General features: G+C 40.1%; 1 protein-coding gene and 2 long non-coding RNA genes across 7 annotated transcripts; all 3 read left to right on the forward strand.

Annotated features, from left to right (window-relative positions):
• The first annotated feature begins 6862 nt into the window (after positions 1-6862).
• On the forward strand, positions 6863-24550 carry LOC101474575 (uncharacterized). 2 transcript variants are annotated; one of them, XR_013096467.1, is made up of 6 exons: positions 6863-6959; positions 15413-15562; positions 21750-21827; positions 22407-23629; positions 23712-23933; positions 24046-24550. It is a non-coding gene; the product is annotated as an uncharacterized LOC101474575 (long non-coding RNA). The 2 variants fall into 2 exon arrangements; XR_013096466.1 differs by lacking the exon at positions 21750-21827 and having other exon boundaries at positions 24046-24548.
• Positions 24551-30083: 5533 nt separating this feature from the next.
• Positions 30084-31864, forward strand: LOC143417045 (uncharacterized). The gene is made up of 2 exons (XR_013097260.1): positions 30084-30413; positions 31300-31864. It is a non-coding gene; the product is annotated as an uncharacterized LOC143417045 (long non-coding RNA).
• Positions 31865-35097: 3233 nt separating this feature from the next.
• On the forward strand, positions 35098-59767 carry LOC101478206 (NLR family CARD domain-containing protein 3). Of its 4 annotated transcripts, none has more exons than XM_076881404.1 (12): positions 35098-35423; positions 38275-38412; positions 38497-38589; positions 39296-39397; positions 40425-40503; positions 40666-40852; positions 41010-42813; positions 44099-44272; positions 46388-46561; positions 48639-48803; positions 57494-57540; positions 57716-59767. In XM_076881404.1, the coding sequence occupies exons 2-12, from the start codon at positions 38324-38326 to the stop codon at positions 58237-58239; spliced, it is 3438 nt and encodes a 1145-aa protein (XP_076737519.1). In that variant the 5' UTR covers positions 35098-35423; positions 38275-38323; the 3' UTR covers positions 58240-59767. The 4 variants fall into 4 exon arrangements, with proteins under 4 accessions (XP_076737519.1, XP_076737533.1, XP_076737526.1 ...); XM_076881418.1 differs by having other exon boundaries at positions 39299-39397; XM_076881411.1 differs by having other exon boundaries at positions 35098-35386.
• The last annotated feature ends 1181 nt before the right edge of the window (positions 59768-60948 follow it).

Consider the following 60948-nt stretch of genomic DNA (forward strand, 5'->3'; position numbering starts at 1 on the left):
ATTAATAATAGCAAGGATAACAACCTGTAAAGTGATATTAACAATGAAACACAGTTGGCATGATGACCATGCCCACAATGTATAAAATGAATATAAAGCAAATAATTCACACGAAAATATTTTAATAAAATAAATAAGGTATATTAAGGCTGTGTCATTGTTCAGCCAAGGACAGTGTGTGAAAAGGTAACTGTCTCCACCCTGGGAAAAGGATGATTCTGCAGGTCATCTGAAGCCCTTGATGGATACAAAATAAAATATAAATAATATATTATAATAGAACTGCCTGGTCCGCCATGCAACAGAGAGAACAAATGTGACCGCAGATTGGATGAATTCTAAATTATCTGTTTGCTGAATAAGATGATCCTAACTAACAAATTGGCTCAGTAGTAGTATAGTGGTACACACTGATAAAATATTATAATATGCTATTGCTGTTATATAAGACAAAGGGTATAATATTAACAATGACATAATATTAATATGAAGAGGCACCTTAATCGGTTATGATGTAAGGTGGATAATTGTTAAGCAGTGGTCTGCATCAAGCTTAAGGTTTGCTGAAACTCAGTGTAATGACATGTGAGATGAAGACAATACAGAGAATAACTAAACTAATGAAGTGCATAGAGGCACTTGACCAGCTTGAAACCTATCATCCTAGAATGACACATTGCTGAGATATAGAGCACACCTATAATAACAACCAATAAGCAAAACCCTGTAGACAACAGCTAAAACTACAGGATTGAGAAGCTGAATTAAATATGTAGACACTGCTAAGCTGATGAGCATGTTCCACATTTTCTTTTCTTTTTCTTTTTTGTTTCTTTTAGAGCAGAAGCTGCTGTAACACACCCAAAGAAAGACTCTAGGTCTGACCAACCGTCTCAGTCGTGGGCAAAAAGATGTCAGTCAATAAAATTCTAAAAGATAATTTGTTGACGAAAAATATATCAAGAGATAAAAGATAAAACAGTCCAGTGTCCCACTTATGAATTGTATAAAAACACACAGTCCCAAGGCCAGAGCCAGCTATGCCACACAGCCAAGTTGCACTCCACATGTTGCCTTTAACAGGGTTAGAAGTTGTCCTTGGAGACCCACCACCCTGCAAGCATATAGTCAGTGGTCACTCAAGCCTCTGCAACCCTGCTGCCTTTAGGCTGTGGCATATAATAGGCCCTGGCCTGCACAGAGAGACAAAACGACACACTTAATATAAAATTCATAGGGCAAAACCCATCCATCCCAAACATATCTGATTTCATCACATTACATACCTGCACAGAGAGACAAAACGACACAGCAGTGTTTGTAGTGTGGGCTATAAGTAGACCAGTGTATCAGTGCAATCAAGTACACCTGCCTCTAATTAGTCCAACCCCATTCCAGCCATTGGCTCACCAAAAATGTGACACACACAAAACCACTCCCAACCCAGTGCAACTTCACACAATAATATGGAGCTGAATTAACACAGGCACATTAGTCTACCATGTTACAAGCTGCATGCTATTAAAAGCCAACATATGCAGACTTCTGCCTTGTTCGGGTGGCAGCATTTTTCTTTTTTTCTTTTGTGTCCTGACACGTTTATGTTTTTTGTTTTTGTTTGATTATTTTGTTGGTTTTGGAAACGAATTTAAACGAACTTGTGACAATACTTGAGAATCACAGTGACACATAGTGATTAGGCATATGATTGAAAAATGCCTAGGTTTAGAGCTGTGAGCTATGAGCTGTGAGCAATGCAAAGTTAAATATATATATTTGTATAAATGGGAAACAACCCTAACTTGAAAGTTTGAAATGTGTGAGATCCATGCATTGTTTGAAGAACTAGAAATTATCTAAAACTGCCTTAAGTGAAAATGTAGAGTTGCATCTATTCTCCCAAACAAAAAAACAAAAAACAAAAAAAGGGAGAAGCATTCTGTAACTTAAAAATAAGGCTGACTGTTGACAACAGACTAAAACACTAATTCGCAGGTGGCTATCAGGAACAGAGAGGCGAGCAAAGTCACAAACACCAAGGCCGCAGACAGCCACGCAGAAACAGCAGATAACATAGAGACAACGCCTGCTAGAACCGTGGAGAGGAAGGTCACTTCACACGAGATTGTTGCGCATGTGAAATACACAAAGATAAACAAATAACCATTTATATAGACAGCCAGTATGTTTTCTCTGCTGTGCATCATTTTGCAAAAAATCTGGAAAACCAGAGGAATGATTACACCAACTGGCAAACCAGCATGCCAACCTCTTACAACGCCTACTGACTCTTTCATTACTACAGGCAACAATTTTGCTGACAGAGCAGCAAAATAGGCGGCACAAAAGACAAACATCACATTGATGGCAGTGAACACACATCAGATTCCACTGGATGTGTTGAAAAATGAACAAAAAGCAGCAAGCACAGCAGAGCAGGCAAAATGGCTAAAACACGGTGCAGTTCTGACAAACGACTTAATGATGTGTTATGGCAAGCTAGTGTTGCCAAAATTCCTCCACAAAATGGCGGCATTAGTGACTCATGGCTGTACGCATTTGTCAACGGGGGGACTGACCAGTATTGTCAACTCTCATTTCTACACTGTAAATTCTACACAATACTCTCATTTCTACACTGTAAATTCTACACTGTAAATTTTGAAACCTCAGCAAAACAATTTGTCAGAACATGCATGACGTGTCAAAAATGTAATGCTCAGGGAAACCTGAGACCACACAATCCATATGGACTTTATTGAGCTAAATGAATGCCAAGGGTAAAAATACACCCTAGTGGTTATAGATGTATTCTCAAAGTGGCCAGAAATCTACCCAGTGAAAAAGGCAGATACAATTTCAGTAGCAAAATGTATGTCTAAGTTGTAGGAAAATAAAGAGATGATTGTAAATGACGAAGAATGTAATGATGTCTATCAAGTGTCTTGCAGATCACAGCCCGGTGACTGGGTTCTGATCAAAGTGCTCCAAAGGAAAAACTGGAGCTTGCAAAATAGCGGAACGACCATCTTGCATCCATCAGAGCCAGTAAGTGAAGCCATCTAAACACAGCTGACGGCAGGCTTGCCCACTTGTTGTGATCTCGCCCGGTGGAGGGGTCAGCTTTCCTGGCCGGGGGGTCTACTCGCGACAGGAGGGTGTGTCCCGTCGTCATGAGGTGGTGGCTCTTAACAACTGCAGCGGCCCTGACCATGGCCGGGCTCCTCACCTTTGCTTCCGTGAGGGACAACAAGTCACGTTATATGGAGAAAAGGCAGACACTGTATGACAAAGGAAAGTACACCAAGTTTCCCCATGGCTACGACACTAATTTCTGGTGGCAGTTTATGAACACTACAGCTTACTTGAATAATAAAACTGACTGCTATGCAAATACACTTTCTGCCCACCGAGGAACGAGAGGAAGTGTATTGACTGTTCACTCAACGAAACCTGTGCCAGTAACGCGACACTGATGAGCCTCAACTGTCGCTCCAACTACAGCTACCGAATGATACTACAAACAAAGACTCATTACCAGACAGGATGTGCACGGACGGCACCAAGCAGTAAAGGAACCAGAGTTTCGCATCTGAGGAGGAGTGAAATTCTTACAGAGCTTGATCCCCGGCATTGGAGTTGCCGAGGTGCGGGATCATGTGGAAATCAACCGATATGCTCTGCTACGACACATCAACTTGACTAAGACCCTGGGAACCGCCTTAGCAGGAGAACAGCAGGCCATCAGAACGATGGTGCTGCAGAACAGACTGACACTAGACCTGCTAACAGCATCACAAGGAGGAGTTTGCAAGCTGATCGGGGAAACATATTGCACTTTTATCCCTGATGGATACAAAGCTGGAGGAGACATTTATGAAGCTTTGCAGAATTTGTCCATTCTGCAAAAATATGTCACTGACCACACATCTGGAGCAGCTACACCGCCATGTCTAAGAGTAATGATTTCAAAGATGATAACAACTACAATGACTGCTTATGTTGCCGTGCCTAAAGAAGAACAGCATCCCGTTGCAATTCTGTTAGAGGAGAACTTGTAATAACTGCTAATGAATGACGTGGTGATTAAAAATGACTTCTGCCTTTTTCAAGTGATCATGCACTGATTAACACATTAGTAGTTTATGCAGGTACAATATAAGGTTTTCACCCTTTTATTTTTTGAAGTTCTCATCCTTTATTTTTTGAAGTTTTCATCATTTTTAAATACAAAGTTTTCATTTTAGTTTTCATCCTTTTATTTTTTGTAGTTTTCGTTTTAAAATATAAGGTTTTTATCTTTTATTTTTTGTAGTTTTAGTTTTATTATTTTTTCTTGTTTATTCCACTTGTTATTTCAATTACTATGATTTTCATTTACTATGTTTTTCTTTTTATTATTTTCTTTTGTTTTATTCTTTAGACCAGATGACTTCCATTTCTGCTATGCTGACATTTTGAAAATTAAAAAATTGCTTAAGATACTTAATAAATAACCTTCACAGACAATTGTTGTATACATTTAAAATAAGTTAAAACAGGAGGGAATGTTACAGGAAAAATGATTCTATGTTTCTTTACCTTCTTTTAAATGTACAAAGATGCCTTTTGTCTGCCCTCTCCCTATGGTTAGATTAGTTTAGAATTATCTTTTTAGACTTTCCCAGCAAACACATCTTGTTTCTGGGACATATTGTTTTAGATTGTTTTATCTTCCCTAGCTCTCTGCTGACGAGACTAGCACCATATATGGAGTTGTTTTATTTTATCTGTTTATTATTTGTTATCCTGTTCTCACTGTCTCTGTGCTCTGTGCCTATAAAAATTACCAAGCCACTGTGCATGGTGTGAGTTGTTCTTAGCAGCTCACCCGTGTACACGTTTGATAAAGAAAGTAACTTTGTCTCATTGTGTCTTTATTTCTCCTGGGTTTTTTACAGAGTTTTCCCCCAACAAGGTCTATTAGGTTATGTTGTGGTGATCATCGGGTTGGGGGATGGGTGTTCATACTGGAGTGTAAAACTAAAACCAATGGAAGATGGACAAGAAAAGTTCAAAGTCATCAGGTGCTCAGTTTAGAAAAAAGAGAAAAGAAGAGGAGGAGAAACGAGCAAAAGATACAGGTAAACAGATGTGTGATTGGATAAAGGCGGGTCATCCTGAAACAATCAGGATCAGAATACTTTATTAATCCCTAAGGAAATAATGTGGGTTACAGTTGCTCCAAAAAGAAATGGTAAAAATAGCAACAGTAACAGACTAAACTCCAAACAATACATTATGTTACAGATTTTAATATTAATGAGTCATTGTCAATTGTTGATTTGTTCTGTTCTCATTGTATGACGAATTATGATGGCTGTTTGGTAGCTGTTTGCATACTATGCATACTCTCTCTAACTTCATATGTGTGTGTTTCTCTGGAGAAATTCAGTATGGTTCCGACAACTCCAAACAATACATTATTATGGCCACAGGCAGGAGTGTTGAGAAGTAATTATTTGAAGTGCCTCAATAATGCTATGCTTTTTATTAATAAGTGCTGTAAAGTTATATAGTGTAGTATTAAGTGGACACAGCCCTGAAAAATAAAGGCATTAGACTACGTGTCCTTGCGGGGTAGAATGCTGTAGACTCTCACTCACACTTGTCTGGGAAAAAGTACATAACACGGGACCATTTTCTAGTGGAAAGTTACTGGATCACTGTTGTTTAGACTAGAATAAGAGAGCTGGTAATAAAACTGTTAAGCTTGCGTCACCATTTTGAGATCCGCGGCACTGTGTCATGCAGTGGGCATCTCCCTTCTAGAAGTAAATTTGTGATAGAATAAAGTGTGAAATGGCCTATGAACAGTGTGTCTTCCATCGGATGCCTCTGAGGAATCAAAAGAACTCGGTGAAGTGTTGATATTTAACAAATGACTTCCTCCATCGGTCAGTGTTGCTTTTTGGTAATCTCAGTCTCTCACTGAACGTGCTCCTGTGCAACACGGGAAAGCCCCTGACAGAAAGTGAGCCTTGAGCGAACAAACAACCTTTATTTGTCACATACACAATCATACAGAGTACAACATGTAGTGAAATGAAATGAACAGGAGAAGCGAGGAGAAAATAAGAACTCCCCCCAGACTGAGCTCCAACAGGGAAATCAGTCTGAGAACAGAAAAAAAACACCTCAGCACATAGCACATGAATCGTCACATCTCACAACATAACGTTTGGAGGGGGGGAGTGAAGGTCTGTAACAGTGTACACGCGTGTGTGAATTCCATGTTTAGCCGAGAGAAAGTGTCCCTTCAGCTGGTTAGGCAAAAGTCAATCTTTGGTGAATGCAGGTGGCCTGGAAGGAAGATCGTCACAACAACAGTCTTGTTATCTAAGCGAGAATTGTTATTCCTGTCAGCTTTGGCCGCGAGCATCCAGCTGGCGCCAGGGCAGCTGTATGAGACGAAGACGGTAGTTGTTTTGGTTAGTGCAAACAAACTGCATCCAATTTTAACATTGATCTAATGTCCATCACTGGTCATCAGGTCTCTCAATTCCCAATTGCTGTGAGCAGTTGGGTTGAGAGAAGAAAGACAATAAAAGACGTGCTGTGGAAGAGAGCCAGAGATCAATAGCAAGTATGATTCAATGCAGAGAGGTCTGTTAACACATAGTGAGTGAGAAAAGTGACTGAAGAAGAAATACCCAATGCATCATGGGAATCCCTCAGCAATGATCTTAGCAATCTGAGGCCCCACATCAGGTCAAAGCTGTACTGATCTGTTGTTCTCACTGCTTGTTTTCTATGCTTTGGTCCAAAGCTGAGCTCAGCTCTAAGCTGGTTCACATGTCTGTGCTCCCTCTCTGCAGGTGCTGTATTCAGCTGACACGATGATGCTGCTCATCTTCATCTTCAGCTATGTAGTTGGAGAGGCAGCAGAGGTGGAGGCTGAGGATGGTGTGGCTCATCAGGTGTGTTTGGCTGCTAAGAAACAGACATGTATCTCATTCTTGTAGTCTTCAAGGCACCAGTATGAACATTTTCTGTCCAGTTTAAACATGAAAGCAGTTTGTGTTTTATACAGCAGGACGTGTCCCAGAAACGATGTGGGCTTCATAGATAATTGGCAAACCTTCTGGATGAAACCCGGTCTTGTTAGGAGAGACGGCATCCATCCCACTTTGGATGGAGCAGCTCTCATTTCTAGAAATATGGACAAATTTATTAAACCCCCCAAAATATGACTATCCAGAGTTGGGAACAGGAAGCAGAGTTGCAGTCTTACATGCCTCACTGCAGCTTCTCTCCTCCTGCTACCCCCCCCAAAAACCCATCTCCATAGAGACTGTGTCAGCTCCCAAAAGGACAAAAAACAAACTAAAAACCAGCAACAAACAACTTAAACATAAACAATTACAAAGAAAGAACAATACAGTATCCACATCTGAACCAAAGAGTAAAACAGTGAAATGTGGATTATTAAATATTAGGTCTCTCTCCTCCAAGTCTCTGTTAGTACATGACTTAATAATTGATCAACAAATTGATTTACTCTACCTTACAGAAACCTGGTTGCAGCAGGATGATTATGTTAGTTTAAATGAATCAACACCCCCGAGTCATTCTAACTACCAGAAATCTCGAAGCACAGGCCGAGGGGGTGGTGTGGCAGCAATTTTTCACACCAGCCTATTAATTAATGAAAGACCAAGACATACTTTTAATTAATTTGAAAGCCTGATGCTTAACATTGTCCACCCCAGCTGTGAAACTCAGAAACCAGTCTTACTTGTTGTCATCTATCGTCCACCTGGGCCTTACACAGAGTTTCTGTCTGATTTCTCAGACTTTATATCTAATTTAGTTCTGAGCTCAGATAAAATAATTATTGTGGGTGATTTTAACATCCATGTAGATGCTAAAAATGACAGCCTCAACATGGCATTTAATCTGTTATTAGACTCAATTGGCTTCTCTCAAAATGTAAAATAACCCACCCACCACTTTAATCACACTCTAGATCTTGTTTTACAGTTTTTCTCAGTCGCTTTGGTGCGTTTCTCAGATCAGAATTGAAATTCTCATAACTATTAGTTCAACCTCCACAACACTCAGTCATTTGTGCACATCATAGTAGCAATTTCTCCTCTCTCTGAACAAACTGCAAATGATTTTGGACATGAATCAGTTGCTTCCATACATTTCCCTGCTGCTTTCTGACATTTCCATTTGCTTATGTCATGTCAGTCAAAAGTAATCATACCTATGGATGCTGAATAGTCGTTCCCAATAAAACTAATAGTCATACATCCATTGCTTGAGTCATCACACACAAAATTGTTGAACTAGTTATCACATGCCAAATATTGGCCATCTGTCAAGCAAATCCTATACCTTTCTGTATCATTGTTCCTGGAAATTGAACAATTGATCTCGGGTGAATTACAGCTGTCACTCATGAGGAGGCGTGTGAAAGTTTAGTTGTAACCAATGACAAACAACTTGTTCACTGTCAATTATGGATGAATCCTGTGAATCCCCAATTGGCAAGCATATATAAACTGCGCAGGAGCTAGTGTGTACCATTTCTACACTTCTGTGACACAAAATGGAAGGTCAGCACCGTGGAAGAGGGGTGAGGATGCGGGGAGGAAGGGGAAGGGGAAGAGGGAGAAGAGGCAGATATAGGCGGATTCCTAATGAAATAAGGGCTACAATTGTGGACCATGTTGTCAATCACGGCCTCACCATGGAGGAGGCTGGTCGAAGGGTGCAACCCAATATTGGAAGAACTACTGTCAGTTCAATCATTCAAACATTCCGTAGGGAAAACAGGTATGCAAACAGTAATACACTGTACTGTACTGTGCCATCTCAGACACATCACATGTTACTGTACTGTATTTGCAATTTCACAAGAAGTTCACTCTGCACCACATAGGATTGTAAGACAACCTTGCGGAGGCGGAAGAGGGCCCCTTTTTACCCCACAGCAAGAAGAAGCCATTTGTGCAATGGTCATTGCAAACAATGCAATAAAGCTGAGAGACATACAAAGCGCTGTCATAGAGAATTACACGGTATTTGGCAATATTGAATCTGTTCCAATTTCAACAATTGACAGAGTACTCAAGAAAAATGAAATCCACATGAGAAAATGGCCCTGCTAGCAGCCATGGATGCAGCATGTGACGACATCACAGCAGGGTCCTGCAGAGGATGGATTCGCCACTCCAGGAGATACTTTCCTCGCTGCATTGCGAGGGATAACATCTGTTGTGATGTAGATGAAAATATGTGGCCAGACAGACAGGAACGTCTGGATGTGCCAGAATGATTTACTGTACTGTTACATGTGCTGTTTATTGTTCACATTAGTGCACAGCTCTACCAAATGGGTGATTTTATCTTTACATGTATTCTACAGTGCACAAGTGACTGTAGCATATTTTTCTTTTGCACAATTCTGTAGGATTACAAACACTTCTACACAATGGAAATGTGAAACGTACGTATTCAGTGTCTCAGTTACTCCCAAGACTCCCATAACATCTACAGTGACTTTACTGCACATTTCAGATGGCTGTACAGGTAGGCCATAGTGCTGTCGTCAGCATTTTCAGGTGTCACCAATTGTTTTTGAAATGGGAAACACTGAAATTATAAACTGTCATAGTGGAAACATGACAATGCCATTTGACTATCTTGTTCATAAAGATGGTGTCAAGACTTTTCATTTTGATGGCACTGACAGTTTCATTGACATGGATACTTGCTTTTGAGGTATGGATAATCAATTCTGTGCATGTGACGTGCTTTTGCAGGCTATCCACTAGGTTTTGCAGTTTGCACTAATTGTTTTGGGAAATGCACTAACTGCTGTGCAAATGTTAATGGTGTTCTGAGAAACGCACCAAAGCGACTGAGAAAAACTGTAACATATGGCATAGAAACTGAACATTTAACAGTGTTTCCTGAAAACCCTCTCCTGTCTGATCATTTCCTGATAACATTTACATTTACAATAATTGATTACACAGCGGTGGAGAGTAGACTTTATCAGAGTAGATGTCTTTCTGAAAGTGCTGTAACTAAGTTTAAGAATATAATCCACCCACTGTTATCATCTTCAATGCCCTGTACCAACACAGAGCAGAGCAGCTATCTGAACGCTACCCCAACAGAGGTCGATTATCTTGTTAATAATAATTTTACCTCCTCACTACGTACGACTCTGGATACTGTAGCTCCTGTGAAAACTAAGGTCTCAGATCAGAAGTACCTGACTCCGTGGTATAATTCTCAAACACGTACCCTAAAGCAAATGACTCGTAATCTGGAGAGGAAATGGCGTGTCACAAATTTGGAGGATCATCATTTAGCCTGGAGAAATAGTTTGCTGCTTTATAAGAAAGCCCTCCGCAAAGCCAGAACATCTTACTATTCATCACTGATTGAAGAAAATAAGAACAACCCCAGGTTTCTCTTCAGCACTGTAGCCAGGCTGACAAAAAGTCAGAGCTCTTTTGAGCCAACCATCCCTTTAACGTTAACTAGTAATGACTTCATGAACTTCTTCACAAATAAAATTTTTATCATTAGAGAAAAAATTACCAATAATCATCCCACAGATGTAATATTATCTACAGCTACTTTTAGTACCATTGATGTTAAGTTAGACTCTTTTTCTCTAATTGATCTTTCTGAGTTAACTTCAATAATTACTTCCTCCAAACCATCAACGGGTCTTTTAGACCCCATTCCTACAAAACTGCTCAAAGAAGTCCTGCCATTAATTAATTCTTCGATCTTAAATATGATCAACCTATCTCTAATAATCGGCTATGTACCACAGGCCTTCAAGCTGGCTGTAGTTAAACCTTTACTCAAAAAGCCATCTCTAGACCCAGCAGTCTTAGCTAATTATAGGCCAATCTCCAACCTTCCTTTCATATCAAAAATCCTTGAAAGAGTAGTTGTCAAACAGCTAACAGATCATCTGCAGAGGAATGGTTTATTTGAAGAGTTTCAGTCAGGTTTCAGAGTTCATCACAGCACAGAAACAGCTTTAGTGAAGGTTACAAATGATCTTCTTATGGCCTCTGACAGTGGACTCATCTCTGTGCTTGTCCTGCTAGACCTCAGTGCAGCGTTCGATACTGTTGACCATAATATCCTATTAGAGCGATTAGAACATGCTGTAGGTATTACAGGTACTGCGCTGCAGTAGTTTGTATCATATCTATCTAATAGGCTCCAGTTTGTGCATGTAAATGGAGAGTCCTCTTCACACACTGAGGTTAATTATGGAGTTCCACAGGGTTCAGTGCTAGGACCAATTCTGTTTACATTATACATGCTTCCCTTAGGCAGTATCATTAGAAGACATAGCATACATTTTCACTGCTATGCAGATGACACCCAGCTCTATCTGTCCATGAAGCCAGATAACACACACCAATTAGTTAAACTGCAGGAATGTCTTAAAGACATAAAGACCTGGATGGCTGCTAACTTTCTGCTTCTTAATTCAGATAAAACTGAGGTTATTGTACTCGGCCCTGAAAATCTTAGAAATATGGTATCTAACCAGATTCTTACTCTGGATGGCATTACCTTGGCCTCCAACAACGCTGTGAGAAACCTTGGAGTCATTTTTGACCAGGACATGTCCTTCAATGCACATGTTAAACAAATATGTAAGACTGCGTTCTTCCATTTGCGCAACATCTCTAAAATTAGAAATATCCTGTCTCAGAGTGACGCTGAAAAACTAGTTCATGCATTTATTACTTCCAGGCTGGACGAGTGTAATTCATTATTATCAGGATGTCCAAAAAACTTACTGAAAAGCCTTCAGCTAATCCAAAATGCTGCAGCAAGAGTCCTGACAGGGACTAGAAAGAGAGAGCATATTTCTCCTGTTTTGGCTTCCCTTCATTGGCTTCCTGTTAAATCCAGAATTGAATTCAAAATCCTGCTCCTCACATACAAGGTCTTCAATAATCAGGCCCCATCTTATCTTAATGACCTTGTAGTACCATATCACCCTATTAGAGCACTTCGCTCTCGCTCTGCAGGCCTACTTGTTGTTCCTAGAGTATTTAAAAGTAGAATGGGAGGGAGATCCTTCAGTTTTCAGGCCCCTCTTCTGTGGAACCAGCTTCCAGTTTGGATTCAGGAGACAGACACTATCTCTACTTTTAAGATTAGGCTTAAAACTTTCCTTTTTGCTAAAGCATATAGTTAGGGCTGGACCAGGTGACCCTGGATCCTGCCTTAGTTATGCTGCAATAGACGTAGGCTGCCGGGGGATTCCCATGATGCATTGAGTTTTTCCTTTCCAGTCACCTTTCTCACTCACTATGTATTAACAGACCTCTCTGCATTGAATCATATCTGTTATTAACCTCTGTCTCTCCTCCATTGCATGTCTTTTATTGTCTACCTTCTCTCACCCCAACCGGTCGCAGCAGATGGCCGCCCCTCCCTGAGCCTGGTTCTGCCGGAGGTTTCTTCCAGTTAAAAGGGAGTTTTTCCTTCCCACTGTCGCCAAAGTGCTTGCTCATAGGGGGTCATATGATTGTTGGGTTTTTCTCTGTATCTACGAAGCACCTTGAGGCGACTTTTGTTGTGATTTGGCGCTATATAAATAAAATTGAATTGAATTGACAAACAGAGGAAATACACAATAGCAACTCTGCTCAAGCTCTGTCTTGTGGTCACATTGCCACACTGTGTTGACTCAAATACTTATAAAAGGAAACAAGGACTCATGTTTTCTCATTGTTGAAGGTCTGTATGTTTAAGTCAGCAATGATTTTTATGCTCCATGCCCAAAATTCAAAAGGAAGGTTTACAAGATGGTGAGAGCTGCTGCGATGTTTGGTTTGGACACTGTGACATATAGAAAAAAACAGAAGGAATAGCTGAAGGTGCAGAGTTTAAAATGTTGTCATTTCTTGTGGAAGGCCACAGTGGAGAACCACAGATGGAGTGAAGGAGGACATGCAAAGGGTTGGTGTGGCAGAGAAGCATGCTGGGATAGAGCGAGATGGAGATTATCCGCAGTGGTGACCTTAAACGGGAAGAATGAAGAAGAAGAAGAAGGTTGGGGACATTTCTAACACATTTTATTCAGGAAGAAGGGGGGCAGATATTTTCAGAAACTGATCAAAGGAATCCTGACTAGGAAGACATGAGTAGATTATTGTATTAACATTGATATCAGCAATAAAGAAACCTGATACTTAAACAATGCATTTGCCTGAGTTTTTCTTTTTTGTTTTTAATTAAAAGGTACGTGGCAACATTATAAGATTTCCCTGCATGGTTTGAGCTAGTTTGTTAAGGAGTGCTCGTGTCCGAGCAGTGACCACATGTAACTGCCTTTTTAAGATGTATTTATTTTTCTCTCAGCTTTGATTTAGTGTTTACACTCTGGAGTTACTCAAGGCTGTATCAGTGACATGAACAGTTAACAGTAACATCTGTGCAACGTGTAGCTCAGCAACAGTTTATTTGTTTTTTATCTTTGTCTTCTGTCTCTTCAGTCTCACACTGATGTAAGTGATGTAAACATCAGGACTGTGCTGCTGGTGCTGAGACATTATACATGAAGGAACTTTGCAGTAAAGACAAACAGAACAAAGGAAATTAGGGGTGATTTCACTTTTAAATAATAAAAAATAAGTAAATTCAAATATGAAATATTTGTTCTCTGGTTGGCTCTTTATTGCAAACTTGTTTTAACAGGGGAAGAAAATTCTGGGCAGCAGAAATTAGTAAACGTTAAAATAAGGAAATGAACTGTTGAGAGTATTTTATTAAATTGTTTATTAGGTTCGTTCACTGAAGTCAGTGCTGGGCCATTTTCCCTTGTAATGTTAAGTTCATGCTTCCAGTTTACATCTGAAATTCATTTTTAAACTCCTCTTCAAAAATGTGAGACAAAATACTGATTCCATGAAATCCTAAAACACTGAAAGTTGCTTTACATTATTAATTTAATGAATATTATTATTATTATTATTATTATTATTATTATTAATAATAATAATAATAATAATAATAATAATAATAATAATAGCTCTTGTGGTTTGTCATTATGTTCACCGAAAACACTTATTATTATTATTATTATTATTATTATTATTATTATTATTATTATTATTGTTATTTATTCTTATTCTTATTCTTATTCTTATTCTTATTATTATTATTAAATGTTGGTGTGATTAAATTTTCATGTGTAACCTTTGTGTGGACAGAGGCTCTGTGATAGAGCAGCTAAACAGCTCCTGATAATGTAAAGAGAAGGACTGCATTTAGACTGAAGGGAGCAAAGAAGACACTGGAGCAACCAAAGAGTTTATTTAGAGACAGAATAAGTAGAAATACAAAGGCAGATGGATAAAATGCAAAAGTCATGCTAACATGGATAAACTGAATATTTGAGAAAGGAAAACCTAAAGATTAAATGAACAGAATAACACCTGGATCTCTTTAGACGCTGAACGACTCTTTCCTTGGGGCTCAGAGTTTCTCTGTCTGTATCGATGCTGGAATGTTACCTTGTTTGACCACTTGACTGCTTTTCTGTTGGACTGTATCACACAGAAGGGAGATAAATGCACCAGTGGCCCGAGTGTGTCCACCCTCCTCTCTCTCCTTCACCCCAACATTAGTATTGGAAACCAGCGTTAGCTCAGAGTAGATTAGATTTTAGTATAGTGCAATTAATTTGGCTATATGATTATTTGATTCAGCTTTTGCTTTGCACCTGCTAAATTACTTAAATAAAATATATTGCATTTAAAAATTATAAACTGTGAACATTATTTTTTAACCCTTTCTGAAACACTACAGATGTATAAAAGTTTACATACATATAAATAGCTCTTACACTTTTCTCCACCCTTTTAAATGACCAGATCCCTGGGTCCTGTTTTCCGGGCCACTATTATAAACAAACCAAGTGCACAGATCACAAACTTGGGAGGCACACTGAAAGTCCGAAAGTAGACTAGACAGGCAGGTAATTATATGGGCCACAGAAAATAATTAAGTTATAGACTGTATTTATATGAAATGTGTATACATATTGCATTTGAATCATTTTAACCACATGTAACACCTGCATGTTTTTGCTGTTGTTGTTTTGGAAAAAATGCTTTGATTTTGACACTCCATTTGATTTCCATGCAACCCTGAGAAAATGTCTGTAGATCCACCCCTGCACATGCTACTGTGGACAGACCCCATGGCCAGCAGTGGGTGGGTTATACCCCTGTGAAACACTGTTAAATGTTGTGAAAGTCTGTTGGGTGGGCTCACTCTGGGCTTCAGTTATTCATAACACCTATCATAGCTTAATGTGCTCCCTTATGGGATTTTTTTCTTATTATTATTTATTATTTCACAGAAAAAGTGCCAGTGTGTGAAGGGTGATTCCAGCTACCTCTTATCGAAGGAGTTGAAGCTCTTCTGTCCGGCTGTATATACAACATGTCAACACACTGGACAAACAGACTCGAAAACCCCCTTGGAGCTGCAATTGATTTTTTATTAACTGGTATGTAACTGCTATAAAATGTTTCATTCTGGCTTTTAAATCCTAGTCTGTTTTTTATCATATATGTGTTGTTTATTTATGACACATCTTAGTTATGATCAAATGTCAGTGTGGATGTGCATTTGTTGTCTTTACTGCAGTAAACTGGGTTATTATCATGCATGAAACCACCTCACCCTTTATGCAGTTAGATAAAGTTTATATTTAAGTATTGAGTATCTTGCCCAAGGATATTTGGCATGCAGACCAAAGATGAGAAAAAAAAACCCCAGAGTAAACCCTCTGACCGGTCTCTCAGTGGAAATTTAGGGACTGCTGCATCTTTGATTTCACAGAAACATGGATCAGTGACAGAGTTCTGGACAGCTACATGGCTCACTGCATGTCTTGGTGGTAGAAATGCAGCTCTGAGCGGTAAGACTTGTGATCGTGGCTGCTGTGTCTACATCAACTTGGAAAGGTGCAAGAACTTTTTAATTACTGTTCATAGCTGGTAGAGTTTTTGATTGTTCAATGCAGACCCTTTTATCTACCTTGGGAATTCACTGCTGTGCTCATTACAGCAGCGTGCAACCCACCCAGCGCTAATGCAAAAATATAGTGACAGTTAACCCTTGGTCACTCTTTAGCAACAGTTTTATGAACAGGAAACAGAAAAGGGGAGTTATACAGAATATTCACTTCAGTAATGGTTTGCAGTGTTGGTGTGGTTTTCGGTCTCCGATGTGACTCATCACCGTGAGGGATTTTTGGTTGCCAGGCTGTGTTTGCCGGTGATTTTGTGGCTTTGAAATTAGTTGTGAATGTACTTGTGTTTGCTTAAGAGCAGACTAAGATAGCAAGAAGACATTGAAATGATGTTAAATCAATATGAGGTAATTCTGTTAAATCAACATTGAAATCTGACATTGATTTTACATCACTTTTGCACCCTCAGTTAATAATGAAACAACACTTATTTATTAAAAGCGAGACATTTTAAATGAGAATAAGAATGAAAAGTATGTCTTTGTGCTCCCTTTTCCCTGTTAATGCCCTATCGGCCCCCCTGGCTAAACTTTGCTAGATCCGCCCCTGCACAGTTACAGCCGTCAGCTACGTAGAAAAAGATCCTGGTGTAGAAAGTAATATTAAATAAATTCTAACAACAGCTTATGAAGGTTAAACGTGCTGCTGTTGTTCAGCCGCTGGTTTCCTCTTTCCGGCGCAAAGTGGGCCAAAAACAAACAAGAGAGACGGACTCATGACAGAAAAGCCGATCAGCTGATCATTAAGCAGTTTCACGATTGAAGTAGCAGCAAGAAGAGGCAGTCGCTCCATATATCGGTTAATGCAGGAATGCTTTACAAACATTCAGAGATGAACTTACACACTTGCTTTACTTCTCTCTGGGATAACTTTATCTGAGATGAAATGCTGGTTTCGTAGTGAGGCTAAAAATACACACAGCTGCTCTATCACATGAGCACACTGCTCCGAGGTGCTATGGTTATTAGCCGAGTTACGCCGTGTCACAAGTTTTGTGAGGTGCTTTTTTGATACTTAATGGATCGATTACATTTTTTATTTCCCTCCGATATCCGATCCAGTAATTTACATCAGTATCGGACCGATACCGATACGTAATATCGGATCGGTCCATCTCTAGTCAGAACGTGATATGTCATGTTTAGGTGGAGACTAGTGAGCTAACTCCCTGCTAACTTCTATCTCTGTTAAATTTGATAAATTCGTGGATGCCTGGAAGTTAAAGTTAATTGTTACACCTGGTAGAGCAGCCACACCAATCCTTTTATTACAGATGAAAGAATTTAGACTCTCAGTGATGCTGCAGTGTTTGTTCGGCTCAGGGAACTGCAGCGGAGTTTGGGCCCAGACACAGCTATTGGCGTCAGTGTTTTTGAAAACCCTGATTTTTCAATGCGTTTGCACCATTGTCCACACATAAATGGTGTTTTCGGTCACTGAAAATGGAGATTTTTAAAAACTCCTGCCAGGGTGGAGCTTTTCAAAAACTCAGTTTTTGCGTTCACGTGTGGACAAGGAAAACTGAGATTTAGTCACGCGATTTTGATGTCACGCTGTGCGCCACATTATTGTTTACATGGGATTAATACAATAAATAAATACTGTTGCTGTTAATATTACTATCTTCACTTTTTACACGCTTACATATATACACATGCAGTTAGTGCTGGGCGATATGACGATATATATTGTGTGGACGATAGAAAAGTGTCTATCGTGCCAATTGTCTTCTATCGTTTCTAACCCAAATTTTATAAATTATTACATAAAATATATAATTAACTCTTTACAACCGGTCGGAGCAGGTACACTCTGTTTTACCTAACTATTTTTAAATCCCTGTAGAACTGGAACCACGTAAGTTAGTGCAATAATTTTTTTTTTTGCGTGTGAAACCGGAGGAGTTGTACTTACATCTTATGCCATCAGCTTGTCCTAGGTCATGGTTTCCTTCCACATATAGCTTTGCAAAAAATGAATAAGAAGCACTTGCAGCAAAAAAAACATAATATTCCAAACTTGCAGTAACAAAAACATAATATTCCAGAAACACGCTTTGCCGATGTTCATAACACTTCCTATGTTGGCATATACGTCAGCGTGAACTATCGCATGTCCGCCATTACCTGCCCGAAACCAGAAGTGACGTCATTTTCGCGAAAGGGCCTTATAAGCCTATGTTGGTGTTTTTAAAAGTCATGTTTGACTTTATGCTTTTCTGTATCGTTTCTGGGATGCTTAGAACTCAAATTACACTGTTGGAAATAGTTTATTTTCATGCATTATAATATTTATTTTCATTTTTCCTGTAGTGTATATAAAAATTAGTGTATCTCAAAAATAAAACTATGAAGACACTCAAAATAAATTTCTCGTGGTTGGAAACTATTTTGTATTTACAGTTTTGAGAGATACACCTCTTAATTTTTTCTAACTAGAAATATATGTAAAAAAACAAAAAAACAAAAACGATTTTCATTTTTTTTGTAGTTTATTAAACTACAATTTTTTGCAATTTATGTAGCTATTATGGACTTAATGCATACATATTATTAAAATTTGGGCTATAACGGTTGTATTGATATATGGAAACTTGAAATGCTCCCACAAATGGCACTACAGCATGTAAAAACATAAAGATAAGCTCGGGCGGACTTGTTTCTATGGTAGGTCTTAAAGGGTTAAATAGCCTGTGGCAAATATATTAGTGTTGTCTTCTCACTATACATGCTCTTACTTTATGCAAGAGAAAATAAAGTATAAAAAAAATGATATTTGTCGCAAAGAAACTCCGTCTTGTGGTTTGCGAACTGCTGCTGCTGTACGTGCACCCGGATTTGCGTCATACTTTAGGGTAACTCAAAACAAAGACTGCACCCTCGGCACTTGCTGTTTACAGACTGCGTACTTTTAAATGACCACAGGTCAAGTGGTTTATCGTGATATATATCGTTATCATGATATAAAATAATTCATATCGTGATAAATATTTTTTCCATATCACACAGCACTACATGCAGTTACTGTTCCTCCATTTAGAAAGACAGAGGCGTCAGAGTGGACTTCTACATTCAACACAGACACTCTCACGATCCGACTCCTGACGCTGGTTTTGAATCGATTTTTTAAATTAAATTATGTATGCTGTATGCATTTTGTTCATTCCTAAGTTGCGAGTCTACACCAACCAAAGTACTGTCTTTAGTTAATAACATTTGAAATGATGAAGGTACTTGGAAAGTAACACAAAATAAGCTGCCTTTTTTAGAAAAATAGAAAAACTTTTCATAAGTACTTAAGGTTTTGTGAGGTTACAAAACCCTGTTTAATCTTTCCCTCCCAGGCTTCTAGACTTCTGATTGGCCAAAATTTCGTTTTTAGCGTTTACATGTGTGGACAAAACTGCATGTGAGCACCCAGCTGCTTAAAGCCGTAGCGCCCAGATTACTTATTACTTATTTACTTATGTAGACAGCTACTTTCGTGCAACTGATATAAGACCCGGTAAGCTGAAGACAGCTTTAACCGTCTATTTGTTGAAAAACAGTAACGGGACCACAACCGCATTTTCTTGTTAGCAACGGTAACGCCATTGTAAGAAAGAGTAATTAGTTAGAATATTCGTTACTGAAAAAAGTAACACCGTTAGTAATGCCGTTACTTGTAACGCCGTTATTCCCATCACAGCTGAGTGGTAAGTATTTTGGTTTTCCATTATATTAGTATTTGTCAGTAACATTCATCTGCAGCTCTGCTCTAAAAGAACATACGTACCTGGGCCCGCCTACTATCCTTGGAAAGGTAAAATGTTTGGCTAGAATCCAAAGTGTATGACATGTCAGGGAAAAGCCCCGAAATAAAGCACCGAAATGTGCGCTGCTTTTCAGTCTGGTTACTACCGTTTATGTCAGAATCGGTACCCATCCCTAATGTTGAATGGCAAAACCTACCAAGGTGGTTAAAGGATAACCATTGAACCTGCACAGCAGTGCAGTGTGTATCTAGTCCCATCAGTATTCTATAAATGTGACATTGCATTTATCTTGAGCTTTACTCTTGTTAAAAATGAGAAAATGCTCCAACAAAGTTATGAGTTGTAAATTGAAAGCAGAAGCAAAACCTCTAAAAGTCATCCAGAACATTCAAACAGCTAAAAGGATTTTTAAATGAATGGCTCTAAAAATCTTCCAAAGACTGTTCTGGTTATCTGCTACAGAGAAGATGTGCAAAAATTATGTACAACTATAAAACAAATGGAGTAATTGGTCAATTTTAAGTATATTCAAATGCAGTCATGGAGATTCCAGTTGTGTGTTGATGCAAATACTATGGTAACACCTTGTGCTGTAATGTTTTTGGAAATGAACTCTTCCTGGACATATTGGCACCTCTTTACAGTCTTTGGGCTTGGCTGTAAATCTAGAAAACAATAAACATGGTTTGTCTTTTTATGACCTGTGTGATTACCGGAGGCAGAATGACAGGGTAGTGGCGTTGAGTGGAAAAAGCCAAGGAATGCTGCTGCTTTTCTTACAACCTGCTTACAGCAGCCTGTAGTCATTATAGTAGAGCTGAAATCCTTTAGCGTTCAATTTCCACCATACACCGAGGTTTCCCTCCACATGACATCCACAGATGTAAGCTGTGTTAAACGCTGCTAGTGGAAAACATGAAGATTTGGGATTCCTCATCATATAGGAAACATACATTTATCAATTAAAGATACCATACAATAGCCTACAAAGGTTCCTGTAAATCATTACTTTCCTAATAAGGGGTCACCAGAGTGTATAGCTTCTCATGACTTGGCAGGTTTCTAAACCACAAATTAAACATTTGACATCATTACGATAACAATAAAAACATACATCTTAGGGTCTTTTCTTCTTCCAATAAGTTTAATTAAAAAAACAGTCAAGTAAAGCACATTTGCTTGTCTGACTCATTTGAACTTGACCTCCCATTTCTAATCTAGAGGGTTTAATATGATGCTGGTCCACCTTTTGCACAGATAACAGATTCATCTCTTCTAGGAAGGGTTTCCACAAAGTTTACATGTGTTTATGTGAATTCTTTGACCATTATTCAGGAAGGATAGACACTGATCAAGATCTGGCTTGCACACCAAACTCATCTTTGTCCAGAGGTGTTGGAGGGAGAAGGGGCCATCCCCAAACTGTTCCCACACAGTTGGGGGCATGAAAATGTCCATAATGTCTTGGTATGCTGAAGGATTTAGAGTTTCTTTCAATGGAACTGAGGGAAATGCAGTCCCACCAAACTTCTCACTTGGCACAATGCAATCAGAGAAATATCACCTCCTGGCAATGGCCAAACACAGACTCATCCAGAAAACATATCTCCACTGCTCTAGAGTCCAGTGATGGCATACTTTACACCCCTGCATCCAATGCTCTGTATTGCACTTGGTGATGTAAGGCTAGTCTCAAGTTCACTGAAGTTTGGAGGTCTGTAGTGACTGACTATGAGAAAAGTTGGTGAACTCTGTACATTATGCACATCGGCATCTGCTTTGTGATTTAATGTGGCCCATGACTTTATGGCTCAGTTACTGTCGTTCCCAGACACTTCCACGTTGTTATAATAACAATAAGAGCTGAATGAGAGCAACCTGTTCTTTCACAAATGTTGTTTGTAGAAGCAGTCTGCATGCCGGGCGCTTGATTTTATGCACCATGCAAGTGACTGGAAGGCCTGGATTCAATGATTTGGAAGGGTGAGAGAATATTTTTGAAATATAGTGAATGGTTCATTTATGATTAGTTTTCATCAGTTTGGGGGTTATGTATTTTATATGTTCCACTTCACTGTTCTCAAAAAAAACAAATGTATGCGGTCTTAAAATACCCTGGCATGCTGAGGAGTGTGATATCTTTTTGGCACACCATGTCTGGTAAAGATAAGAACCACCATCCCAGTCGGTGTGGCTGGAAAAAAGTGCAGCATGTATTTGATATGTCTAGAAACTTTGGGTTAAGGAATACCTGCCTCAATTTCAGGAGCATCAGAACAAAATTTTCCCAAAAATGTAGTTGTCATTCTGGAGGAGTAGGAGGTGATTTAGAGGGCATGAGGTATCTGGTCCATAGCTAGGAGCCATTTTGCATCTGTACAACTGAGAATTTTATCCCCTGGCAATAAGATGGACTCATTCTGGTGATTGTTGCACTTCTCCAGGTTTGCCCTTTCTCACTGTTTCAGTTGATAACTTTTATGATTCGAATTTCTATGGATTGCTAAGTAGCAATAGATTTCCACATTGGCGGTCTAAGGATCTTATCTCTGCTTTTTGCAGATGATGCTGAATGTCTCATCAAAGAAGAGGGGAAAATGAGCTTTCTCCACATGGTGGCTGGTTCATTCGAGAGGAACTCCAAGCCCCATACTCCTCCACATCAAAAGCAGTCAGCAGAGGATTCAGGCATCTGAATAGGATGTCTCCCGGAGGCTTCCTAAGTAAGGTGTTCTGGGCATGTTAAACCAGGAGGAGCCCCGAGGAAAGACCCAGGACACTCTGGAGAAATTATTCCTTTTGATTGGCCTGGGAATGCTTCAGTGTTGTTCCAGATGAGTTGGGTCTTCTCTGCTTAGGCTTCTTTGTCCAGCCTCAGATAAGTAGCAGAAAATGGCTCAATGGATCCATAGATAACATGATTTAATCATGTCTTAAAATGAAGCTTCAATGCAACTGTATTAGATCTTATGGGAAAAAAGTATCATAACTTATATTTTTAAGAAATTGAGTCTGCACAAAAACATAACACAGTGATCATTGGCACGTCGTGTGATGTGGAAAGAGATGATAACGGCGTGGGCCGTCCAGCTTTGAGGTTGTAATTGCCGGGAGGGAATTTTACTGCTGAGGATGACGTTTGCCTCCAAATTTGAAACTTACCACAGGAAAGTGACTGATAATCATTTCACTGCTTTGACTGCATCCCAATGTTCAAGTTGACTATGTTCATGCAGCTGATTTTTTTTTTTTTACATTCAAGGATTTGATGGCCAATCAGACGCCAGTAAAGATGGGCTGGTGCGTAGAGGAGGATCACTTTCTTTAGGTTATATTAATCCATTCTTCCCCTGCTCCACTCAGAAGGACAGAGACTCAGGATGGCCCGACCTCTGCAACTCTTTGTCGTGGTCTCCTCCTTAAAGGCCACCTTTCTGTGTGATGTTCTGGTTCCCTTTAATGTAACAGTCAACGAGGGACAAAATGCCATCCTCCCATGCTTCTTTCAACCTACCTGCAGCAATAGATCTATGCTGTGGGTGAAAAATGGGAAAAATGTGGTGAAGCAGAATTGCAGCACAGACGAAGGAAACAAGTCTGCTGATGCCCAACTGTCTGTATCAACTGACCGTAACTTTGGCTTAAACATAACACGGGCTAAGAAGCAAGATGAGGGAGATTATTTTTGTGAGATCCAGTATGAAGAGAAACGGTGGTGTGTAGCCATTGTGAGGCTAAAGGTTAACAACACAAGGTCCGGATCATCCACTTCATCACCTGCGTCGGTAAGCATCTCTCCTTTTTGCACGTGACATTGAAAGGTCCCACTTACGTCTGAGTTTAACTAAATTTATGTTTCCTGTGCAGTGTGTGAAAAACGGGAAGCAGAATTCCACCACAGACGAAGGAAACACGTGTGCTGATGGCCAAGTCTCTGTGTCCCCTGAACGACACCTTTGCCCAAACGTAACATGGGCTAAGAAGCAAGACGGAGGAGATTATCTTTGTTACATCCAGGGTGGAGGGAAACGGTGCGCAGCTGTTTTGAGGCTAACAGTCAACGGGACATCCACTCCACCGCCTGCGTCGGTAAGCATCCCTCCCTTTTACACATGACAATGAAATGTGAACACCACAGTGTCCACTTGTGTCTGAGTTTAACTGAATATATGTTTCCTGTTCTCTGAAATTCTGTCCTTAGAAACCACAACAAACCTGAGCTGCTGTCAGCTTGACAGAGGAGGATCTTTGGCTCCTCGACTTTGTGGACTGGATGATGAAATCAGTGGTGCTGTGCAACATCCACACCCGATGCATTCACACGGACCTTCCTCCTCCTCTTCAGTTCATCAGTGGCTGCCACCCGTTACACATTTCTCATTTTCAGTGTCTAAAAACATCCAGGTGTGAAGTTAGAAGTACCAGCTTTACTCTGAATGTGCTTTGGGATGTTAAGTGTGAAGCTTAGAAACATTAAAGTTTTTCAGACTCATTGTCACAAGAAATGTGTTCTAACAGGACAGTCATATCTCGTTATAGTCTGTCATTTCTTCTTTGATTTTTATTTTATCTTTAGTTTGCATGACTTTTACATTTTATCCATCTGCCTTTGTATTTCTACTCATTCTGTCTCTAAATAAACTCTTTGGTTGCTCCAGTGTCTTCTTTGGTGCCTTCAGTCTAAATGCAGTCCTTCTCTTTACATGAATAAATGAGTTTAATAGTCTAAAGTGTGTACTTGCAGCATTACATAATTACATGTGTGTTTTCTGTAAAACACTAAAGTATAACCAAACCAAAAACTCCTTTACTTCCCAAAGATGAACATAAATGAAGAATCTGAGAGTCACTCAGAGTGAAACATCTGCAGCTGTAACCAGACTTCAGTATTTTTTAGCTCCATCATAGTTGAGTCATTTTGTTACGGGACAGACATGTGTCGTCATGTTCACGGAGGAAGGAATATTATTAGAACATTATTCATTTTACAATAGATAGAAATTAATATGAAGCCAAACTACAGAGAATCAAGAGCACAAATCAATTATTAGATCATTTCATTTATGCAGCAAAATGAGTTTGTCCACAGAACTGAATGAAAACCACAAACCACAACCACAATTGAGTCTATAACAGGTTGACAACCCACAGCTCCCGAGTCACATGCAGCTCTTTCATCCTTATACTGCAGCTCCACGTAACTTGGGCCAACAAATTATAAGTATTTAACTTAAGAGAGAGATTGGCGCTAGCCTTAACTCATTGTGTTTCTTCGTTGTTATTATTTTTTAAGAGTTCATAATGTTCAAAATGCATTCATTACATAATTTAAATGCAATTTTCTCTGTAGTACTCCATGGATTTCATAAGCAGGACATTATAGTTGTTTATACAAAGCTTAAACATCAAACAATCAAACAATATATGCAGCGTTATCTTCATTTTAGATCTCAAAAATTGGCGGCTCCCAGTGTTTTCTGGGCAGTTTGGGTGTTGCCGACCACTAGAAGCAGACAAGGTGCTTTTTCAAACCACACGGGGGAGCTGTTCATATATTTTTAAGAACATAAGTGCTTTAGTCTATAGCTGTGAACATGTGGGGAGAGAAAAAATCAACGGTCAATGGTGACTTTATTGTCACCAGTGGGAAATTGATTTGATCTCTATCCATACAGAGAGATAAAAACAAACAAACACAACACACACACACAAAGCCCAGAGAGAACAGACCAAATTTTATCATCAAAAAAGTGCAATGGCAACAACCCTTATGGTTTAGTGTTATTAACCATGATTATAGCAGCAAATACAAAAGACACTCTATGTCTCTTTGTCTTCACTGCAGGCACTTTATACTGACGACATGAGGGAAGCAGCTGAAAATCATTAGAGAGGATGGTCTGAACATAACATGACACAGGTCGTCTTCCTCAGCACCTGCCTGTAAGTCCACATGCTGGACCCGAGACCTCCCTGAAATCGAAACAGCCCCTTTAACCAGATTACTAAGTCTGGTCTTATTCAAAGACATATTACCATACCAAACAATGATACAGAATGTTATAACAGGTAATAATCCCTTATTGTAACAAATGCACTGGATTTGAAATGTGTCACTGTGCTCACTGTGTGTGTTGACAATAATATGACACACATGACCATGAATCTCCCCACTCATATGTAAACCAGGGCACATAAAGACAACCACAGGAAGTGAAAAAGGAAATAACTATATTATTAGCGTCTCCTCTTATTAGCAGCCTTTTAGGCTCTCTAACACAGGCAGATCTACAGTTAAAACATGTTCTGGAAATGCAATAGTCAGGTCACGTAGATACATCTCATCATACCTTGAGCTTTGAACTGTGCCATTTTTGGTTTTCTGTTCAAATGAATTCAGGACTGAAACTGAAACTTCCACTTACTAACATGTCTGATTTCCATTTTCTTGCCCTCTGCAGCCATCAGAGTCCTCTCACTGGACATGGATCACAGTCCTTAAAATAGCAGCTTTAACAGCTGGGATTGTTTTCCTTTGCGACTGAAAACTGAGGAGAGAACCAGAAGATGAAGAGACTGGAGCAATAAAACTGTTCAGTCAAACTGGTGCCATACCACCATGCAAAGAGAGAATTATTGAATTTTATTTTATTTTATGTTTTTTTTTCATTTTATTTTTGCATGTGTGTTGTTGCTGCCTGTGTTTAATCAAGTGTGAGACACTTACTGCTGCCTTTCTTGGCCAGGTCTCCTGTGAAAATAGGTTTTTAATCTCAACGGGATCTTTCTGGTTAAATAAAGGTTAAATTAAAAATGAATTAAAATTACCCCACTGTCTAATACTACTACTACTACTACTAACAATAATAATAATATTAATAATACTACTACTAATAATAATAATTATTATTATTATTATTATTATTATTATTATTATTATTAGGTGATGATGATGATTAATAAATATATATATATATATATATATATATATATATATATATATGTTTTAAAAATTAAATGAAGAAACTTTGATATCTTTACTTATGAGTCAAGCACTTGACTCACAGTCAAGTGAACAGTGAGTGTCCTGTGAACATTTGCCATTCATTACTTAGCTGTGAGTCTTGTTCAGTAATAGTGTGTTGGAAAGTCTCTCTGTATGCCGGCTTGTACACATACACGAGAGACACGAGAGTTCTTCTTTACTGATGTTTACTGTGCTTCTCTTAACGTACACAGGTACAAATACAAATGTACAAGAAAATTATATTTCAGCATTAAAACATATTACAATATAAAATTCACAAAATATAAACAAACATAACACTTTGGCCTGCAAGTAGACAAACCGGTGTAAGTGGAACTTAGGATTTATTTCTTCTTTGACATTCACTATGAGCAGCTTCTCTGACCTTACTTCCCAAAACAGGAAGTGACCTCTGCCCTTACCTTATACTCAAAAAATTAACCGGTTATTTTCCTTGTATCAAATTGACTTTACACCAATCCGGTATGCAAAAAAAGGAAAATGTTTCTGCTCAACATAAAAATAAAACATACAAAATAAAATGCGTTAATTACATTATCATTACAAGAGCTAAGCCTAGTGGTCAAATACTAACATTTCACCAACTGTTACACTCTGCCCGTCCCTGATCTTATCAAAATCAGTCAGAGCTGATTTTTTTTTTTTTTTTTTTTTTTTACAAACATGACCTCTGCTGTGATACGCTTTTTTTGTCATGTTTTATTTTATTTTTTATTTATAAATCCTTTAGTTACAATCCCTGTTACCATAGTTTACGAGCTTTATGAGACAAGAAATGCTCCAGCTTTGCATTGCCAACAATTATTTCCTCAAAGCCCGCTGACATAATAACACTTGATTATGGTCTCTGTAAAATCAGCGGTGTGGAAATGAGAGCACCCAAAAAGAGCAAACAATAAAAAAACAAAGCAGAAAGGACCTGAAATGATATCAAGTGTAGTCCTAATTTTTACCACAGGCCTCTGGAAGTGGTTAAAACAGTTCCTTTATTACCCACACACAACCAAATAACCCAAGTTTCAAACTCATGTTAAGCCTCACAGACTGTAACATGAGACCAGAGGGACACGCCTCTCCTAAGACAAGAGAGAGCTCACACCACACGCTGAAGCTGTGAGAGTGACGGTCAGTGAGAGGAGCACCAACACCAGCATCACCTCTGCTAAACACTGAAGCACATCACAGCTGCTGAGTCAGCGCAGTGGGTCTCACATTATTTCATGTTTGTCTCTCTGCAGCCCCCACGTGAAGCAGAGACACACACGAAAACTCCCATCGTCAACACAGCCTTCATAACCCTGCTGCTCTCTGCTGCTGCTGCTGTGTGGTTGGTTTGGAGGAGGAAGTCCTGCAGATCAGGATCCACACCTGGAGGCGCTGATGGAGGACCTGCCAGTGACCTGGAGACGACACCTTTCACTGAGAGGAGCCCTGACAGAGGGACGTTCATCGGATAACTGAAGTGTGTGTGTGTGTGTGTGTGTGTGTGTGTGTGTGTGTGTGTGTGCGTGCGTGCGTGCGTGCGGTTTCTACACCAATGCGACCTCTGCTGTGATGCTGTGAGTTTTATAGGACATAAATCTCAGCTTTTCTGCTAAGAAACATCTGAGATTTGAATGTTTGTGTCATGTTTTCATGTCTTCCTGAGTGTCCCTTTGCCCCTTCTCCAGAAATCTGGCAATATTATTTTTAAATAACAAATGAAACAAACAAATAAATAAAGTAGCCTGCAAAAACAAAACAAAAGAAATAGTCAAATGGAAATTTGGAAAAACTGATTTAAGAAACAAACAGGAGAAGGAGACAAAGCCAGACAACAGGTTGATGGCTATGACTTCGACAAATCAAAGGGTGAAAGGTCAGAAAGAAGAAAAATATTTCCCAGCATGCCCGTCTGCCATCAAAACCTCCCATGAATGGTTTTTACTTTAAGCAATGCTGTGAATGATTGAATGAATAGCTTCATATCAATAATGAATTTTAGCTCAGCTTAAATAAAGTTAGACTTGTTAGAGTTTCACAACAAACAACCGTGACTTAAACTTGTTAGTCAAACTTTCATGTGTCACCTTGTACTGAAAGCCAGTTCATGTACACATAGATGTGTCTGTTGACGTCACTAAATCCTAAAATGTCCTACGATGAGTCACGCTCTATTTGAGACAGAGCCAAACAATAAGTGAGGGAAATACTGCTCGTGTACAGGTTTTCAAGGGAGGCCACACCTCCTCCCAGGACATTGTTTAAAAGATTGGAAAGACAGTGCACATCCCAGCAATCAGCGAAATCATTTGGAAAGCAGTGAATTTTCCAAACTTTACCAACTTAGAGCTTAACACAGTTTGTTTCCATTACACAATCTGTCCCTGTGGTTCCTGAAGGAGAAAAAAAAAAAGCATGATTGCTAAGCATAAATCAGGCAGCATAAAGTAGTCCCATAAATGTGGGAGCTCCTGCAGAGGGGTGTTTTTCTCCCACCACAGACGTGCTCCAGTGCAGTCCTTCAAAAGGCCAACTGCACATCGCTGGACACGGATGATCTAAGCCATAGGTGTCAAACTCTGGCCCGCGGGCCAAATTTGGCCCGCAGCCTAACTACATTTGGCCCGCGAAGCCATACCAAATTACTATCAGAGCTGGCCTACTGGTATTATACAGCTAATATATATATTGTTTAGTATTAAGCTTTGCTTGTTCCATATTCAGTTTTTCAGCAAAACGTGTTTGAGTCCATAAGAAAAGATTCATTCTTATATCTGGAGGAATAAATATATTTCAATAAATATTAAATATTAAATATTACTGGGCTTAAGCCCGGGTTGTTTTTTCAGAAGCCCGGGGTCTTTTGGAGTGTAATTTTTTCATAGTTAGATGCCTGGCTGACAACTGTATAAAACAAAAATTACACACAATATTCGAAGCACATAGTGCACACTGTGGGAATTTACAACTGTGCGTAAATCCCCCCTAATTGGTATGATCTGAGCTCAGGCACTAAGCAGGGCGGGGCAGCTGCTGTCTAACGGTGTGTTCACACCGAACGCGATGGACGCGAATAAAACGCCCCAAACGCCCCTAATTTGACGCGTGCACATTCGCGTCTCAACGCGTGTCCAAGAAAAATCCATCGCGCGTCAAAATATGATATTTTGACGCGCGTCAACCGGAAATGTGGGAGGAATGTGGGAGGAAGTTGTGCCAGACATCTTTGCAAGATGGCAGCTGTCGAGCTAGCGCTTGAAGAGAGACTCTCCCTTCTCTATGTACTGTGGAGAGCAGAGCAGCAGCGTAAAAGACGTCCTCGCCGTACCTGGGTCCATCAGGTCCTCCAGAGGCATGAGCAGTTTGGTGAGTTTCACCATTTGCTCCAGGAGCTGCGCCTGGATGACGGCCGATTCCAGTGCTATCACCGTCGGCCAGTTTGAGGACCTGCTTTCCCTCGTCGGTCGCAGCATCGCCCGCCTAGACACCAACTACAGGCGCTCAATCCCACCTGCAGAGCGCCTGTCCGTCTGCCTGAGGTTAGTAAAAGTGTTTAATACGGTAGTCCTTTATTGATACCTGTGCTAATATGCTAAACCATCCAGTTATACACTGCTAACATGGATGTGCTATGCTAACAGTGAATGCTGTCGGTGTTTACTGAAAGAAAACTGTGGTATGGAGACTGTTTATAATATTTCTAGTGATACTCAGAAGCTCTCATCAAGTCCCGATTTAATTCGATTTATGCTGTTATCAGTGTTTGAATGATAGCATGGCTGTGGTGTCACATCAATGTATGCGCTCGGTGTTTGCTGATATCAAACTGTAGCATTAGGACCACTGAGTTAACCTTTGCAGCGATACTCACTCCTTTTTATTTAGACCTGGTTTAATTCTGGGATAGTTGAATATTTGTATATAATCCCTGCAGCTGTCAGACTATAACAGGGGTCACCAGCCTTTATTAAAACAGAGTTAGATAAAACTGTGAACAGTTTGATTCATCTCTAGTTACATGGTTCTATCTTGATAAGCTATGTCTTATCACAGATTAATTTTTCAAAAATATTAATGATTTAAGCAAGGAAAGGGCTACATGTCAACACACAACTCTTTATTTCTATTAATGTCTTACTTCATTCCTACCTGATTGACATGTTTAGGAATTATGAGTGATTGGCTCACTGTAGTGGCAAAAGTTGCTACCAATCAAATTATGATATATTAAAGTTAAAATAAAACACAACTGTTTTAGATATTATCTAATATACATTTTGTAATTATCCTTATAATTACAAAATGTTTTATGTAAGATTTAAGTTTTGTGATTTAAATCTGACATCACCAAAGTATTTTGGAATTTGAATAATGTATTTTGTAACTGCAGTACACATAATACTGATTTTGAACAATTTTGTCCAGGTTCCTTGTCACCGCGGACTCCTTCACGACCAAGCGTTCAGTTACAGAGTCGGTGTGTCCACAGTGAGCCAGATCACCCCCCAGGCAGCGACGGCCAACTGGGACTGTCTAGTGGACGATTTCATGGCTGTGCCTTCACCTGGAGACTGGCGGTCCATCACAGAGGGACTCCAGGAGCGCTGGAACTTCCCTCTGTGCTGTGCAGCTCTGGATGGGAAGCACGTCCAGACAAAGGCACCCCATATATCATATAGGAGACACACACATTGATATACACTAAATATTTATTTCATTTCTTTTTTGTGGTGCCCAAATTGATGCACCTGCTTGATTTTGTTTAAACAATTATTGCACACTTTCTGTAAATCCAGTAAACTTCTTTTCACTTCTCAAATATCACTGTGTGCGTCTCCTGTATGATATTTAACTGACATTTTTATTGTAACAACCAACGATTTATACAGGAAAATAATGTCTATTAACAAGGTTGCCCAAACTTCTGCATCCCACTGTATTAGTATATTTTGTCATTAGTATAATATGAAATAAATTCTACATGTGTCAAGTCGTGTGCCAACATTTGCTGTGTAGTAGAACTGAGACATTAGTCATTATAAAAATTTATTTGAAATAATATTAAAATTCTCAAACAGAAAAACATTAAACATAAATATATAAAATATAAGAATTTACAGAGAGACAGGAATAAAAAGGACCAGCTGCTCTCCAGAGCAGGAACCAGGCTGAGGAGGAAATGCTCCATTGGAGACTGGTGTGGCCTCTTCAGGGATACCAGGATGGCCAGCTCCACCGCCGATGGACCGTCCTGGGACCCGTCCCTCATCTGCCTCGGAGCCGTCCTCCCCTGTGGGCCTGTAAAACAGCACAAAACACAAAGAAATGAGAAGGCTGCTACTAGATTTTAATTTCAACATTGAAAAAAACAAAAACAGGATATAATCAGATTGGTTTTAGATATTTAGTAAACGTGATCACAAGGCAATCCCACCGACTAAAAAGGTATCAGTGCTTGCTGTACATATCTGTGGGTGCAGCAGCAGGAGCTCAGGGACTGGGGATGCTCTGCTTCAGAATCAGTTGGTTCTATCAATACAGTATTAAATGTTAACAGGTTGAATATAATAATCGTAGAGTAGACAGTGGTCCCTCATTTATTGCAGCAGGGGTTCTCAGAATAACTAGCCCCTGGTCACAGTTCTCACAATTGATTCTCAAAGTGCAAACCTTTGTAGATTGCAAAACGTAAAAGTATTATTATGCCGCGGTTTGTCTTCATCTGCCTGCCACTTTCGTGCGCCTTTTTCCCTCACGGTGCAGGTGTCTATTTCCGAATGAGGCTCATAGTTATGGGTGTTTTTGTGCTGTTTTTTCTATTGAACGTGATGGTTATCAAAACCAAACATGATAAATTTGGCAAGCGCAGGAGACACGACACAGAGCAGATTTGTCAATCAGGCTGCAGAATGCAATGCTGTACGGTGCAATAAAAAAATCAGCGAAAAAGCGAAGCAGTGACGGATGAGCGGGACCACTGTGTGCTGTTTATTAATAAAAAATATATATTCCTATATGACAACATGCATAAAAGCAGAACGGTATTTGTACGTCAGTGGGAAAATAGCGGTGGCTTGCTAGCTTTTGTGCGGCTTCCCCGGGTCAGTGAAAACTTTCAAAAGAGAAATGAATGAACTTACCAGGTTGCCCGATCTCTTCACATATCTTCCTCCAAGCTCGGTCCTTTTTATTCCTGTCTCGGTACAGAAAGCAGCTGGTGTTGTACAGCTCCGAGTTGTTTGCTACCGCATTGATTAGCCTTCCCTCCACTGAAGTATGAAGGGATTTGGCTGGATCTGCCCCTTTGACCTAGGTCACAGCCACGTCACCAGGCTCCTGATTGGTTGTCGCGGCGCGATTTGACGCTGGAGTTCAGCTTTTTCCAACTCGAGCGGTAGACGCGAAACGCGCGTATGCACAAAATGCAACACATAAACTCACGCGCGTGGTTTTATTCGCGCGTCAAACGCGCCAGACGCGCTACACTGACGCGCGTTTCACGCGTTTTCGCGACGCAAATCTGCTTCCGAATTTTCGCGGGACCCGCAATCGCGCGTCATCGCGCCTTTCCATTGACTTTACATGTAAACCTGACGCTCTATTCGCGTCCATCGCGTTCGGTGTGAACACACCGTAAGAGTGCGCTGTTGGAGAAACGGAGCCAGGAAGACAGAGGAGAACTGAAGTTTGACCAGGTACCAAAGCAAATCATTCGTACTGTGCAAATAATGTAAATATGACGGTGTATCACGAAAGATTGATATCAAACTGATCACTTGACCCATATTACGTTACTTGCTCTTCGAGTGAATCAACAAATGGCGAAATGAAAAGCTGAACAACAACAATGCTGTTTTTTGTTTAGAGAGTCTTAGCTTACATGTATGTTTATTTCATATTTTCAGTTGTTTCCCTCCACGGCTAAATAAATCGGTTTCAGTAATGCACTGATATACAAGAATGGACATAAGGGGCTTCTTTCAAAGAAAAAACTCTGGTAGTATTTTATATATTATGCTTTGTATGTTGTTCAGTACATTTCTATGCAAAACAAGAGGAACTTCAATACACAGCAGTATATTCACAATTTAAACCAGATATTTACACACACTTTATGGAAAACACAACAACATTTTTTACTGTACAACATCAATTTAGAGTAAACTTGTTTTGTTCTGGATAAATAAATATTGAAATATCTTTTGAATTAGTTAAATGTCAGAATAAAGAGAGACAGAGCTGTCTATTTTTTATCACTTTCATCAAATTTAGGAGTACATGTACACTAAGTTTATTGTTAATTAATAAGAAAACTCCAGACGATTCCATTCTGAGCTGAAGAAGCTTCTGATTGGTTAGTAGAGTCCATGTGGCTCGATTTTGAATACAATTTGGTGCCATTTGCAATTAAAAAACACAGACAGTTTCTCTCTTTACTCTTAAAGTTAACAAATATGTTTTTTATATTTATCAATCTAAAAAAATAAACATTTAGTCTGATTTGATGTTACAATTAAAAAAGTGTTTGTGTTTTGATCTGAAGAGTTTATAAATATCTGGTTTCAACTGTATATTTGATGATTGTCAGCACAAAGAGGGAGAGAGAGGAACAGAGTGGGAGATGGAGAATGAGGACAGAACAGAGATGAACAAGAGCAGGTGAGACACACATGTTAGTCAAATGGTTGTTTACGAAAAGTATCACCGTATCATAGGTACTCACGTATCTCGTACCTAGTGTTTCTTTTTAGGTTTGTTATTTTTCAAATTCTACATTTATTAAGTTCTGCAGGCTTGTTTGCACAACAAGGCTAAATAATTATATAAACTTTTCTCAGTCTAAATAGTGTACTTTGGTAGAATTAAAACAATAAGTGTAGTGCAGGTCTATGATGATTTTTAGTGCTACTATCATCTAGTTCTGACTCTGGTTCTGTCTTGGTTAAATCCTTAGTCCTGATTTTGAACTGTTGTAGTCCTGTTTTAATTCCGGATCAGTTCTGGGTCTGGTTGAATTGGGGTTTAGTCCTCGTGTCTTGATACAGCCCCGATTTTGTTCTGCCTTCCTGCTTAATTAAAAAACTAGTTTAAGGTGTCCTGCACATGTGATATATATTTTTCCCTATATGAAGTCATTCTTTTTTGAACTAGGTTGGTTTGGCAGTTAATTTTACCGGTCAGAGAATTTTTCTAGGTAATATTCACAAAGGTAGGACAATTTGCCACTGAAATTTGTGTTGCGCGCAAGCGCAGAAACAACAGGTCGGATGGATTCCCAGGACACCGGTGCTACTGCCAGTGTAGTTACCGCCCCTCCCCCCTGACCCAGCGCAAAGCACAAGCCTCGCATGCGGAGTGAAGCGGAAAAAAAAGTGTGAGACAGAGGGTGAGAGAAAGAAAAACAAACACAAAACACGGCTGCCAATAAGGAGACGGGGCTTGCGTCATTCACTTTCGTTCGAGACTGACACATCACTACTGGCTTTCCAGGAAGCAGCTGAACAATGAGGAAGTAAGTGGAGCTTGTTGTTGGTGTGTTTGAAGAAACTGTAAGTGTGCTTTGTTTCCTCCTTTAACAGTTCGTCTTTAGGAACTTTACTGTTTCTTCAGCTCATGTCTGATTTATTCACACAACTAACTCTGTGTGTTTTTATTTCCGGTCTCTCCTTTAAAGTCGGTGTGTAATGTTTTTCTGGCTAACATCAGCTGTGCAGGGCTGGACTGGCCATCGGGCATACCGGGCCACTTGTGATTTTTCGATTTTATGGGCAGATGGGGTTTTATTTCTTTTCTTTTTTTTAACGGTATAAATGAATGGTGGTGGATTGGCCATCGACTCGGGACTGGACCAATTACAGCCGGGAAGGTTGAACTTTAAAGTTGAGGTGAAAAGGAACGTGATTTCTCCCTATCACTACTTAAGGTAGAAAGTTGCTAATTCAATCATGAAACTGATCAATGATCAGCTGATCGGCTTTTCTCTCTGCGCCAGAAAGAGGAAACCAGTGGATGTCACGCTAAACAAGAACAACACGTTTAAGCTTGATCAGCTGTTGTTAGCATTTATTTAATATTACTTTCTAGTATCAGCTGATGTTTGCTGGAGCCACAGCTGTAAAGCTGCTGGTGTTCCAGATCTACTGGCGTTTAGATCAACTGGCGTTGGTCGAACAGATGTATGGCAGACTTGCGTTTCAGTAGCTGCTACCGACAAACCAGCAAAAAAAAAAAAAAAAAAAAAAAAAAAACGCCAAATGTGTCATCTGTGACACTTGTGAGGTTGTCTCAAACACACTCCGTCAGTGTTGATGCTGTTGAACAACAAAATGTTTAAAAATGTGGCAAGTTTACCTGGTGATATCCTCATGCGCGACACGATCGCGAAAACAGCAAAAAATTAACACCACGCCGTTGTTGTTCACAGGACAGCAAGAGTAAACGATCGGGAGACTCTTGTCGTCGTTATCGTTCCTCTCGCACGTTTTATTACTAAAGCGTGCAGTTTACTTTGTGCACTAACATGGACTCGAGTGAACCAAGTGCCACAGCCTACAGCCAGATCAACTTGTGACACACATCTGCAGCACGTTTGAATTCGTTTCATGCACAATACATTTGTACCTTTCAATTGTGTCTGTTTATGCGTCATGCAAATAAACCTTTGAAATGAATGAAATGATATCATGTATGTATTATCAGCCTACATTTGTACAAAATAGCAAATTATATACACAAAGTCATAAGAATCACCACCCTTGTTCATCATGATATCAATACTTTTGCCCATAAGAAAAATGTCGTGAACAAATATATGACACTAATATTTCACCGGTGTTGTAACATCACATGTCGTTAGCATAGTCTGCGTGTGTCTTTTCTCTGCAAATGAACATTTTAGAGTTAGTTGTTATATACAATCTGTATAAGTGTGGTCAATCTAATAATGATCCACAGTTACACAGTGATCAGTAATAAACAGTCTCCAAAACTTGCATATAATCCTCAATTTGGAACCCATCTACTGACTACCACATACAAGCTGGACCAGTCTCCAATGCAGGTCAGTCCACTGCTGCCACCTGTGGCCAAGTACCATAGCCTACTACTAGATTAACTTGTGACACACATCTGCACCTGCTGCTATGATCACATCGAGTAAAGGCTGAGTGGCTGCACTTACACCTGGTACATCCAAATCTACCCACAAACATGTTGAAAGATGCAGTGCCTGCAATGTGGATTGTTAACACTAAAAACAGTAAGTAAGCAAAGACAACACTGATCAATTTCTTGCATTTATTTAGGTAGGACGTTCAAATGGCCAAATCACACTACGCTGCCCTCACGACACGTGACCATGTGAAGCTAGACAGCTAGCGAACAAAATAGAGGAGATCTTCCACACAAGGCTTGCTTTTCTTGCTTTTAATGAAGATCCTTTAAAGCCTTTCCTCTCTCAAGGTTTCTCCTTGCTATTTCTTATTTGTAACTGAAATATACAGAAAATGAAAATAAATTGCTAGCTAATACACATCTTAATGACAAACTTAGCCTAGCTTAACACGTGCGTTACATTAGCATCGCAGTTCACTCCAGGTAAACACATATAAAAGTTATCTCTGAACATATTAATACTCACAAAGACGAACGTTTCCCAAGGTACAAGCGTGTAGGGCACTCTTAGCGTGTACATGAACTCGTTCACTCTTTTAATACTGCCGAAGCACTTTTCACGGCATTAACGGAGAAAATACGTCAAAGATATGTTAATGATCAGAGCGCTCCCTCGCTCCCGTTTCCGCACATACAATACAAGATCACTTGTGATAACGATGATTCACTCTGAGCAAATTTCGAACCCAGACATTTTAACTGTTTTTAGCATGAATCACTTATAATATTTCTTAACTTTGAACTTATTTATCACTTTGCTTATGTAACTTAATCAGACTATGCATTGACTTCTGACCAAAAGGCATAACACACACTATCAAAACATGCTTCCTGCTTGCATTTATTTAGGTAGGATGTTCTGATGGCTAAATAACACTATGAAAACATGCTTCCTGCTTGTATTTATTTAGGTATATATATATATATATATATATATATAACAGCTTCTGTTATCAAGTGAAAATAGCAAAGATTTCAGGGCTGGGCTAACATCCTAGTAACAGCTCACACAATCACTTCTCATTATCATTAGGACACATTTAGGTCAATATCACTTCACATTTCTGTGTCATCATCCATCAAATGTTGACACATAGTGGGTTTGTCATTCTCTCAACTGACACTGAGATGAAGCAGGAAAGAAGGAGTTGATATTTGGACAGCACACATGATGGAAAAGAGGATTTCAGTTCATGTGCACATGAATGATTTGTGTTTTCTCTGCAGGTGAAGGTAGAAAGTGTTTGTGAGCTGATGTGGATGTAAATTGAGCAGCATGGATCAGTGTGAGGACAGAGAGGAGGGAGTCCCTCCCTCTAAAACCATTCTGTGTGGGGAACGTGAGAGCCAGACCAAATCTCAGAGGTGAGATGACCATCTCTAACTGTCCATGACTATTCTCCATGTCACAGCTCAGCACTCGCATCACTGCTCCATCATTATTCACAGGAACCAGCCTGGACCTCCATCCAGCTTTGTGTCCTTAAGGAGTGACACGTCTAAAGGTGGTCTCGTTGATTTTAAAGTGTCTGCTGCAGAGAGGTGAGCTGTCAGTAACATGAACTGATGTCAGTTTGTCTGATTTAAATGATTTTGATGTTTACTGGTTTCTAAAATGCATCTCTGTAGGAGAGTAGTGTCTCAAAGGACACACAGGCACAGGTGTAACTGTCATTTTATCTGCTTTTAACACATATTTGGACACAATTGGCTGTTTTTAGCTATTTATTTTAATCACAGGTGCAAATTTAGAGCTCACACATCTGGATCCTAAACTATGATGGAAACAGCTGCTAGCAGTGGGTAGTTTGACTTTAGCCTAGTGGCTAAGCTAACACAAACAAGCATGCCAGCTGTGCTCTGTGAGGATGATACACTGCTCTAGAAAGCAAACTAAGGTTTGCAGACCTTAAAGAGGACATCGCTCTGATCAGTGGAAGTTGTTTGTGCGTGCCACGTGATGCTGTAGGATTTGAGGATTTGTTAACATCTCCATGATGATACATCTCCTCGTATAACTGCAAACACATGAACGCTCCTAACGGCAGCTATCACAGCCACAGAGGCAGACTGTTTCTCACTGTTGCATTCAGGGACATTTGTTTTCCTGTAAAAAGCTGTACTCTAATCTAAGAGGACTGTTACTGACAGGAAACAGCTGCATTATCTGCAGTCTGTGTGATCAGAGCTGCTTCAATGACTTTCATCAGATAATTTATCGTTGAATAAAACATGTTTGTGCCTGCAGCAGTCAGAGGTCACAGTCTGCAGGATCCAGCTGTCTGTCTGTGAGGAGTGACCTGTCCAAAGATGAACCTCCATACTTCAGTGATGAACCTGGACCAACGAGGTCAGAGAACTGTGATGAGCTCCTTTAGATGTTTGCGTTTTCCTGGATAAATACGAGCTGAAAAATCCTCAGATTTTTACAAAGAAAACGATGAAACAAAAAGATAAAAATGTCAGACTGTTTCAGGACAGATATGCTCATATCTGTGGGGAAAGTGTGTACTGAGTGGGTTCATGTTTGTCTTTAAAGAACAGAGCTGCTCTCTCTCTGATCTGTCATTGTGTCTGTGATCTGTTAAACAGTCTGAGAGGTCACAAAGAGACCCAGGGTAACGTCTAAGCAGCTAAAGCCCGGATCATACTGGGTGGTGTTAATGAGACCTCCATCAGGAGAACACTGAACAACAGTAGTGTGGATGTAGTGGATAAATCCCAGGATACTGATGCTCAGACTTAATCACAGGGAACAAAAACTGATTTGATCTTCAGATTGTGACCTTTATACTAGACGTTACATTTGTTTAGTGATTTCAATAGAGATTAAATGTGTGGGGGGTTGCCCTGAAAAACGCATCTACTTTCCTGAACTTATGAATCGATGACTAAGGAACCAAATTGCAATTGTATTATTAGTATGACGGTAAAACTTTCACAAATTCATTCAATATACAAAGTTTGTTTTAGAAAAAACTCAGAGGTGTCAGATGATTTGTGACAAAATGACACAGCAGGTATTTCTCACATGTCCTACACTAATCTACCCAGTTTGTAAAGCTGTTGTTATAGTGGTGGAGGGCAGACCTGGGATAATGTTCTGGTCTTTGAGCAATGAACTGCTTGTAGAGGTGGTTGATGGTTTATCAGTTTTACCTCCCACTGAGTTAATTTGTTCAATTTAATGAAGTCTGAGCTTCTGCAACATCATCCATCAGCAATGAAAGAGAGTCCATGAAACAGACTGAAAATGCCTGATATTTTCACAATCTGAGTTTAAAACATGACAAACTTGATTCAGATGAAGTTACCTGAGCAGAAACTACTGGATCTTTATCTTGTGCTTGAACTGATTCTTCATGGTTCCTCCACAGAGTGGACCAGGAGAGCTCAGAGGTTCCCAGTGGTCAGTCTGCCCAGCAGCATCAAACACACCTGGACTCCATATTTATGGTCTGTACATGTACAACAACTACTTTTACATCTATTGTGTTCACAGTCCTCTCCATGCTGCTCTTTGTAGACCGGTGGATTGTAAGTGTGTCCAACATGGATCTGATGTTTGGCTCCATGATTTCAGTCTGATTGGCTCATTCATAAAGTATTCTGTTCCAGCTGCTGGAGGACAACATCATCACTTTTGTGAAGAACGAGCTGAAGAAGATCCAGAAGGTTCTGAGTGCAGATTACCCAGAGTGCTTAGTAAGTCGAAAGAGCAGCAGCAGAGAGGCATTTGTGAAGATCACACTGAAGTTCCTGAGGAAAATGAAGCAGGAGGAGCTGGCTGACCGTCTGCAGAGCAGTAAGAGGATTTCTCTAAAGATTTAAGCTGCTGGATAAATGAAACATTTACTAATGTCTTAAGAGAAAGACCAACGTGTTTTAAAGATTCATTGTTTTTGGAATTAAGTGTATATTTTCATTTTCAAATGATATTCTACATATTTCTTCTCATTCAGAACTTCAAGCTGTAGTTTGTCATCGTAACCTTAAATCTGCTCTGAAGGAGAAGTTCCAGTGTGTGTTTGAGGGGATCGCTAAAGCAGGAAACCCAACCCTTCTGAATCAGATCTACACAGAGCTCTACATCACAGAGGGAGGGACTGCAGAGGTCAATGATGAACATGAGGTCAGACAGATTGAAATAGCATCCAGGAAACCAGACAGACCAGAAAAAACAATCCGACGAGAAGACATCTTTAAAGCCTCACCTGGAAGAGATGAACCAATCAGAACAGTGCTGACAAAGGGAGTGGCTGGCATTGGGAAAACTGTATTAACACAGAAATACACCCTCGACTGGGCTGAAGACAAAGCCAACCAGGACATCCAGTTCATATTTCCATTCACTTTCAGAGAGCTGAATGTGCTGAGAGAGGAAAAGTTCAGCTTGGTGGAACTTGTTCATTACTTCTTTACTGAAACCAAAAAAGCAGGAATCTGCAGCTTTGAAGACTTCCAGGTTGTGTTCATCTTTGATGGTCTGGATGAGTGTCGACTTCCTCTGGACTTCCACAAAACTGCAATCCTAACTGACCCTAGAAAGTCCACCTCAGTAGATGTGCTGCTGGTAAACCTCATCAGGGGGAAACTGCTTCCCTCTGCTCACCTCTGGATAACCACACGACCTGCAGCAGCTAATATGATCCCTCCTAGGTGTGTTGAAATGGTCACAGAGGTCAGAGGGTTCACTGACCCACAGAAGAAGAAGTACTTCAAGAAGAGATTCAGAGATAAGGAGCAGGCCAGCTGGATCATCTCCCACATCAAGACATCACGAAGTCTCCACATCATGTGCCACATCCCAGTCTTTTGCTGGATTACTGCTACAGTTCTGGAGGATGTGCTGAATACCAAAAAGGGAGTACAGCTGCCCAAGACCCTGACTGAGATGTACATCCACTTCCTCGTGGTTCAGGCCAAAGTGAAGAAGGTCAAGTATGATGGAGGAGCTGAGACAGATCCACACTGGAGTCCAGAGAGCAGGAACATGATGGAGTCTCTAGGAAAACTGGCCTTTGATCAGCTGATGAAAGGAAACGTGATCTTCTATGAATCAGACCTGACAGAGTGTGGCATTGATATCAGAGCAGCCTCAGTGTACTCAGGAGTGTTCACACAGCTCTTTAAAGAGGAGAGAGGACTGTACCAGGACAAGGTGTTCTGCTTCATCCATCTGAGTGTTCAGGAGTTTCTGGCTGCTCTTCATGTCTATCTGACCTTCATCAACTCTGGACTCAATCTGATGGAAGACCAACAAACAACCTCCAAGAAATCTGAAACAGGAGAATCTTCAGAGAAATACTTCTACCAGAGTGCTGTGGACAAGGCCTTACAGAGTCCAAATGGACACCTGGACTTGTTCCTGCGCTTCCTCCTGGGTCTTTCACTGCAGACCAATCAGACTCTCCTACAAGGCCTGCTGACACAGACAGGAAGTAGCTCACAGACCAATCAACAAACAGTCCAGTACATCAATAAGAAGCTCAGTAAGAATCGGAATCTGTCTGCAGAGAAAAGCATCAATCTGTTCCACTGTCTGAATGAACTGAATGATTGTTTTCTAGTGGAGGAGATCCAACAGTCCCTGAGATCAGGAAGTCTCTCCGAAGATGAACTGTCTCCTGCTGAGTGGTCAGCTCTGGTCTTCAGCTTACTGTCATCAGAAAAAGATCTGGATGTGTTTGACTTGAAGAAATACTCTGCTTCGGAGGAGGCTCTTCTGAGGCTGCTGCCAGTGTTCAAAACCTCCAACAAAGCTCTGTAAGTACATTTGTACTCATGTTTTACTTCAAACATCCAACTGTGTCAGTAATTTATTTCACCAGGCTTTCTGTCTTTGTATGAATTTGTATCCTAAAGTTTGGGATTACTCCTATACAGCTGTAACCTCTTTGATGGCTCAAGAACTCTGTGTACTCGAAACGCTGAGTCTACCATAAACTATGATCATCAGTGCTGCTGTTGTGTTATCAGTCTTTGTTTAAAAACTGCCAAATGTTGTAATACCTTATATTCACATGCATGCTTTTAGATACATTTCTACTGCAGGTCTATTTTTGGTCACAAATATTGGTGAAACACTCACTTTTACATGCATGGTGGCTCATGCATTAAACAAAGCATTTGCATTTGAATTACTCAGTGAATCATTGTAGCCACAGAAACGTCTTTAGTTGCACTTTTAAGCTTAGGTTTCTGGGCTCTTCCCAGGATGTAATGAGCATTACTTCTTCACCCACCTCTCTCCACTTTCATGTGTTCATGCACCACTGTTGAATTGAGTTAATTACTAAACTCTGCCTCGGTCTTCCACAGTGTGTTTTTTGTTTCTTTGTTGTTTTTGGCCTGCTCTCTCCCCTCACTCCCAAACTGGTTGGAGCAGATGGTTGTCCCTCCCTGAACCTGCTCTTCTTATTATAAGTTGTTTGTTTTTTCCCCTGACTTATAGCTATTCTCATCATTGTCTTCAAATTAACTCACACACTGACTGCTGCTATAGCTTACCTGGCTGAGCAGGTGGCCGATGTACTGAAGGTTAGAGTTGTGACTCCAGGGCCTGGGTTTAAATCTTCTTTTCATCATCCTTCACAACTCATCCACCAGGTGTCACAAACTACAGCACGACTGCAAATACAAAGCATGTCTTACTGGATGGCTGCAACAACCAGAGTTTTACCTACCTTTGGTCTTTCTTGACAGCATGAGTGTAATATTTATTGAACAGAGTCGTCTTCTGTGATCTTTGCTGCTTTGAATGTCCGTGCTGTCCACAGATATATTTCAGTATCAGGCTCTAAACTATGCAAATGGTTCAGAGAAGATTACATTTCCAAACATGACTCAGAAATGATGTTTATACTAGATTTATAGTTTATGTTAATGTCCTCTGAATTACGAGGTGGAGGAGGTGAAGCTTACAAGGAGTAAGTGCTGATAGAAAGACAGCTGTGTTTTAATGAAGCTATTTAGTCAACCAGTAATTGTATTGCATGGTGGCATTTTAAAAATTCATTTGACTGATTTAATTAATTTGTTTTTTTTACAGACTAAGTGGCTGTAACCTCTCAGAGAGAAGCTGTGATGCTCTGTCCTCAGTTCTCAGCTCCAAGTCCTCTTTTCTGAAAGAGCTGGACCTGACTAACAATGACCTGCAAGATTCAGGCGTGAAGTTTCTGTCTGCTGCGCTACAGAGTCCACATTGTACACTGGAAACTCTCAGGTCAGAATCCAAACGTTCCCACTGCTTATCATTTAAGGTCTGAATGATATTAAACAATAAACAACCAAGCTTTGTAGAATTGGCGAATGACCTTTGACCGGGGTGGCTGTAGCTCAGGTGGTAGAGCAGGTCAGCTACTATCCAGAATGTTGCTCTCCGATGCAGTGTGAATGTGCATGAAGCACTGAAACAGCTTAGATAATGTTCTTTTGTGAATGGGTGTGATTGGGTGAATGAACGAGTTGTATAAAGTGCTTTGAGTGCTCAGATGGAGTATAAAAGAGCTATATAAGAACCAGTCCTTTCACCTTTTATTTATCTTTGGAGGGCTTATGAGGTTCTTAATTACTGTCTGAGGAGTTTTTACAGTCACATATTTTGTAAAAGAGAAGTATTGTTTGGTTCATGTTTTCTGTGGCATGTTTTGTTTGACACACCAATGAGCAGGCTATTTGTTCCATCCATCCATCTTCTTCCGCTTATCCGGGGCTGGGTCACGCGGGCAGCAGCCTAAGCAGAGAAGCCCAGTCCTCCCTCTCCCCAGCCTCCTCCTCTAGCTTGTCTGGGGGAACGCCAGTAAACGCCAGGGGAACGCGGTAAACCAGCAAAAAACTAGAGCAGCCGGGCTACGTAAAAAGTGTAAGGGGGCGTGTTTGCGGTCACGTCTAGCGGGTGTGTGGGCGGGAGTGTTACACAGTCGCTCCACCTCAAGTCACTACTGCGCAGACTCTGGCTCCAAAAATGCAAGATGGCAGCCTCCACAAGTGGGATATTTTGGCTTTATTTTTGCACAATGGGAGGAGGTGGTGTCGCGTTGTCCATCTTTTATACAGTCATTGGTTCTGTCTTTTAAAAATTAAGATGGATTATATGGTTTTGTAAACTGCCCTCTCTCTAGTGGCTGCTTTGTAATATTTTTTTGGTTACTTTAGAAAAAAGAAAAATCCAAGATGGCTCACCGTGATGCTGAAGTATTATTGTTTTAAGCTCATATGAACCTTAAAATGTTGTAGCTTTGGACGACATTTGTCCGTCAGTATGAATGATGATAAAATCATAATTTTATTTTGTTTTGCTTAATGATCATTTTTATGATTAAGATGAACGTTTTATCTTGTTAGCTTGCAATAAGCGTGTAACAAGCTAGTTTGCAATGTTGGTTAGCTAACACAATATTTCGTATGCTTTCAGTTTTACGATGGTCAAAGAGAGAGCCACGGTGAGAGGCCGGTCTTTAATAAATGAGCACAGAAAGGAAAATAAGTCTGGATATTGAATCATCGTTATCTCACTGTCTAGCTGGTGAAAACGTGGAAACTCAGGGCAAGGACAGTAAACTGTCAGTCTGGACTTTTCTTTATTTCCATTAGCTGTAAGTGAGATTTCAGAGCAATCAGAGACTGTGGGTCTGTGTATGAAGTATAATTCATGTGCATTTGTTGAAATTGTAGAATGAGAAATAGCAGTTTTGGGCTATTTCCTGCTTGTGCTGATGAAAATGTTTATTGACGTGTGAATTCATTCTTCAACGCTTGAAAACTTTGCTTTTCTTATTTTTGTGTAACACAATTTAATGCACTGAACAATGAAAACAGGAAACAGAGAAAGCTGGCCTTCAAATTAAAAGCTGCTCCTCCTGAAACGTGTTGGTGGTAAAATTTAAGAAGAGCTGAAGCACATAAATAATCTACGTGCCTAAATATTAAACACAGTTGAGGCCAGTGTTGTTAGTCCAGGTCAGAAGATGACTTGTTGGAATGAAAATGAGCTTGTAGTTTGTCTGCTTTAATAATGTGACTGAAAAAGGTGATGGCCTTCAAATATGTCCATTTCTTTCCAACTTCACCTTTAAAAGACATGGGGATCCTGGAATGAAAAAACATGACTTTTTTATGTTTTTTATGATAAATGTACAACTTTAATGTGAAAAATTCAGAGATTTTTTCTCTTGTGTTTTTTTGAAGCTGCTTCCTGTTGGTTTCAGCTGTTTGGAGTTTCCATTTTCTAAACTTCTACATTCTGAACCTTCTTCAGCTCTGAAAAGATTATGAAACACTGACTGATTTCAAGCACACACTTTGTCTAATAAACTTACATCTTTCATTCTTTATACAGATTGGGGAGCTGTGGTTTGTCAGAGATCAGCTGTGATTATCTGGTAGCAGCACTGAAGTCCAACCCCTCCCACCTGAGAGAGCTGGACCTGAACTCCAACAACCTGCAGGATTCAGGAGTGAAACAGCTGTGTGGCTTTCTGGAGAGTTCAGGATGTGGACTCAAAACTCTGAGGTCAGTCACCATGTTTTAGTTGTGCTGAGATGAATATGATGTGAAAGTTGTGCTGACACTAAACTGCAGACACAAGGCTGATATTATACTGATCCACACTGAGGATCTTCATTGTAAAGTCTGTTTACTTCTTCTCTGGTTTAGTCCATTGATTGTAGCAGAACAATGTTCACATTTCAAACAGTGATACTCAGCGTGGCCCACACGCGGCCTGCCAACCTTTCCTAATTCAGATAGAGGGTACCCCGATTAACTGTGTACCATTCTTCCTCACAGTTCTAAGTATCAGACACAACAATGAATAATCCACAGCTGACTCTCTTAAGAAAGGTCAAAGGTCATGACATCTCCAAAATCCACCTGTGACACACGTTTCCATCAGTGTGATTGATTCTAGTCAAATAATGATTGATAACTGATCAGTGTGCGACACAGTAAATGTTTGCAGTGCCAGAAACTTCCAATCTAACAGCAACACTGTCCACAGTGTCAGAGTTACAAAGATGGAGATCATAGATTTTATTCTGGTAAATCTGTGATGTCACTGCCATCCCCATCCTGATATATTGATCACTGAGAAAAGCTGTAAAAGCTTCATGTTTAGCAAAATAATGTTTAACTGGGAATTCTGCTTTTGTGACAAGTTAAACTTGTGCAGATGAACACTCTCCTCTGAGTTTGCATTCAGGAGACTGACACCCTCTCTACTTTTAAGATCAGCTTCAAACTTTCCTTTTTGATAAAGCTTATTGTTAGAGGTGGATCAGGTGATCCTGAGTTATGCTGCTATAGGCCCAGGCTGTTGCAAGACTTCCCATGATACTCTTCTTTCTCCTCCGCCCACCTCTTTTCACTACTGATGTTTTTATATGTCACTACTGCATGCTCTTAACTTTTGTCTTCTCTCTTGTTAGTTTGTGATTTGTTCTTGTCTCTCTGAGCTCATCTCTTCTCTTCCCCCTCACCCTGCAGCCAGTCATTGTAGATGGTTCTCCTGTAGCCTGTTTTCACTGGTAGGATCTTTCTATCAAAGGGAGTTCTTCCTTCCCACCATTACCAAGCACTGCTCACAGTCGATTGCCTGATGGTTGGGACTTTCTAATATTGTAGGGAGTTACCTTAAACTGTTAAATCAAATCAAATCACTTTTATTGTCACATCACATGTGCAGGTAAACTGGTACAGTACATGTGAGTGAAATTCTTGTGTGCGAGCTTCACAATACAATACCATAAGAACAAGCTAAATATAAGAATGGCTAAATCTGAGAATTATATGAATAAATATATGTACAATATATGAGTGTATGCATATTACTGAATTTGTATACTAAATATGTGTGTGTGTGTGTGTGTGTGTGTGTGTGTGTGTGTGTGTGTGTGTGTGTGTGTGTGTGTGTGTGCGTGCGTGCGTGTGTGTGTGTGTGTATATATACATATTTTACAAATTAATAGATATTAATAAAATAGAGTAAACAATAAAATAAAGTATATAAAATATACAGAGGTTGGTAGTCGGACATGTGCTGGTCTCCACGAGTGTTGAAATGGATGTGTTGGTGGAGTTTTGGTGAAACTTTCTTCAGGTTTCCTTTGTTAAAGTCCCCGGTCATGATAAACGCCGCCTCTGGGTGTGCAGTTTCCTCACTGCTGATCGCACTGTACAGTTCCCTGAGTGCTCGGTCAGTGTCGGCTTGTGGGGGAATGTAAACAGCCGTAATAATCACTGCTGTGAATTCCCTCGGTAGCCAGAATGGCCGGCACTTAATCATCAGGTATTCCAGGTCCGGTGAGCAGAAGGATTTGACCGGGTGCACGTTCGCATAATCACACCAGCTGTTGTTGATCATGAAACACACACCACCGCCTCTGCTTTTACCAGTAAGATCCTGTGACCTGTCTGCACGGTGCACAGAGAACCCCGGTAGTTGTATTGCGGAGTCCGGTACCTTATCCGGAAACAGTCACTTATAAATAAAGTTAAATTAAACTGAATGGACGTAAATGGATAATGTTATTGTATCTGACAAACAGAAAGTCATTGTTCACAGATGGATTCATGTTTTGTGTGTCTGCAGTCTGTCAGGCTGTCTGATCACAGAGGAAGGCTGTACTTCTCTGGTCTCAGCTCTGAACTCCAACCCCTCCCATCTGAGAGAGCTGGACCTTAGCTACAATCATCCAGGAGACTCAGGAATGAAACTGCTGTCGGCTGGATTGAAGGATCCACTGGACACTCTCAGGTATGAAGAGAATGTCTGATAGAGGAGGAAGAGTTGAAAACATTTCCTGTGTCCTTCACTCACTTCCTGTTTGTGTCCTGCAGATGAGACATGAACAATCACACATGGAGGAGTATTTTTAGGGACAGACACACTAGTCTAGTTGGATAGTACATGGATCTTTATGTAGGGGGTCTCCAACGAGTCTGTTTGCAGAAACATTAATGATAACTGATAACACATATTGAGATTTTAATTAAAAGTAGACATACAGTTAGGTCCATAAATATTTGGACAGAGACAACATTTTGTAATTTTGGTTACCACAGTGAATTTTAAAGGAAAAAACTCAAATGCAGTTGAAGTTCAAACTTTCAGCTTTAATTCAGTGGGTTGAACAAAAAGATTGTATAAAAATGTGAGGAACTAAAACATTTTCTTAACAAAATCCTTCATTTAAGAGCCTCTAAAGTAACTGGATGAATTAAATAAGTGAAAATAAATTGTTGGATTTCTCTGGATTTTGTTAGACACCTCTTTCCATGACTCCTCTCTCCTCGTGTCCTTTCCTTGGCTCCTCTGCTCACGTCTCTGGTGGGAGGGGCTAAGATATGAGGAGAGCAGTGGAGGATGTACAAACTGAGAAATGAGAAAGGGGCACAGTCTAAGAAGCTTGATGACCTTTAGGTAGGTCTGTGCGACAGACAGTAAATTTGTCATGTTTGAACTAAGTGAGTGAGATGAAGAGTGATGGTGGAGATGGACTACATACACAGGAGCCTGACCCTGAAATGCTCTGTATGAAAGGTAAAATAATACTGAGGACAGGTGAAAGATGCAAAGGCAGGTGAGGAAGTGACAAAAGGAGCCTTTAGTGGCCAAAAGACACAAGTCCATCAAACCGAAATCCAAAGCAGCACAGGAAGCATGAAAAAAAACAATAAGAGCTGCTTGAATTCTCCAAATACTGAGGAAAGGTGCTTCATTGCTTCCTTTATTTTTGTCGTGGCTGACCGAACGGACTCACGTGCAGACCGCTGACAGTATATTTACAAATTTTATTCTTTACACAAACACCAGGTGAATATTTACACGGTGAAGGGAAAAACCAGAGCTCCAGGGATTCACGGGGCTTGGGGAAAACAGGCACAGACACTCCGCTCTCACTCAGAGATTCACTTGGACTCTACAGAACATTCCACAGGCAGTAATCCACAAAACGCTTCAGTAATCCACACACGCTCCACTGAGACGAACACACGGGGAAAAATCCAAGGGACATGAGGGCAGGCTTCGGGGAAATCTATTTACAAGAGAAAAAAAGTTAGCGAAGGAAAAAAAATCATGGGAGAAAGCTAGATTCTACTGACAGTAACTAACTGCAGTCTACAATGGTCCAGCGAGGAATAACACCAAACTGCTGTCATAAATAGTCCAGGGCAGGTCATCAGGGAGATCACTCTCAGGTGTGGAGTGGCAGGTGCGTGGGCCAAGGGCGGGAGCCCATAATGAGCTCCGCCCAGGCATAGTGGAAAACAAAGGGAGAACAGAGAGGGGGAGGAGCGAGAGCAAGAGAGAGCAGAGGCAAAAACAAAAACACACATGTAGCCACACAGGGAGCGCCAGGCAGACACGGTACCATGACAATTACCTCCTTTAGAAGAGGAGATACTACTGGAGCATCCTTTATGAAAGCAGAGGACATAGATACTAGGGGTGCAACGATACACAAAATTCACGGTTCGGTTCGATACTTTGGTGTCACGGTTCGATATTTTTTCGATACAAAAAATGTTCATTCCTTTTTAATTTGTCATTTATTAAAATTATAAATATATATTTTAACTCAGAAGTACAGTTTTTAAATTTAATGTTGCTGAAACAACAAAATAATAAAATAAATCTATCTGATTGAGGAATCACTCATCTTTGGAAAAGAGAGTTTATTACAGAGAAATGTCTCTTTCCAAAACAAAAGCTATACTATACGCTTCTTCTGGGCAATATTCTCAGCAGCATATTACACATATCAGGTCCTCATAAGGAGAATCATGTGCTAACGGCTGTCTAAACGATTCGGGTAAAGTTTGTAGCATGCATGCTTGTTGTTTTTGTCTGCTTCCACTTGTCTTTGCACTAGGATGATGTCGGAGTAAATGTGCAGTCATATTTGTTGTGTGCTGTCAGTGTTAATCTTGTTAAAATGACTTTAACGTGTCACATCTGCAATGATTCATCACCTGGCACGTTTTTGCACATGTTTTGGGACTGTCCTGTGGTATCCAATTTTTGGGTCTTTGTGAACTCTGTGTTATCTGAGGTACTGGAAGTTTTTTATGTTCCCAATCCTGGTCTTTGTCTCCTTAATGATACCTCTGAAATCTCCTTAAAACAAATGCAATGCAAAATGTTGTTCGCTGGATTCACATCCGCAAAGAAGACTATTACAAAGCAGTGGTTCTGTCCTGACATTTGTATGGAATCATTCTGGAGACGATGTCTTATCCGTGTTATTGGTTTTGAACATACCACAGCAAAATTAAATAAAGCTCGACCCACGACTGTTGACGCTTGGAAAATCTTCTCATCCAGAGTTATCTCCTGGAAGAGGCAATAATTGGTTTTAACTTTGTGTTTTTGTGTCTTTTCTTTGCTGTCCCTATGCCTTGTTTGCTAATGTTTGCTTTGCTACTGCAGTTTACAGTTGTGCTGTATATGTCTGTACCCCCCCCCCCCCCCCCCCCAACCCCGTTTTAAATCAATAAAATGTTGATCACAAAAAAAAATGACTTTAACGCCGTAACACGGCAAATCTCCGTTAACGAGTTACCGCGGATCGCCCCGTGCGTGGGGCTGGACGGCATCAACACGTTAACAAGCTAATTGCGCTAACGCACTAGTTCCCACCAATTGAGCATTGCATGGCACATCGACATACTGTTTTACTTTTGTCCATGACGCGCTTACCATCAGGGTCATACTTCACATGAAAACCAAGATAGTTCCAAACGCCGGTGTTCTGACAAACCATCCTACTTTGGCAAAACGTCCTACCGTAAGTAGTTTATGCACATTTCTGCTGTCACAGAGTAATTCCAGCACCAATTTAAGTAGGTATGACAGTTTGCCACTTAACTTTGCCCATTAGAGTATACTTGTAGCTCATATGCATACAGTCAGGATGGTTTGCCACTTCATTTTACCCGTTAAAGTATGCTTGTAGGTAACATTCACAAAGGTAGCATGGTTTGGCACTTAATTTTACCCGTCAGAGTATGTGTGTAGCTGTTATTAACAAAGGTAGGATGATTTGCCACTGAATTTTAGCTGTTAAAGTACGCTTCTAGCTCATATTCAGAAAGGTAGGATGGTTCGCCACTGAAATGTAGCTATTAAAGTATGCTTCTAGCTCAGATTAACAAAAGTAGGACGATTTGCCACAAAATTTTAGCAGTTTAAGTATGCTTGTAGGTGACATTCACAAAGGTAGGTTGTTTTGGCAGTTAATATTACCGGTCAGAGCATTTTTCTAGCTAATATTCACAAAGGTAGGACAATTTGCCACTGAATTTCGTGTTGTGCGCATGCGCAGAAACAACAGGTAGGATGATTTGCCAGGTAGGATGGATTTCCAGAACACCAGATCTGAATGAGGGTGGGGGAGGTTCAATTTCAGGTAGCGTTGAGGCAGTTTCCATGTTGCAACAAGCTTAGCTTCTGTCTTGCTAGCTTGCGCTGCGCTCAGTGGATCTGCACTCGACAGTGCAGCCTAGGCGGAGTAGTTGAACGCAGATCCACTGAGCGCTCAACACAGACAGCATCGTCAGAAGAAAAGTTGATAAAATAAATAAAAAATTTTGTATTGTTCAATACATATGCGTACCGAACCGAAAGCACTGTATCGAACGGTTCAATATTGATACGAGTATTGTTGCACCCCTAATAGATACAATAGATACAGTTCCATAATTCATAGCTAGCAGGAAGTGTGGATTTGTTGTGGTGTGGAGGAAGAGGTTTGTGTATATATATATATATATATATATATATATATATATATATATATATATATATAAGACAAGACATAAAGACAAGAAAGCTCCTTACCATGCATGGAGGGTTTCACCCCAAGTCAAGCACCCTGAGGCTGTACGCTAAGCGGAAGGAAGGGGGCCGGGGACTGGTGAGTGTCAGCACCACAGTCCAGGATGAGACAACGAACATCCAAGAATACAACTGACCGAGTGCTCAGTGAATACCTCAGGCAGCAGAAACCCAAGAAAGAGGAGGGAGACGAGGAACCATCATGGAAGGACAGGCCCCTGCACGGTATGTACCACCGGCAGATAGAGGAGGTGGCTGATATCCAGAAATCCTACCAGTGGCTGGACAAAGCTGGACTGAAAGACAGCACAGAGGCACTAATCATGGCAGCACAAGAACAAGCTCTGAGTACAAGATCCAGGCTGGGGTCTATCACACCAGGCAAGACCCCAGGTGCAGGCTGTGTAAAGATGCCCCAGAGACAATCCAGCACATAACAGCAGGGTGCAAGATGCTAGCAGGCAAGGCATACATGGAACGCCATAACCAAGTGGCCGGCATAGTGTACAGGAACATCTGTGCTGAGTATAACCTGGAAGTCCCGAGGTCAAAATGGGAGATGCCCCCAAGGGTGGTGGAGAATGACCGAGCTAAGATCCTGTGGGACTTCCAGATACAGACGGACAAAATGGTGGTGGCTAACCAACCGGACATAGTGGTGGTAGACAAACAGAAGAAGACGGCCGTAGTGATCGATGTAGCGCAGGGCTGCCCAATCCCGGTCCTCGAGAGCTACTATCCTGCAGCTTTTAGATGCATCCCTACTCCAACACAGCTGAATCAAAAGGTTTGATTACCTCTTCAGCATGCCATCGTGTTTGGCAAAGGCCTGATAACAAGCCATTCATTTGATTCGGGTGTGTGGGAACAAGGATGCATCTAAAAGCTGCAGGACGGTAGCTCTCGAGGACCGGGATTGGGCACCCCTGATGTAGCGGTTCCGAATGACAGCAACATCAGGAAGAAGAAACACGAGAAGCTGGAGAAATACCAAGGGCTCAGAGAAGAGCTCGAGAGGATGTGGAGGGTGAAGGTAAAGGTGGTCCCCGTGGTAATCGGAGCACTAGGTGCGGTGACTCCCAAGCTAGGCGAGTGGCTCCAGCAGATCCCGGGAATAACATCGGAGATCTCTGTCCAGAAGAGCGCAGTCCTGGGAACAGCTAAGATACTGCGCAGGACCCTCAAGCTCCCAGGCCTCTGGTAGAGGACCCAAGCTTGAAGGATAAACCGCCCGCAGGGGCGTGCTGGGTGTTTTATATATATATATATATATATATATATATATATATATATATATATATATATATATATACAGGGATTGCAGAATTATTAGGCAAGTTGTATTTTTGAGGAATAATTTTATTATTGAACAACAACCATGTTCTCAATGAACCCAAAAAACTCATTAATATCAAAGCTGAATGTTTTTGGAAGTAGTTTTTAGTTTGTTTTTAGTTTTAGCTATTTTAGGGGGATATCTGTGTGTGCAGGTGACTATTACTGTGCATAATTATTAGGCAACTTAACAAAAAACAAATATATACCCATTTCAATTATTTATTTTTACCAGTGAAACCAATATAACATCTCCACATTCACAAATATACATTTCTGACATTCAAAAACAAAACAAAAACAAATCAGCGACCAATATAGCCACCTTTCTTTGCAAGGACACTCAAAAGCCTGCCATCCATGGATTCTGTCAGTGTTTTGATCTGTTCACCATCAACATTGCGTGCAGCAGCAACCACAGCCTCCCAGACACTGTTCAGAGAGGTGTACTGTTTTCCCTCCTTGTAAATCTCACATTTGATGATGGACCACAGGTTCTCAATGGGGTTCAGATCAGGTGAACAAGGAGGCCATGTCATTAGTTTTTCTTCTTTTATACCCTTTCTTGCCAGCCATGCTGTGGAGTACTTGGGCGCGTGTGATGGAGCATTGTCCTGCATGAAAATCATGTTTTTCTTGAAGGATGCAGACTTCTTCCTGTACCACTGCTTGAAGAAGGTGTCTTCCAGAAACTGGCAGTAGGACTGGGAGTTGAGCTTGACTCCATCCTCAACCCGAAAAGGCCCCACAAGCTCATCTTTGATGATACCAGCCCAAACCAGTACTCCACCTCCACCTTGCTGGCGTCTGAGTCGGACTGGAGCTCTCTGCCCTTTACCAATCCAGCCACGGGCCCATCCATCTGGCCCATCAAGACTCACTCTCATTTCATCAGTCCATAAAACCTTAGAAAAACCAGTCTTGAGATATTTCTTGGCCCAGTCTTGACGTTTCAGCTTGTGTGTCTTGTTCAGTGGTGGTCGTCTTTCAGCCTTTCTTACCTTGGCCATGTCTCTGAGTATTGCACACCTTGTGCTTTTGGGCACTCCAGTGATGTTGCAGCTCTGAAATATGGCCAAACTGGTGGCAAGTGGCATCTTGGCAGCTGCACACTTGACTTTTCTCAGTTCATGGGCAGTTATTTTGCGCCTTGGTTTTTCCACACGCTTCTTGCGACCCTGTTGACTATTTTGAATGAAACGCTTGATTGTTCGATGATCACGCTTCAGAAGCTTTGCAATTTTGAGACTGCTGCATCCCTCTGCAAGATATCTCACTATTTTTGACTTTTCTGAGCCTGTCAAGTCCTTCTTTTGACCCATTTTGCCAAAGGAAAGGAAGTTGCCTAATAATTATGCACACCTGATATAGGGTGTTGATGTCATTAGACCACACCCCTTCTCATTACAGAGTTGCACATCACCTAATATGCTTAATTGGTAGTAGGCTTTCGAGCCTATACAGCTTGGAGTAAGACAACATGCATGAAGAGGATGATGTGGACAAAATACTCATTTGCCTAATAATTCTGCACTCCCTGTATATATAATATAATATATATATAATATAATATATAGATAGATAATATCACACAAGTATTTACAGCTGTGGCTCTGTAATTTGTTGAAGCAACATTGGCAGCAATTATAGCCTCAAGTCTGTTTGAGACAAAGAATCCATGTTTCTGTTTTTGCCTCTTTTTGAACTTTATTTTTGAAAAATCCAGCATACAGAGTATAGTAGGACATCCCATGAACATGGAAAGTTACTTAAAGACAAAAACCTGCCAAAACAGAGGTGGTAAAGAAAATCTGAGAGGTTTAAATGTGGCTGCATAAAGCCAGGATTAACACATTTGGGCGGAGGAAAAAGAGAGAATTAAAATAATAAATGAGAGAAAAACAATAAGTTATTATCATTACCAGTGTTGGGATCATTACACAAAAGAGTCATGGATTACACAGTAATTGTCCTTTTTCTGAAAATCATTACTTAATTACTTGCCAAATAAATGAATTAACTGAACCACTTCACTGTAAAATCCAATTAGTTCCCCAAACTTAAAAAAATGATTCAAACTCGTTCCCTAAAAAAGAAACGAAGTAAAGCTTACTTAAGATATCTGTGTTAGGACAACTTATTCATTACAAGTATACAGTACTAAGAATAACATGATGTTTCTGAGGGCACAATACTAATTGTTTACTCACTGATAAAAATTTCAAGTTCTACTAAATTTAAAAAAAAAAAAGGTTTCTGGTAACTTCCTCTTTTTCTAACACATAAATCTGTCCTAATGATAGTTTTTGTGTATGGACACAAAAGCAACAACACAAAGCAGCACAAAGACTTCACAGTGATTCTACTGCAGAAAAGTGAGCAGGTAGAAATGGATTCTCCAAGCCTGACTGCTCATCACTGCCTTTGTTGTCTGTTTAAAAATCAGCCTTGGGTTTCTGGACTCTAGTCAGCATCTACACAGCTATAACATCGCTCTGGATTCTGGCTTTGTCACTTTGTGTTAGCATGCCATCTGTGCACAGGGTTGCAAAGAGCCAAAGTTGTGTTAGCAGCATAATGCAGTTGTTTGTGTCCTGGATGTGGTGTGTATTTCATCATCAGACTTTTGTGCATTAAAAATCAAATGTATATCTCCACTATAAACCACTGCAGCATTTTCCTCCTGAGGGACACGAACTAAAAAAAACTGATTGTAGCTCAGTGTGGAGGAAGGAAAGTGCCTGTTTTTGATTTTTCTTTTCTATCCACGCTGCGTCAAGACAACTGTAATGTAATTACAGCATTGAGTACAGTTACATGTTACATTACTGATTCCCAATGTGTGCTATATATTTGTCCAGTTTGGTGTTTATGCCTGCGGTCTACTATTTATATTTGATTCCTGCACGCTTGGAGTGAGCTCACCCATCATTTAGTTTTACATGTACAATCTCAGTAAAGAGCTTTTCTAATTGATCCTATTCTAATGTCGCAGGGAGGTGTCCTTTCCAGCTAAACAGAAGAGGAATATAAAGATAATGAAGGTCACAGTTTGAATCAATCAATTTCATTCAATACAGTGGTGTACTGACAGATCCAGGATCAGTCCAAATCATCAGCAGTTTGATCCACGTATGGATTGAAGTGTATTTGTGAAACTCTTGGACTGTTCCTTTATCAATGTAAAACAGTATGTGTATGAGAGCCATGCAATGTCCATGTGTGCATGCTGAAAGAGACTGTGCTGGTCTGACCCCCCCTCCTCCTTTCAGGGTGGAGCCTGCTGGAGAACAATGGTTGACACCAGGTCTGAGGAAGTGTAAGTTTGTTTTTAATATGATTCATGAAAACAAAGCAGCACACATTCAACCATCTTCAAACTGTCACATCACTCATTCACATCTCTGATGTCAGGTGTCATCATCAAAGTGTCAATCAATGAACAGATGATGGATCAGTAACTGCAACTGGATTGTGTTTGTTCTCTCCATCAGATTCCTGTAAACTTACAATCGACACAAACACAGTAAACAAAAGACTCAAACTGTCTGACAACAACATGAAGGTGATGCGTGTGGAGAAGGTTCGGTCATATCCTGATCATCCAGACAGATTTGATGTCCGTCCTCAGCTGCTGTGTAAAAATGGTCTGACTGGTCGCTGTTACTGGGAGGTCGAGTGGAAAGGAAATGTTTATATATCAGTGAGTTACAGAAGAATCAGAAGGAAAGGAGACAGTGATGACTGTGTGTTTGGATACAATGATCAGTCCTGGAGTCTGTGGTGCTCTAATGTTCTTGGTTACTCTGTCTGGCACAATAACAGAAAAACATCCATCTCCTCTTCCGTCTCTAACAGAGTAGCAGTGTATGTGGACTGTCCTGCTGGCACTCTGTCCTTCTACAGTGTCTCCTCTGACACTCTGATCCACCTCCACACCTTCAACACCACTTTCACTCAAACTCTTTATCCTGGGTTTAGTTTCTGGTCTCCTGTTTCCTCGGTGTGTCTGTGCTGAGTTGAGTGTAAAGAGTGTCCTCCTGTTAGAGAAACACTCTGACTGTTGAACAGATAGTTCAGTCTGTACATGTCTGTCTCTTTCACTCAGAAACACGTTTTCAGATTCACGGATTCAATCAGTTGATGTTTTAAACTGATTGAATCCTCTTCAGATGGGTCATAATGCATGTGGCTTATCTAATAAACAGCAGTTGCTGCATTGATTATTTGAAACTAGTCTTGTCTTAATCGTGCACCTTTTGTATTTCATGTTAGAAAAATTGCTTTGAATCTTCAAAGACAAAAAATATAAAAGGTCAAGACAATCCCTAATTTCAAATAAAGAACAGCACCAGCTTTGGTTGAGTCACCTCCAAAAAACCTCTTAAATGGCATCTACTGTCTGGAAATGTTTGTAAACTTCCCTTGCCATCTATCCCCAAAGGTTCTCAATTAGATTTAAAGCAGGGGAACATGCAGGTTGGTCTAAAAGAGTGATGTTATTCTCCTGGAAGAAGTCCCTTGTCATGCAGGCATTGTGTACTTTAGCGCTGTCCTGTTGAAAAACCCAGTCGTTACCACACAGATGAGGGCTCTCAGTCATGAGGGATGCTCTGCAATGTCTGGACATAGCCAGCAGCTGTTTGATGCCCCTGCACCTCCTGAAGCTCCGTTGTTCCACTGAAGGAAAAAGCACCCAAACCATTATAGTGCCCCCTTTACTGCGAAAAATTGAAAATTAAATTGTTTTATGAAAATTAAGTAAAGGTCACATTAAAATGTGAAAATTGATCTGTTAAATTAACTTTTTTTGTTTTTTGCTTTAGAAACCTGGAATTACAGCTACTTTGCTAATTTTTTAAGTGAAAATGTGCTACATTTGACATTTATTACATTTATTTGGTGCATATTGTTGAAAAATGTCAGTTTCTTATTCACTGGCTAGTGACTGGCTATGTAGTGATGGGTTTTATGTAGGAGTACCACTGCTTTCTATGTCCAACCTTTCATTCGATACATCTTTAAATGCTATTCCATGTAATCAAGTTTGGGGGTTTTTATTAGCTGCCTTTTTTGGTAAACAACTTCTTTATTTTAATTTTGTGCTATCTATTGATAAGGGTTTTTCTGTGTTACTGGAAGGTCTTTACCTTAAATTATCAAGTGCCTTGAGGTGACTGCAATTTTGCACGACAGAAAATAAAAGTTGAACATGTACCTTACTGCCTGAAGACACGGTCACATCTGGGTAAGAGTGAAGATAACTCAAATTTATCATTTATGGTTTTTGTAATTGTCAGTTGAGTTCAGTATGAAAGCGTATAAATTGTTATATGCTTTCATATAACAGTTGCATGTGTTGAGGTGGATGCAGCTGGCAGGTAGACCCTCATTGTTTTTAATACATACAAAGTTCAGTGTCTGATTTGTAATTGTATGAGTACAATTGCATAAGAAAAGTGTCATGGATGCTACAAAATTGTATTTGCAGAAAATTAAAATTCGCAAAGGAATTAAAAATGGTTCCCAAAATGTGTGCATTTATAAATCTTATGTGTTGTATTAAATATAAACTGAATCAAGTATGAGGAAAACGTTTGTTTTTCTAAGTAATACTAAAGTAGTTTCCTTTGGATGTTGTCATTTTTTTTTTAAAAAGTAATCTTTTGATATTCTATAACTTACTCAGACTAAAAATCTCATTTCCAAGAGAGACCTGGACCTGAAATAAGATTAAATGAATCACATTAAGAAACTCCCCTTCCAAACAAACTTTAACCATTTTTCAAACACAAACACTCAATGACTCCTTCTCCAATCCTGGTTTTTGGACTGTATTTACCATTATGTTCATGACTTGTCCTCTGCTGCTAGGGGTCCTTCACTGTGCACTAATTCCTATTCACCCACGTGTCAGATCCTAGTTAGTGAAGTGGAACTCATGTCACATGGAAGACCGGGTTCCCTGAGGGGGAGTGAGAAGTGTCCCTTGCTTTTTTTGCGGCTCAGAAAGTAGAGCAGGAAGGTTTTAATTGGAAGGTTCGTGGCTCAATCCCGATCTGTCAAATATCGTTAGGCAAGATACAAATCTCACGTTGTTCTCTGAATTCATGAGTTATAGTATGAATGTATGTGAACGTTAGATAAAAAGCACTTGCGGAGAAGAAGCATACAAAAAGTGCTCGTATGAATGAGACACGTTGTGTAGAGTGCTCAAAGTAGAAAAGCACTATAAAAGATCCACTGACCATTTAACTTTAACTGTCATGATAGAGGAAACATTGCAGGCAATGGCAGAAAAGTTTGCATTGTGTGTTTTTAAAAATCTAGAAGCAGGTGCATCATGTGCTGCTTGGCTTTAAGAAATGAAATCACTAGAAAAAATGTCATGTCAACCTAACTCCCACACCATTTCCTGTTTATAAATGACTTACTTTGTACTGAAATATTTATACACCATCATCAAGTGATTTTTTCTGTTTTTGCTTGTTTGCTTTCTTTGAATCCATATATATTCAATGTCAAACTGAATGCAACTTTATATCTGCCTTTGAGATAATGCTGCAATATTTACTGCTGCACAGCAGGGGGAAGGAAGCGCTGGTGAAATCAATTGGAGTAGTCAAAAGCCAAATTTCTTCATACATACAATGATTTTATTAATTTATTTTTTTTTACTGACAGTGATAATAGTGATTTTTTTCAACCGGCCAAATCTTTTCTCTGA

Source organism: Maylandia zebra, linkage group LG3 (genome assembly GCF_041146795.1).
Source record: "Maylandia zebra isolate NMK-2024a linkage group LG3, Mzebra_GT3a, whole genome shotgun sequence".
In the NCBI taxonomy this organism is placed as follows: Eukaryota; Metazoa; Chordata; class Actinopteri; order Cichliformes; family Cichlidae; genus Maylandia; species Maylandia zebra.

Coding starts and splice junctions, on each gene's coding strand:
- LOC101478206 (XM_076881404.1), top strand. CDS start 38,324: ATGGATCAGTGTGAGGACAGAGAGGAGGGAGTCCCTCCCTCTAAAACC. Junction 42,814..44,098: donor AAAACCTCCAACAAAGCTCT/GTAAGTACATTT, acceptor TTTTTTTTACAG/ACTAAGTGGCTGTAACCTCT. Junction 46,562..48,638: donor TGTGGACTCAAAACTCTGAG/GTCAGTCACCAT, acceptor GTGTGTCTGCAG/TCTGTCAGGCTGTCTGATCA.